At 36.5% G+C, this 72,089-nt stretch overlaps 1 long non-coding RNA gene across 2 annotated transcripts; it reads right to left on the bottom strand.

Annotated features, from left to right (window-relative positions):
* Positions 1-25,088: 25,088 nt before the first annotated feature.
* Positions 25,089-59,709, bottom strand: LOC109029310 (uncharacterized). 2 transcript variants are annotated; one of them, XR_004068324.3, is made up of 6 exons: positions 59,490-59,709; positions 58,004-58,111; positions 56,178-56,398; positions 43,282-43,415; positions 25,453-25,601; positions 25,089-25,273 (listed from the first exon to the last, which is right to left on the bottom strand). It is a non-coding gene; the product is annotated as an uncharacterized lncRNA (long non-coding RNA). The 2 variants fall into 2 exon arrangements; XR_004068325.3 differs by having other exon boundaries at positions 43,282-43,412; positions 59,490-59,700.
* Positions 59,710-72,089: the final 12,380 nt, after the last annotated feature.

Raw genomic sequence — 72,089 nt, 5'->3', positions numbered from 1 at the left:
TTCTCAATGAGAATAACAGAACTATGCTTTAAAAGTTAAAAAAGAAAAGAAAGGGAGCAAGCATGTGGGTGAGGTTTAAGGGACACCCATGACACCCATGCTAGTAAGTGCCTGAACTGGATCAAGTCTTGTGGATGCAAATCTGGCGAGGTTTTTCACTTTGTCAGTGCTGCCTCACTATTGATAGACTGATTGATTGGCTATACCACAATGAAAATAGCTCTACTGCTTTTTTTTCCTAATTATAAGACCCATACTGACCATTCTTGTAAAAGTTGAAACAATGGATGAAGGCATCAAGTTGAAAGCAAAATTCGCCTGCAAATGAATGTGTTCAACATGAGTTTAACAAGTATATATGGAGTACATATTCTGTACCACTCAGGCTGGATAAATAGTGGTGAATGATACCAATGTGATTCCTGCCCTCATTTAGTATAAAGTTGGTGAAAGACACAAATAATTAATAGGAATGCAAGCAAATAAGTATATCTAACGCTTTCTTTCTTTGTTTCTTTTTTTTTTTTTGAGACAGGGTCATGCTCTATCACCCGGGCTGGAGTGTAGTGGTGCGATCATGGCTCATTGCAGCCTCGACATCCTGGGCTAAAGGGATCCTGCCACCACAGCCTCCCAAGTAGTTGGAACTACAGGTACATGACACCATACCTGGCTAATTTTTTATTTTTTGTAGGGACAGGGTTTCACTATGTTGCCTAGGCTGGTCTCCAAATCCTGGGCTTAAGCAATCCTGCTATGGCCTCCCAAAGTGTTGGGATTACAGGTGTGAGCCCCCACGCCCAGCCTATAAAATACTCTTATGAAGACCAAAAACAGAGAATCATGATGAAAAATCAACAGGGGAAGAACTGCTTAGGTCAAGTTGTCAGAGATGACCTTTCTCAGAAAATGGCATTTGTGGGAAAGCCTTCCAGACTAGTTTCTGTGTATATGTATATACATTTTTATTTTTTACATAAAGAAGATCATACATGCACATTGTTTTGCAACTTGCTTTTTTAATACAAAAGTATGGATGTAAATCTTCCATGTAAACAAGTCCAGATTGAGAGTATTCTATTGTATGAGTATATTATAATTTTACAAAATCAATTTCCATTGATGAATATCTATTTTTTTTGCTTTCATATGCATTGTTGAGATGGATGCCCTTTCATATATCCCTTGGGGCATATTTACTATTATTTCTTAGCATAAAGACATGGAAATGGAATTTCTGGGTCAAAGGGTATGTGCACTCTAGAAGTTTTGATACATATTATCAAAATACCATATGGAAACGTGTATTAATTTCTACTCACTGCAACACAATGTTCAAGTGGGAGGTAGAATAGAAGAATGATTTCAGGGACTGGGCTTTGGAGTGAGATTATCTGGGCGTAAATCTCAGGTCCAGCTGTGTGACTTTGGACAAGTTAAATTACCTCCTTCTGTTTCCGTTTCTTCATCTAGAATGTGGGCGTAACAACTTATGGGGTTGTTGTGAAGATTAAACGAGATAACCCACATTAAGCATTTAACACAGTACATGGCATGTATTAAATGCTCATTGATTATCAGGTATTACTGTTAGTTACCCAATGCCTTTGTCAATTCTGGGTATTGTAATTGTAATTTTTCTAATTTTTTACTTTTTTTTTTTTTTTGAGACAGGGTCTCCCTCTGTTACCCAGGTTGGAGTGCAGTGACACAATCTTAGCTCACTGCAGCCTCGATCTCCCAGGCTCAAGCAATTATCTCACCTCAGCCTCCCAAGCAGCTGGGACTACAGGCATCTGCCACCATGCTTGGCTAATTTTTGTATTTTCTGTAGAGACATGGTTTCACTATGTTGCTGGTCTCGATCTCCTGGGCTCAAGTGATCCACTCACCATGGCCTCCCAAAGTGCTGGGATTACAGGTGTAAGCCACTGCACCCAGCCAATTTTTAACATTTTTAAGTTATAAAAATAATGCATGCTTACGGTAAAGAAGGTCTCAAACCATATCAAAGGATATAAAATGAAAAGCCTCCTAATTGCTCCTTTATCTGCAATTCCACTCCCTGGAGATAACCACTTAAAACTTCCTAAATTGCCACTATTACTCTAAAATAAATGCCTGCAACGGCTATTCCTGACTGATCAATTTTAGACAAAATCTCTAGACGGGTCACTATGAAAGAAGAGGAATTTAGTTCCCCTCCCCTCTATGTCCACCTGATTTTTGTCAATTTATTTTCCAGTTCATAAAAAAAAAATATTTTAAATCGAGTGTCTATGTTGTTAGAAACCTAATCAAAGAACATTTACACTTCCCTTTTCATGTTGACTTCATAAAATCCACTAAATTAGATACTTCAATGGGACATCTAGCAATGGTGACTTTGTAGTCATAGTGCACCTACTTATCCTGGTTTGTCTGGGACTGTCCTGGTTTACATTTTTTGTCCCAGTGAAACTTTTATTAGTGTTCCTCATCACTTTCAAAAGTATGTTATGTGGATAAGTTATGGGGTCACCTAATTTATAAAAATAATGGAGGAGAGCCTTCCTCAGGCTGAGACTGTTGGCAGAAGGGGACCTCTGGTGGCTTCTTGACCACTCTAGCTCTATTCATATAATTACTGAGTGGATAAAGAGTACATTTCTTTGCTTTTAAAGTTCTCCTACCGCTTTTCGTGGGCTTCCGTATTTGCGGTTTACGTCCCTTTGCTGTGTTTGATCTAAAGGGCGCCCTTCATGTCTGTGCACAGTTCTGTTGAAGGCAGTGTTTTATTTAATTTTGAAACAATAAAAAGAAGAATCAAATTAGGATATTTATGCCATGGTAGATTAGCTACTATCTTGTTAATATTCTATTCTTAGTTCTTTAAAAACTACTTGAGATTTATAGAAAGGTAAAGAGAGTAACAGTACAGATACTCCTTAACTCCCAATGCTGTCACGTGCCCATAAACCCATTGTAACATGAAAATACCAAGTAAAAAATGCATTTAGAACCCCGGTAAACCCATGGTAAAGATAAAAAAAGTCAAACTATTGTAAGTTGGGGACTGTGTAATTAGAAATTTCATGTTTTCAGCATCCAGCTCAGAAAGTAAAACATTACCAATGCAACTGGCCTCTGCAGTGTCCCATGTTCCTGTGAACCTCTGCGTGACTGCAATATTCTTTCCTTACCCTACTAACCACACGGTCAAAAGTACTTTAGTGCTTTTTATTCCAATGCATTAAAAATATAGTTATGATGTATAGCATATGACTCAGTAGATAGTATTGGTTTTATGCTTTAAAACTTTATGTAAATGATATGCAATTTTTTTCTCAATATCTCTGGGAGGGTCATCTATGATGGCTTGTGTAGTTGATACTTTTTCACTATTCTACGACATTTCTTATATGAATACATCACTTGTAATCCATTATCTCTTTTCACACTTACAAACTATGCTGCTATGAACAGTCTTGACACTGTGTAAAAACAAACTGCCATTAAATGGTTGCACCAATTTATACTCTCACCAGCTGTGAATAAGAGGTATTATATTGTTGTAAAACTATTAAACTCAGGAAATTAGACAACCAACTAATATTTATCGAGCATCTATTCGTACCTTTTCTAGGCACTGAAGATAGATACAGACAAATCTAAGGGAGTCCCTGCCATCTGACTTGGGGTAATGGAATGTATATGTACATGAAATTTCTTACCGATACATACATTTATCAAATAACTACTACACACCAGAAACTGTCATAGGCAGTAGAAATATCAGTAATTAAGATACAATTCCTGTTCTCAAAGCTAACAGACTAAGGTTAGCAAGTGCTTCCATTGTTCAAAGGAGGGTAACATTATTTCCAACTGGGTTGAAGATTGGGAGGTAAAGTGAGGAGGCAAGGTTTCACCAGAAAGATTAGAATAAAGGTGGAAAACAATGGAAGGACATTCCAGAAAATGTGAGTGACTTGTGTATTCCCTTTGCCACTCTTTCTTTTGCACCTTCTGTACAATGGTGAATATATACCACATTGATGAATTTTCTAGTTACTAAGGAAGACAACTCAGAAATGAAAATATTTCATAAATGTAAATAGATGGCTTGATTACATAAGGACTTTTTATTGTTATTGTTATTGGTAACATCCAATATCTGAGACTAAATATATATTTAAGTAAAAATGCTTTTTATTATTCTAAATGGACTTCAGAAAATTCCAGCTTTCTATATATATAGACTTTTGTTTGCTAGAGAACAAGAATTGTTATAAGAAGATATAAAAGCTACTTAATTTTTATGGGACTTCTGCATAAATCTTATATCTATAACATGATCTAGTGACATAAATTTTAGCAGGTTGTTTCTGTTTCACCTGCTGTGAAACCAGTGCTGTCCTACAGCAATATCCAGGAGTGGAATTGAGCTATTTGCTGGTGTCATAAATAAGAAAGGATGTCATGGCTGTTTTCATTTGACTGAGCAGTAATGGAGTTAATTATACTTTCCGTCTCTTTGTTTTTGATCTGTGTTTCCAAAGTCATCTAAGCTTTTGGGAGTCCTCATATTTTAACTCTTCCCTTGTCTAATTGGATTTCATAGCCTTTGAAATTTCACAGCTATCGATTATTATTCTCCTTAAATTTTCACCTTTCATTTGTAACTGTGCAGGTTGTTTCACAATAATTCTTCTTCAAAGGAATATGGAAATTGACAACGCTATTTTGTACTTGATATGTAATGGGGGGCATTTTTATATAAATTATCTGTGAAGAAGGAAGAATTTTAGCCCAGTTTTCTAGGTGAGACAAACACAGGAAAGGTGAGTTTTGAAGTGTAACCTAGCAGTCTAACAAAAGAGTCAGAAATGGATTTAAAATTTTCTTTCATATTTCTGCTGGGATTATGCACCATTGCTGAAATGCAAAAGGGGTTCCAGAATTTTGCTGCCAGGCCATTATTTATTGATTAACTTGAGATGACACAAATAAATAAAAACACATATACATATAAACATTTGGAGCCATCAGATTTCATCTCTATTGATATTAAGCCTGTGACTATATAATCTGAAATACTCAGATTATTAGTTAAAAAGAATAATTTAGCTTTAATTAATTATCTTAATTTTATATATGTAAATATTCTCGTATTTATCTGGAAACTAAGCTCCTAAAGAAGAAAATTAAGGAAAAAATTATTTGTATGTCTTTTTATAACAACAAATATTACAATAGTTGGAAATAAGATTTTCTTTTTTTTTTTTTATCAATTGCTGGACAGTTTGGATAGCAGAGACAGAAAGAGGAGTATATTATTCTCATACACACACATCTGCATATACATACACATAATACACATTAAAAATAATAGAAGAAATTTGCCAATATTATGGTTTAATTTGATTTAAAATTTGATTTGGCTTTTTAAGAGATAGAACTCTTCCTTTGTAATGTTCCCTTGATAATGAACAGCTTCACACCAAAGTTTTCTGATCCATAATAGCTCTTGTAGGTTGGGATTTGTTTTCAAAGGTGAGTTAAATAATTCCCAAACTGCTTATTTTATTCAAACTAAAAATACTTGAGAAATCCTGAATACAATTGTTTCATTTCATCTTTTGTCTCCTGCACAAATGACTTTTTACTATAAATCATACTATTACTACGATTGCCACTTTTTTATGAGAATCTGCAAGTCTTTTTTATTACACAAAGAAATAGGTTCAATACAGAAGCAGTACACTAAAAATAGGGCTGGAATCACAAAGAGATTTTGTTGAAATCTAGGTGAGAAATTGAGTAAGAATTCACAATAAGGCAGAAAAATGTGCCTTAATTTTTGGCCTGAGGTTTTCCATAAGGAGTTAAGGTAAATCTTTGTAGGCAGGAGTGTGGAGGGGTTGGGATGGTATTAGTTGTCAAGGATTTTCTGCAGGCCTGCAGAGGATACTTTTTCTATCCCTGGATACTGAGGTATGACCCCTGTGGACTTATTTTACTTTTTAGGGTATTGGTAGGAATTTTTGTTAGTGACTCGGTTAGGTTAACCCTGAACTCACTATAACAAACCCAAATGCTGCCATGGCAAAATTCCTTTGCAAACTGATAGGAAAATAACCTGCGTGAGAGCTGAGCCTTTTATAGGATATACCTGTTCAACAAAAACCTGGTATTACAAAAAAAAAAAAAAAAAAAAAGGTGAGGAGCGTAGTGAATTAGCATTTTGTATTAATTCAATAATTCAACTAGCTTCATTCCAAAGTGATCCCAAGTAAATCAGATCTGCTGTTCAAAAGTAAAGAAAGAAAATACACTTACCCAGAACAACTCCAAAAGAGTGGAGTTGAAAAGAACAAACAAACAAACAAACAAAAACCAAACCCATAGCTGCTGAAGTTTCAGCCTCAGTGTTATATGCATTAATGTACAGGAGAGGTATGTGTCCCTTGACGTCCCTGACTCTTTAACAGGCACGCATTTCAACCATGGGATTCACCATAAGAGTAAATTTTGACACATTTTGACCCAGGAAGTAAGATACGAAATTTGACACGTCTTTGGCATTTAGAAAAAACGTACAAACTAGAATTCCAGCTTTTAGTTTTCTGGGTTGTTTAGGAAGTCAATTACAAGGAAAATGACATTCTTCATGTGTTTTATAAATGCTATGGAAATTCCCTACCTAAAAGTGAATTTAACTGAACAATAGCCTTTTACTAAGGAAGGTCAAATTTTCTTCTCTTTGAAGCCTTTCAGGCTCCTAACCAGTTTGCATATTGAGCTTCCCAGAACTATTTTCAACTACCTGGGGCAGTTGAGCATGAAGAACACCATTCTCGATGTCTTTAGCTGCAAATTGGTACGCAAATGGGCTCCGGAGGCCTGGTGAGGAGGGGCACACCCCTTAAACCCGTCTGTTTATTACTGAGGAAGTTCTGATCAAGTTTATGGTGTTAAAGACTCCAACATATCAACTCCATTGAAAAGCAGGACAAGCCATTGTAAATATGAACCATCAAAGCATTAGCCATTTCAATGAAATGAAGCAAATCAATTGTTTTTCAGAAAGGTGCCTTTCAGATCTCCTTTCTCAGGTTCTGAGTTTCTGTATTAAGTTCACATTAAAACAACTTGTGCTAAGAGGATTTTAACTCAGGATTTTGGAAGGTCAGTGACTTGGCCAGTAAACCATGATTTCCCTAATCTGTGGCAAAACAACAAACATGCTACTTTAAAGCCATTTAAAATTATTCGGTGACATTAGCACTAGGACAAAAACAAAATAGCTAAAATAATGGCAGTGATTTAGATTTTGAATTTGCTTCTATGTATCAGTTTACTTTTATTTAATATAGCATTAATTGTCCTCCCTCCTCACATCTGTTCTGGATATGTGTTAGATGCTTGTGGACTTTAGAGATGCTAGTTTTGTAAATAAAAATGTATTTGGTTAATATATTTGTAATTTTGTGTTGTATAAAATAATTTCAGATGCAAAGAGGATGTTGAATGAGGTTTCTGAATAAACCAGTAAAATAGTAATTACCATATCACATACTGATTATTTATTCTAATATTAGTTGAGTGCCTTCTATGTAGCAAATATTGGATTCAGCATTCTTGGATGTTATTTCACTGAATGTGAACATTATCAGCCTCCATGCACTGTAGGCTTCTAGAGATTGGAGATATTTTCAAAACCTTTGTTTACCCTTAGGAACTAGTAATGTGCCTAGTATATAATAGGTCCTCAAAAATGTTCTGTTAGATAAATATGAATATATGTAGACAGTTTTTAAAAATATTAATCTCTGGGCTGAGAATTTGAATTCAACATATGAAGTCATTTGGACAAAGCAAAAACAAAGAAGCAAACTACAGAATTTTTTTTTCGTGTGGTCACAACAAAATTTTAGCAAATATTTTATAAGTTGCATCTACATTTAAATTGGGAAGTGACTGAGATTAGAGGAATACATTTTGCCTATAAATTATATTGTATTGTGCAAGTATAAAAATAAACCTGCTGTTAGCTAGAAGTTTTGGGACATTTCTTGAAGGTGAGCTATTTTATTAAATTAAAGCTAGATAATGAAAATCAGAACACCTGACCCACAGTCAAAGAATTACTTCTCTTTTAACTGGTTAGATGTTACTTTTGTATAATACACAATCTACCAACATGGATAGGTAGGTAAAGAGATAGAGAGAGATAGATGAAGAAAGAAATAGAGATGGGGTTGGAGGGGAGAGAGAGAGAGAGAGTCATTTTGCATCAGGAGCCAGGCACTAAGCTAGGTACTACAAAATATAGCATAGAATTTGAAGTCTGGAAACAGACAATAAACAGATAATTTTAATACAAGTTAGGCAGAGAAAGTGAGTGGGTGGAGGGGGTATTGGCACAATCCCATCAGAAAGAATTTCAAAGACAAAAAGCCCAAACTGTGAGAAGTTCAATGTAGCTAGAGGGCAGTGGAGCTGTCAGCAGGTTTCCAGTGGGGTGGGTAGACGATATGGTTAGGCTTTGTGTCCCCACCAAAATCTCATCTTGAATTGTAGTTCCCCCAAATCCCCATAATCCCCACGTGTCAAGGGGGACACAAGGTGGAGGTAATTGAATCACGGGGGTGGTTCCCTAGTGCTGTTCTTGTGATACAGAGTGAATTCTCGCGAGATCTGATGGTTTTATAAGGGGTTCTTCCGCCTTCGCTGGGCACTTCTCTTTCCTGCCGACTTTTGAAGAAGGTGCCTTGCTTCCCCTTTGCCTTCCCCCGTGATTGTAAGTTTCCAGAGGCCTCCCCAGCCATGCTGAACTGTGAGTCAATTAAAACACTTTCCTTTATAAATTACCCAGTCTCAGGCAGTTCTTTATAATGGTGCGGAAATGGAATAATACTGTAGGATAAAGCTTTGTTGAGGACTGTAAAACCTGTTAAAATATTTGCTCCCCCAAGTCCCCACCCCAAGGCAAAGAGAATCTTTTCAAATATTTGCCTGAAGGAGCAGCTTGATCTGAAGCGCATTCCAAACTTCAGCCAGCATCCCTCCTCTGGATGAAGTCTGGAGAACAGATTGGGAGGATTCACCCTGATACAAGCTGCTGTAGTTAACACTGGGTATTTCCATTATATGGTAGGAAAGGTTGGAAGAAACAGAAGTGGGGGAATTTAAGAAAACATTATGGGAGAGAGAAAGGGTTGAAGCAGGAATTCTATATTTCTGACTTGAGCTTTTGGGAGAGGGTTGAGTTGTAGTCCATAGATACGATGCAATAACACAGGGAAAGAAAACAATAATGGGGGGGGGGATGGGGGAGAGAGTAGCACATAAGTCATTGTGAAACAGGAAGAGTTCCCTTGTCCCCTTCGCAGGGCGTGCGATAGGGGGTGTGGCTCGCTTCTTCAGTGCTCCGATGCTCAAACCTCTAGGGGAGCATACAGACAAGTAGGTTGTTGGGCTCTGACCCCTCGGCAGTGTCTAGGGTTGGATGTTCACAGCTCCTAAAGCCCCAGTGGGCGTGTGTTACCATGTGCTCTTTTAGTTTTGTCATCTATAGGCGGCTTGTGTTAACCAGCAAAATTAGATCCTCTACCTTGTTGCAAAGACAGAGGGCTTTCTGTATCCCGGGTTCTTGCCTTGGTGTACCAGAAGAATCGGATCACACCTGGGCTTGGAGAATGAGTGTAAGGTTTTATTGAGTGGAGGCAGCTCTCAGCAGATGGGGGAAGCCAGAAGGGGATGGAGTAGGAAGGTTTTCTGCTGGAGTCGGGCTGCTGAGCGGCCTGGGGTCTCCTCCGGGACTGCCCTGGCCAAACTTCCCCTCTCTCTACTGGTAGACGGCCTGCTGGTGTGCCAACATCTGTCATGTGCTCTTCCGCTGGCGTGCTCCCCTCGACGTTCAGCTACTTGTGTCTTCTTCCACCAATGTGTTCCTCTCCACATCCAGCCACTTGTTTGTCTTCCTGCTAGGGTCTTGGGGGTTTTTACAGGCACAGGATGGTGGTGTGGCAGGCGAGGTTGGTCTTGGGAAATGCAACATTTGGGCGTGAAGGCAGGAGTGCCTCTCCTCACCTAGGTCCATGGGCACACGCCGAGGGATGCAGCCCTCATCAGGGACCCCCCCTTCTCCTCCCAGCACTTCCCTGCCCCCCTTCCGTATCAAAGGTAGAAGAAAAAGATGGATTAATTTAATTTTAGATCTGTTGAGCTTGAACAGTCCTTGAGACATTCAACTGAAACATTCAGTAGTTCGTAGATTGGAAACAAAATTTGGAATAGGCAAGAAACTTGGAAGTCATTTGGCATTCTCTAAATCCTGATTCTACTAGCACAGGGTCACTTTCAGCTCCAAAACTAAAGTCATCTAGGAAGTCTTTATTTTGTATTGCTCCCTGCAAAATCTATGTCTTTTCAGTATTTATGGTTTAGAATATATAGCTTTTTAAGAGCATAATGATGTGCAATGTTTTAGATATTGCTTTGCAGAAAAGAAAATAATAGTGTCTAAGGGCAGAGATTGTATTCAGGCATTCTGAGCTGAAATTCCATGTCTCTTACTTTCTAGTTGTGTGACATTGAGCAACTTACTTAACCTCTCTGAATCTCAGTTTATCTGTAAAATCAGAGCATCATTAGCTGAATAAAGAGTTTTTATGAGGATTAGATAAAATAATATATAGAATGGTTGGCAGAAAAGGTGACATGTCACAGCAGCTTAATAAATGGCTAGATTAGTGTTAACAGAGTAAATACTGTTGACCAGTAACACATAATAGACATTATAATTTGTCCTGCCATATTTTCTCATTTATTGCTCACAGAAACCCTGGGAGGTAAATATTATTTCTGTTTTATAGAAAGATAAATGAATCACAGTGGTCAATAGCTAAAAAGTCATAGAGCCAAGATTGGAAGTCAGATTTTAAGATTCTTATGTCTAGTGTTTTATCTGCTCCCTTCTGGATTCTGGAGATTATGGGTCAAAAGTTCTTGTCTATTTCTCAATAGCTTCCAGCTTCGTACTGTGTAGAAGGATGCTCTGTAAATATAGATGAACAGGTTCAGGACCATATGGAATATTTATTGAGCTTCTACTACAGGCCAGGCACTGCAATATCCACTGAGAATACAAATAATTTATGCTTCACTTTTGATTTATTGATGCAGCAAACATTTTTACAGAGAACTATAATACAGTGGGGTCTGTGCTCAAACAGAGGTAAGAAAAAAACAAAACCATGAGGAGGAAGCACTTAATTTTGTTATAAGGTTGGGATATGGAAGTGAAATAAAGTTCAAAAAAATCTCAAAGGAGGTGAAATCTTAATTACGCTTATTTTGGAGAATTTTATTGAAAATAAAAATGTTTAATCCATGTTTCTATTTAATTGAGAAATCATAGTTGGTGTTGTTAGGCCTCTCTTATTTCTTACAATAAGATTTCTTATCCAAACACTAGACATAATGCTGAATTAGATACAGCTTACGATAATTGATGGAACTGTTTTAGAAAAATAATCTGACCACTTCAAAAGATCTTAATTTAGAAAATTTTAATTTCATTAGTAAAAACCATTTAAAAACCAAATAACTATTCTGACTGTCTGAATTCAAATTCCAAAAGCAATCTCTTACTTGACATGTGGCCTTGAGAAGTTACTTGACCTTTCTGTGTCCAATTTTCTTTGTAAAATAAGATTTCTGTAAAAATTAAATATTAGAAAGAGATAGTAAAATGATAAAGGCTCAGACTCTGTAATGAACCTGCCTAACTTTGAGTCTTAGCTCTGTTGAATATTACCTGTGTGACTCTGGGAAAGTTACCTAACCTCTCTGTGCTTTAGTTTCTTCATTTGTAAAATTGATAACCTACATCAATTGTCAGTACAATTTAATGAAGAGTTTGCTGTTTCCTCATAGATTAAAAAACCTTTTATTATATATTAAATTCTTAAGGTAGGTAGATTTGGGGACTTTTTAGTGCAGTCATTGATTTGTCATTCCTTCTCTATCACTGAATTTGCATATTTTGTTAATTGTTTTAGTTCTATATGACATAATTTTAAATACATAAAAATTCAATTCTCCCTTCATCATTCACTCTTTCTCTCTCTTTCTCTGTGTGTGTATGTGTGTACTTATATATAAACACAGGGATTTTGTTAGCTTATTTAGTCTTTATCATGAACTTAAAATCATTTTGTAAACAGAAAATAAAATTCCATTGAATTTTGATAGGAATTGTATTAACCAACAAATTAATTAGAGAGAAATTGACTATTAGGTCTTACCAGCCAGAAATAAGTCAATTGTTTCAAGTCCTCTTTCATATCCCTTTCATATACCACAGGAAGATTTTCTGATTTTCTTCACAAAAGCCTCTATCTTTGCTTATAGTATTCATTTCTTACTCTGTTAAAGGTATCTGTTGTTAACATGAATGGGATAATATGGAATAATAATGTTTCCATTATTTTCCTGATTAGTGCTCTTTTATAAAAATGTTACTGACTTTTGATGTTTATTTTGCAACTAGCCACCTTTCTGAATTACCTTATGATTTCTAATAGTCTCACAGTGGAAAATACCTATCAACTGGATTTTGCACTTATGACTTCTTAAGAAAGAATTTAAATTATGTTTGTAATGTTTTGTGGGTTATTGCTTAAAAATGTAGTGAAATTCCTCCAATGTACATGGGTTTAACAAGTAAAAACGAATATTTTACTCCACAAAAACTTCATAAATGTATATTAAGATATTGAAATGAAACAATTTATAGTTAACATATCCAGTATAAAATGTAATTCCACTCTTTTTTATAGTTCAATGTTTCACACTTATTAAATAATGTTTTATAAAAAATTCTATCATTTTTTATCTGCCATGTTTTGCTCCCTAAATTATAGGAAAAATAAAAGTCCATTAAATGGTATACATTAACACCTACTATTATGGGGTTAGCTATGGAGAGTGAGCAGCTGCAATACTCAGCAAGTTTCATTGCTTTGATGTCTGAACACAAGATTCATTTAATAGCACTTACTTATTTGTACAAAGAAGTAATACTGACCTAGGAAACAATTTGTTTTGAAACAGGTCAATGGCAGGAATTGTTCCAAAAGCAGCCTGAAAAAGAAAATTGATAAGTAAAGGGGAAAATTTATTTGAACTGAAAATATAACATTTTATTAGCTAAGATTTTAAAAAGACCATATTTCTATATTATTGATATATTCAAACTATATATTTGTTAGAAAAATAAATTAGACTTTCTGACATGGCTCTCATAGGAAAACTGTTTTTTATTTTGATATTTTATTTAGCCATATTATGACTGAACATTAAGGAAATACAAGTACAGTAGTCCCTTCTCATCCAAGGGGAATATGTTTCAAGACTTCCAGTGGATACCTGAAACCACAAATAATACCAAACCCTAAATATACCTGCCATATTTTTACCTACTATTATTTGCTGCATAATGACAATGTTCTGGTCTCAACAGCCGACCACATATATGACAGTGGTCCCATAAGATTATAATGGAGCTTCTATATGGTATTTTTACTGCACCCCCCCCCCCAACGTTTTTTCTTTTTTGAGACAGGGTCTCACTCTGTCACCCAGGCTGGAGTGTGGTTCACTGCAACCTCCACTTCCTGGGTTCAGGCGACTCTCCTGCCTCAGCCTCCCGGGTAGCTGGGACTACAGGAACACATCACCACACTCAGCTAATTTTTGTATTTTTTGTAGAGATGGTGTTTTTGCATGTTGCCCAGGCTAGTCTCGAACTCCTAACCTCAAGTGATCCTCCTGCCTCGGCTCCCAAAGTGCTGGAATTACAGACTTGAGTCATTGCACCTGGCCTGCACCTTTTAAAAATGTTTAGAAACATACCATTGTGTTACAATTGCCTACATTATTCAGTGCAGTAATATGCTATACATAAGCCTAGGAGCAATAGGCCATATCCTTCCACATAAGTGTGTAGTAGGCTGTACTATCTAGGTTTGTTTAATACATTCTGCGATGTTCACACAACATATTCGTCTAACGGCACATTCCTTAGAACATATTCTGTTGTTAAGTGATGTAACACTATACATACATATCTATAATAAAGTTTCATTTATAAATAGGCACAGTAGAATAACAATGATAGCTAATAATAAAATATAATGATATGCCAGCAGCACTACTTTTGTGCTTTGGGGCTATTATTAAGTAAAATAAGGGTCCCTTGAACAAAAGCACTGCAATACTGCAACAGTCCATCTGATTACTGAGGAGGCGACCAAGTGACTAACTGGTGGGTAGCTTTGACATCAATATGGTTGATTCATGACCGGGACAGGATAGAGTGGGATGGCATGAAATTTCATCATGCTCTTCAGAACAGTACCCGATTTAAAACTTATGAATTGTTTATTTCTGGAATTCTTCATTTAATATTTTTGGACTGATGCAGACCATGAGTAAGCAAAACCACGTGTAAGGAGAGATTACTGTAATGTTTATTCTTATAGGCTTTGACTAAAAACATAAGTGTGAAGACATCTCTGAATATCTTAAGTCCTAGTATTTTAAGATTTGGGATTGTGTACACAAGTGACTAAGCCATGCAGTCTTTCATCTGTACACACACAAGGAGAAATGCTATTTCATTTCTGCTGGCAGGTTCCAAAGGACTGAGTACATTTTCATTATGTGATAAAAGGTAAAGGAAGGAAAGATTTTGAATGCCAAAGATGCTATGAAACAATGCAAGGCAGGCTAAAGGAGTAGAGAGAAAACCTGAAGGTGTCAGAAAGGATTTCTGCTATCAGAGCCATCAGAAAGGGACTCCGTCATTAAAGCATAAAACGATGCTTGGGGATGAAATCAGCTGACAGTAACAGTTTTATTTAGAAAGGCAAAGTTTTATTAGTTCATTATTGTTTGTTAGTATTACTCTGAATTAGTTTTATGAGAAGGGTATTTTTTAAGCCTTCAAAATCATAACATCATATATTAGGATATTAACATAGCATATTCTTATATGAAGTGAACAGATTTTTTTACAGTGTAAATATATTTGATAATGTATTGTATAAGACATTCATTTTTAAGACAATACATAATTAAATAAATAAGTAAATAAGTTTTGCTAATCTGACAGAGAAAAAGCCTATCTCATTGTTATATTCAGTCCAATACATCTCATTTGAACTGTTGTTCATTCACAAGATAATATGCAACTTGAGAAACTCGTGTGTATTCAATTACCTATCACACTAATTTATGTATAATAGGCACTGAATAAATATTTTTGCTTCAAGGGATGATACTTCCACTGGCTATTTCCAAGATCTTAGAAGTTTTAAAATTAAAACTCAAGTTTGCAACTTAAATCACATGAATTAGGGCCAAATTTTCCATGTACTTTAATTTAAAACATTTTAATTATTAAATAAATTAAGGTTGAGTTAGATAATTAAAATTAAGGTAATTTAATTTAATTTAATTATTTAATTTAAAATGTTATAAACGTTATGGCATTCTATGCTATTCTTTACTAAAGGACTTATGTGCTTTATATTATATTATTTCCAAGGCATATGGTAACTAATATTATTTCTAAGGCATGAATGTGTTTTTAAAATGTTTTTTTACTAGACATGGTGGGGCAGGCCTGTAATCCCAGCTATCCAGGAGGCTGAGGTGAGAGGATGCTGGAGGCCAGGAGTTTGGGGCTGCAGTGCACCATGATGGTGCCTGAGAGTAGCCACTGCACTCCAGCCAAGCCAACACAGTGAGACCCTGTCTCTAAAAAAATAAAAATAAATGTGTTTTTGAATGAAGATATAATACTTTTACACATTATATTCTGCATTAGGTTTCAAGTAAGAGCATCATTTGTAATAAAATTTAAATAAACTAGTCTGTTAAAAATATAGTAAGTCCAACCAGGTGTGGTGGCTCACACTTGTAATCCTAGAACTTTGGGAGGCCAAGGTGGGCAGATCGCTGAGTCCAGGAGTTTGAGACCAGCCTGGGCAATGTGGAAAAACCCTGTCTCTACAAAAAATACAAAATTAGCCAGGCATGGTGGTGGGCGCCTGTAGTCTTAGCTACTCAGGAGGTTGAGGTGGGAGGATCGCCTAAGCCTGGGAGGTCAAGGCTATGGTGAAACATGATTGTGCCACTGTACTCCAGCCTGGGTGACAAAGTGAGACCCTGTCTCCAAAAACAAAACAAAACAAAACAAAACAAAAAAAGTAGCCTTTAAAATTATTTTTAATGAAAAAATATATATATAAAGAAAAAATATACACATACATATAAAGTCCTAGTAAAAACAACTGTGTAACTTAAAGATCCATTAAATATCGTGGCTTTAGACAAAGCCTCTGAGACTATAGTATCAAGAAATCATAAAACAAATGTTTGGTAAATTAGAATGGCTTTCACAGTCATTCTCAATCACTCGTTCCTCTGCAACCTTCATATCTATCCCACCTTCAAGTTCTGTTGATTTCTAGGCAAGTCATTGTCCATTTGTCCAACATATCCATATTGCCTAGGCAAAGCTTCAGTGCTGGAAACTGATGGGGCCTGAGAAAGTCAATGACACATATGGAAACACTCAGTATGCTCAGACTCATGTGCAGCTACTGTCCACTGTGGTAGGTGGATAATAGCACAGTATTTTGGATGATTTATTACGACTGTCTCCCAGTTCTGATCTTGTCTGATAACATGCATTCCAGTCAAGAACTCAGTTTCTCTTAAGTTCATCTACATGGTGGACTTGGCAAGTATAACCCGAGGAAGAAATGATAAATAATTTTAAAAATCATGTTACCTAAGTGTCTCTCCAGCTGGTACTTGGATCCGTGCAAATGAAATTTTAGTGGCCAGTATAAAAGCTTGAGGGTCTTTACATTTAAATCTACTCTTTTAAAAAAAGTCAGTGACTTTAAAAAAATATCTGTTCTCTCTTTTTTCCTGAAGGAAATATGAAAAGATGTGTCTAAGTAATTTCTGACAACATGACATAAAAAAAAGGACAAGAGACTTGGCACTTTGGTAATAAATCCTTCCTCTCCATTATTGGCTACTGTCTATTTTATGAGCTTTGACTAAGCCACAAATAATCCAACAGCATAAATCCCTAATTTAGTAGAAGATGCTAATGAGAGGAATGTCTCCTACATTCTACAGGTAATGAAATACCCTTTCAGGTAACATTTTTATGGTGTTTGTATTTTTTTATTTTCACTAATATCCAGTCATCCTGAATTAATTGAGATCCAAGAGTATTAAATGTACAATTATCTGACACACATACCCAGCGAACAAGTATAAAATACTTGCATTATGCACCATCCATCAGATTTATGTTATTTTCCGTATCCATTACGATTGTAGGCTCAAATGGCAATGGCTGTTAACCTGGTGAAAATACTAGTCTTCAAACAGTTGTGTAGTAATGAAAGCTTTCTGATTTGTCTAGTTTTAACATATTTATGGAAAATTTAAAATATTGCCATTTTAAAAAAGAGATGAATAATTCTTATCACTTCTTTGAGCACAAGAATAAATGAATATAATAAATGAATTACTTTTATTAGAGTAGCTGGGTTGAGTGAGAATATGCTGTTTCCAGTTCTAGTTAAGCAGTCCCTTCCATCAGAAAGACTTTCCTGAACATTCCTGCTTGGCTAAGAACCCACTTCTGTCTTTCATAAACCATACTCTTTTGTAAACTTTTCCATAACCTTGATTAATTTTATGGAAATTATTTTTCTAACTCACTGGCCTATATTTATTATCTTTGTATGTTCAGTGCCTAGAAAAGTACTTGCCACACATAGGTACTCAACAAACATGTATTGAACTAACTACAAAGGTAACTTTTATATTTAAAGTCTACTAAACTATTATTTGAAGATATATAAATTAAAATAAGCATTTTAGAGTCTATAAACTATAAAAACCTTGAAACCATTTTTCTCTTCTTTGAGGGGGTTATATGATTAAATTTTAGAAATGCCATAAGCATATACCATTTTTCTTTCTATAGCAGGGGAGACAGTAAATACTTTCAGATGTCTGAATTTCCACATGGTCTGGCCAGACAGTCTGTATCATAGCTATTCAACTCTGCTGTTATAGCATAAATCAGCCATAGACAACACATAAATGAATGAGCTTGGCTGGATTCCAATAAAACTTTATTTTGGACATTGAATTTGAATTTTTATGTGTCACTAAGTTCTTTCTTTCTCTTTCTTTTCTTTCTTTCTTTTTCTTTCTTCTCTCTCTTTCCTTCCTTCCTTCCTTCTTCCTTTCCTTTCTTTCCCCTTTCTCTTTCTCTCTCTCTCCTTTCTCTCTCTCTCTCTTTTTCTTTCTTCTTGGTCTCAGTCTGTCACCCAGGTTGGAGTGCAGTGGTGTGATCATAGCTCACAGCAGCCTCGACCTCCTGGGCTCAAGCCATCCTCTTACCTCAGCTTACAGGCACGCACCACCATGCCTGTCTATTATTATTATTATTATTTTGTAGAGTCAGGTTCTTACTGTGTTGCCCAGGCTGGTCTTGAACTCTTGAGCTCAAGCAGTCCTCCCATCTAAGCCTCCCAACGTCCTGGGATTACAAGTGTGAGCCATCGCACCTGGTGACATTTTTTTCAACCACATAAAAATGTAAAATTTACTCTTATGTCACAGGTGTTCAAAAACAAGTGGCCAACCCTGCTAGAATTTAATATAGTATTAAATTAGAATTCTACTATAGAATTTCATATAGTATTAAATTGTATATTGCTACCATCCTTACCTAGTCACTAATAATCTTTCTCCCATACTGTAAATATAAATATTTGTGGTCAATAACTATTTGTGAAATAAATTACTTAATGAATATTGGACCCTGCTGGACTTGTGAAAGTTGAGTTTGAGAAGTCAAGAATAGAAGCAAGAGGTTTTTGTAAAAATCTTCATGAGAGAAAATGATGACTTAAACCTGTAGGAAGAGCAAGTAAAAATTAGAGTTCAGAAATATTTAAGGCCTTGATAATTGATTGTTTGAGGAGGAATCAAGAATAACTTCTATCTTTGGGGGTCTTTGTGGATGGTGGTACCATGCAGGAAGATTGGAAATACAGGAGAAGTTTGGGGGAAAGATGGGTTTCTATTGGGCATTGAGTTTTGGGTGCTTGAGTAATATCTAGATTGACATATCCAGCAGGCGGTTTGAATAAATGAACCTGATCCCGAGCATAGGTCTGGTCTAAAGGTGTGAATGTGTTAGTTACTTGCATACAAATAGTTGCCAAAACCAAGAGAAGGGGGTAAATCTGGTCACTCAGGAACAATATAACAAGCCAGTTAAACCTTGAGATAAATATATTATATAAATGCCAACATTTAAAGGTAGGAGAAGAAAGAGGAGTTCATGAGCAAGAAGGAAGACATGGCCAGAGAAGGGAGGACAGCCAGCAGAATGGAGAGTTTGAGTGCTACTACAACAGACATAGGTATCAAATGCCATAGAGAAATACAATAAAATGCCAATTTGGCAGTAAGAAGGTGGAATTTTAGAAAGTGTAATCAGGTGACGCAAGTCAGACATGCAGAGGTTGAGCTGCACGTTGAGAATATGAAATGAATACTACACTTTAGAGAAATTTTGATTCAAAGGGAGAATTAGACTGAAGATAGACAGCCATGAGGAGAAGGTCAGTTTTTTCTTTTTTTGTCTGGAAGAGGGAGCTAGAAGGCAGGAAGAGGAGAGACACTGATGATGCAAGAGAGAGAAAGAAACGAGATAATAAAAGAACAATGTCATGGAGTTGGCAGGAGGAGAAGGGGTTAAGGATATTGACAAGGCTTGAAGAAAAGGAGACTTTCTTTTCTCTAAAATGGAAAGAAAAAAGATAGGAATCAGTGAGAATAGAATGCCTTAATTTTATGTATGAAGTAGGAGGTATAATGATCTCTTGAGGACTGGGAAGGGCAGGGGATGAAAAGAGCATTGAAGAATGGTGCCATGGTTTGGAAATATGTTGAGGGAAATGAGAGAGTAGATTGATCGAAGACAAGAAAAGGTTTGAATAAAAGTGGTGTTGCAGTCTGTATTAGTCCGTACTCATGCTGCTAATAAAGACATACCCAAGACTAGGTAATTTATAAAGGAAATAGGTTTAATGGACTCACAGATTGTGGCTGGGGAGACCCCACAATCATGGTGGAAGGCAAGGAGGAGCAAAGTCATGTCTTACATAGCAGCAGGCAAGTTAACTTGTGCACGGGAACTCCCACTCATAAAATCATCAGATCTCGTGAGACTTATTCACTACGACAAGAACAGTATGGGGGAGATCATCAGTTATCGCCCCCTGGCCCTGCCCATGACAGGTGGGGATTATTACAATTCAAGGTGAGATTTGGGTGGGAACACAGCCAAACCACATCACAGTCCCAGCAGAGATCTGAAATTACACACTTGCTAGAATTGTGTGATTTCTTAATTTTCCTCTAACATTGTCAAACCGTGTAACAGTTACAGCAGAGATCTGAAATTATACACTTGCCAGAATTGCATTATTGCTTGACTTTCTGCTAACATTGTGCAGGTACCTAGATCCAGAGCTTGGATTTGGGAGGCTTGGTGCAGGAGGGAAAGGAAATTGAGAGGCTAGTGAGAGTGTAAGTTCATAGTAGTTCCTGTAATCAACCATAGGGTCCAGATTGGATTTAAAAGGAAGAGACCAAGAAGAATTCATGGCACTGGAGGCCTCCATGCAGTAGAGTGCAGAGACAGCTGGAAGGCCAAGTGGTTATGGTCAGAGAATTTAAGGTTTCCAGGATTATGGATCTGATAGATAAAAAAAAAAAAAAGCCAAAAAATTCCAAGATGTGGCTATAATAATGTGTAGCTAAAGAGTCAAGGTGAAGGTCACTGGCATTTAGAGATAGTGGTGGATGAATCAGCCTGTAGAATGAGGGAGAGTGACTTGGAGGTAAATTGAGGCAAGGGTTATGAGTGTTGGTATGGGATGTATAGCATGGAAGAAGCTCAAAAAAGGATGGGCTCATAAGGATACCTGAAGAGGCTCTATTACTATAGGCTTTATAAAACAATAGTAAATATTCTTTTAAAAAGGACTGAATCTGGGCCAGGTGTGGTGGCTCATGCCTGTAATCCCAGCACGTATGGAGGCCGAGATGGGCAGTTGGCTTGAGCTCAGGAGTTAGAGGCCAGCCTGGGTGACACGACAAAATGCCATCTCTACAAAAAATATAAAAATTAGCCTGGCGTGGTGGCACATGCCTATAGTCCCAGCTACTTGGGGCTGTGGTAGGAGGATCTCTTGAGCCTGCGAGGCAGAGGTTGCAGTGAGCTGAGATCACGCCACTGCACTCCAGCCAGGGCCACAGAGCGAGACACCATCTCAAACAAAAAACTGAAAAGAACAAATAAGAACTTAGTGAAGTTGGGGGCACATCTCTAAGAGCACAGAGTCTTTTTTTCACTGCAACATTCCTAGCCCTTGTCTGACTCAAAACAGCAGAACACAATAAATATTTGGTCAAGGAATGAGTGAATGAATGAATTTTTCCAGCTCTTGTCTTTAATGTCCTACCTTCTGGTATTGTTTTTACCCTTAACTTTCAAATTTTTGCTGTATTTTGATTTTAGTAATCCCATTTTTAAATCACAAGAGCTCATTCTTTATCTTCATGGGTCTCTTCTCAAAGAGGCTTATCCTTTTGTGAATTATGGTATTGCTGCAGATATCTTGAGATACAGTTGGAAATTTGTGTACTTTCTCTTCTGTTCTCTGAATTACATGTTTTCTTTGCCATCTAGTTGTGCTGTTTGATCTCAAATCATATAGTGATTTTGATTGTTTTTATGTTTTTGAAGAAATAGGTGGTTTTATTAACATAGGTAATTTGAGTGGATTTCCTCTAACTCTGTGTAGATGTTTCCCTCAAAATATGTTTTGAAAAATGTTTGGCTGAGCACAAAGTTGTTTGCAAGATAAATGATCATAGAAATCTTGACTCAGTTGTGCATGAGAACAGTGCATGTGTATTACCCAGGGAATCTTGTAAAAATGCAAATTCTAATTCAATAGAATTAGAGGGGCCTGAGATTCTGCATTTCTTACAAGCTCCCAGACATCTATTTGCTACTTGAGTAGTATGGCCCCAGAAATCCTCTAGCTTCTTTCTTACCTTTGATACTTTCCTTAAAACAATTATGCCTAGGCATGTAGATAGTGGAATCTACTCAATTCTAATTCATTTAGAAGTGTGAGGATTATTTTGGATTACAGTGGGATATATTCCACATGAATAGCCTAATTATGGTCATGGAATAACACAATAACCACCAGTGGGAAAACAAAGTTTTTTTTAGATTGGTAAATATGCATAAGGGAAATATTTACATATATTTCCATGAATGTTAACTATGATCAATCTTGTCAACAAATCTGAAGCTGAAAAATCAGTTAATAGAATAATAGAGGAAGCAGCTTTTGTTATAGCAAAAGCCAGCAATGTCCCCATTCATTCGGAAACTCACCATTTTATTTAAGAAGAATACAAGTACGCTCAGCATACATATGTGGAAAAATCATGGAGCAAGTTATTATCGGGTTAAAACTGAGTATGTGGGCAGCTAAAGTATATGCCACTTTTGAGAATAAAAATAGTGTGTACCTTATTAAAAGCCGCCTGACAGGGTCAGCAGCCTAGTCACAGAATACCTACCAAGAACAATTTCAATTTTAATAGGTTTTACTATGTATTTCATAAGCATGCCCATTGAAATTGAGTCATCAAAGCCTCCCAGTTCCTCCAAGACAGATTTTAGCCTGAGAGCTTGGAGTAATTATCCCACTGGATGTTAGCCTGTGTAGCTATTTCAGCCTCGTTCATCATTTCAAACAGCTACATACTCTGCCTGCTAATTTCTTCCGATGGATTAGCTGCTCTCACTTGTCTATCTTTTTTTATTTCTGGGGGGTGAAATATTGCCTTCTTCCCATGTTTTAATAAGCTGAGCAGGCATGCACCACTGCACAGCTTCTGACTCCTATTTCTTTCAGCTCAAAGGACGATCTTCGGGGGGAAGAGCTGGGTATAAATGTGAAGGTGAAAACTTGGCCATTACTACCTGCAGCCTGAAACCAGCTGCATTTGAACAATGGCTGAAAATACAGTTCTGAGCGGGTCTGCATTTATCTGTTTTTAGTACATTCTAAGTTGCTCTTCCTCCACTGTATGACTTTTCTTCTGCTTCTTTGAACTCCGATCTTTATTTTGTCCGCCACACCTATATTTCACCTCCGCTCTGCCTATGTGCCTCCCATTAGAAAACCACAATACACAGAATTATTCATTGCAGGATATAACTTCCTCCGTTCTTCACAATAATGACCCCGTTTGAGCCTTTTAATTCTGAGGTTCAATGATTTCTTTATTATGTGACCTCCCAGTGAGAACACAGAACTTCATGTGCTGGAATATCATTCCTTCTTAGGTAGATTGGAAGAAAGCAGGGATCCTGACGACAAACAAACCAAAGTTTTCACCCCATCTCTGCCACTTACTTAGAAGCTTGGTGACTTTGGGTAAGTTTTTCACCATTTCTGAGCTTTCCCATCTATATAACAGGGAAAAATACTTTTTTAAAAATTACAGGGCTGTAGTAAGAAATTAACAAGTGAGGTCGTGTGTGCCTGTCATACAGTAAGGCACCTCAGCATATCGAACTTTTGTTTCTTTTATCTTAGTAATTTAATAAATGGTCTTTTGACTCCCTCACACTTGCTGTTAATGTTGATTAGCTGTTAGAGAGCTCTGGCAGCTTTGCAGTGGATCTTTAAAAAAACAGATGAAATGACAGCAGAAGTTGAGGGAGGCTTGTTCACTCAATTCACAAGTCTAGCCTGCCTAACATTCAAAACCATCTTTCTGAAAACGTGTCTGAAGTTCTACAGCATCAGTCTAGGTGACTCCACTTAACACTTTCCCATGACCCCATCTGAGTATCTTGACACTGGTTTGAAAGACGTATATTTTCACTGAATGGAAAATAGAAAACTAACCCTGCAAGCCAAGGTAAAGAGGATAAGAGGACAGCAGGTAGACGGCTTCTTCAGATAAAATCTTCAAACAGATCCACAGAAAGTTAATGGGGGCTAAATTTTCTAACCTTTAGAAAAGACCAGTCCCCCAAGAGCTGCCAATTTAAGGAAAAGTTTCTTTTACTCTTGGTTCCAGAACTATAATGTATTTGCTGATAAATTGGAGATGGATAATTTTTATCCAGCTCAGGAGGAAGTGTGAAAAAGAGTAATTGGCTATTCTTAGACAGAGTGGTGCAGCTCTCAAGTCACTCTCAAGAGATTTTTTCGGAAATATGATATCATTTGGAATTATATTAATAAAAGCATTGCCTGGGATCAGAAACTTGGAATTGGTAGAAGTTTCTTTCCTTCAGAAACATAAAGCATCCATATTCTTCATTTACACATAAATTATATAAGTGGATAAAATCCTCATTATTAGAGAATGACCTTGATGTTAGGACACATTGATATTATGGGTGATGTTCTTCTTTGAATTTTTGCAATTTTTTGACATTAGTTATGGTTCAGTGCCAGTATCAAGATCATTAGTATTGAGTCAAATACTTTTGTATTCACAAGGTAGTAATTAAAATGACGTTTCCCACTATTTATGTATGTTTCATCCAATGACATTTTACATGTATGTATATTTCATCTCCAATTTTTCATTTTTTGTGGCCTCTTATTTCCTTCCCCCATTTTTTTTTTTTTTTGGCAACTAGTGAAGTGAAATAGATAGATTCTGATAATAGCAAAGAAAGGGCATAACCCAAAGACCTCGCTAGAGCAAGTCACCATTCCCATGGATGCTTTATTCATCTTCTTGAGGGAAATTTCCACAGTTGCATTGCTTTCTTTATTTCTCCCTTGTCCCATCCCAGTGGAATGAACAATTTCAGAACAGTTTTATTACCTTAAGTGAAGAAATAAAACTAAGTATCAGACAAAATCTCCTTTCCAAAAGTTGGTAGCTTAGTTTAATTTATCTATTTATTTTTTGAGATGGAGTCTTGCTGTGTCTCTCACGCTGCAGTGCAGTGGTGCGATCTCAGCTCATTGCAACCTCCACCTCCCGGGTTCAAGCGATTCTCCTGCCTCGGCCTCCAGAGTAGCTGGGATTCCTATAGTGCTGAATTCTATTGCACAGAAGGATGGTTCTTAAATGCATATACCTTTATTGTGATCATTTAATAATGTACATGAGAGCCTATCACAGAATAAAACTATCTCATAAAATATTGAATCTGTCTCATCATGTTTATATCACATATCATATATGAGGTATTGTTATAAAAGATTTTTAAACCAAATTTACCTTGACCTATATAGCCAAATATGCGTCATCCTTAAAAATGGTCTCTGGCTCTGAGGGTAAAAGGCAAGCTCCATAGACATGTGGAACATCAGCATCCTTGGCCCAAGAGGACAAGTGAACTTAGGGAAGATGTTTCTCATGCGTACATCCTGAAATGTGAAGTAAATGAGTCCATTAACTCAATACCTTATAAAATCAAAATGGAAGCCCACGACATTTCCCTGACAAACACTGACACTCATGCTTAAAATGAGGCTGAGTGAGGACCTGCATCCACACAAATCATTAGACATTAAGAAAGAAAAATACAAAGAATTGAAATGAATGATTGTGCTCATTATTGTTTCTTGATTCAGATATTACGGTTTGTCTTCTAAATAAAGTTTATTGGGCCAGGCGTGGTGGCTCACACCTGTAATCCCAGCACTTTGGGAGGCCGAGGCAGGCGGATCACCTGAGTTTGAGAGTTCAAGACCAGCCTGACCAACATGGAGAAACTCCATCTCTACTAAAAATACATTAGCAGGGTGTGGTGGTGCATGGCTGTAATCCCAGTTACTTGGGAGGCTGAGGCAGGAGAATCACTTGAACCCAGGAGGCAGAGGTTGCAGTGAGCCGAGATGGCGCCATTGCACTCTAGCCTGGGCAACGAGAGCGAAACTCTGTCTCAAAAGAAAGAAAAAGTTTATCATTGCTTCTTGGCCTTATGGCTAACATCAAGTGAAGATTTACCGTAAAAAAGGAAATAAGCATTCATAAAAAAGTTTGAAAAGAAAGGTAAAAATCTTCACTCACCATTGAACACAGAACTATTAGTGTTTGGAATTTTAAAGAATATTTTATGCGCACATATATATCTGTATACATTTAACAATTTTAATCAAACTTTGCATGCCATTTGGTGACCTTTCTCCATTTAAATATTTTCCATATTTTTACATAATAATCATAGTATTTGTTTATATGAATGTGGTAAATTTTATTGTAAAGATGTTGCACTAGTTATCCCTTTTATTAATGGGCATTATCATTATTGGCAATTTTTAAGATTATGAATAATTCTGTGATAAATTTCCTTGTGCATAGTGTTCCTCATAAATCGAGTATTATTTCTTTGGAATAAATTTTGAGAAGGGATGTTACTTTCCTCAATTATAAAAAAAACTTACTTTTTAAGAGAGAGATTTTAATCCATTCTAGTTCTAAAAACCATAAAAGTAAAGAAAAGTATGAAGATGAAAATAATTATGCACAATCCTACAAACTAGAAAAAGTATTACTAATAGCATTTTGGCATGTTTACTCCACCTCTCTTTCTTCTATACATACATAAATACAAACAAACATACAATACATGATTCATAAAGTTGAAACCTTATTGTGTATGTTGAGTTGGGTTCTGCTTTTTTTCATTTCATATTGAGTAATAAGCATTGTCTCAGGCCATTAGTTTCCAAAATATGATTTTCCATTATTCGTTAGTCATTTCCTTATTGTTGAATTTTTAAGCTGTTTCCAAAATTTTGCTGTTATAAATAATATATCTTTGTATGTGACAGGGTTCTTTAGGATGGAGTTCCTGAAGTCATATTACTAGGTCAAAGGCTGTGCTGTTTTAGAAATTCACATTACCCATTTGCTTTCCAGATAATTAGTATCAAAATATATACACTCTTACTGGCAGTGTATGAAGGTCCCTATCTCATTGAACTCTCAATAACAGTTCATAATATGATCAGATTTTACTATTTTTCATTATAGAAATGCAAAATGACAGCTGATTTAAAAACTTTTCATTCATTTTATTACTGGCAAAGTTTTCTTTTACCATATGTTAATTGGCAATTTTTAGTTTTTCAAAATTGCTTTTCACGTCCTTTGCATGCTAATGATTTTATTAATTGAAAATCAGGTTTCCTATACTAAGGGCTGAACTCTGAATTTTTATAAAGTCGTATTGTCTTCTACTTTTAAAGTTTATGGGTATTTTTTGGTACAGTGTTTACCTTTTTTAGTTGGATGTTATGTTCTTCATTATTCTTTATTGCTCTTTGACTTATATATGCTGAGATCAAAAAAGCATTGATTTCTTTTCTTCTTTTTCTAGTTTTACATTTTCCTGACTTTATAAGATTTAACTCTTTAATTCTTACAGAATTGATTTTTTTGTCTGAACTTTTAAAATCTTTTCTCATAACAGACTTTTACATTAAAGCAAAAGCAAGGGACCACGGAAAATAGCCCAGCAGCTAGTTACTCATGATCTGAGGCTTGGGTAACTGCAGATTAGGATGAACAGTGCCGACAGATCATTACATTGGTATTATAATGCTAAACAATGGTTGCATCACATAAAATGGCAAAATTTGACTTTTATTCCAAGTGAGTTGGGCAGTTTTATGTTCATTCACTCATTGTAGTTAACATACATTGTCTCTTCATGTCTTTTGTTCAGTATTTATAAACAGATCTAGTGCTCTATTTGCACAGAAGCATCATTTTGACTTCCTTTTTGAATGTTGGCCCTGCATGAAATTCTCACAATGTGATATTTTCATATTCTGGAACTGTCCCTACCCCTATCCATTGACCCAATTAAGGGTACGGAACACATGAGAACCAGCGTCTTCCATCATCCCACATTCTCCTAGCACTTCATAGGCCAGACACTTCCTCTGGCTTCTGAATATGAGACAGCATAGAAGCTGAAGTCCTCATATCTGACAGAGGAATGCTCACCTATTTCTCACCATGGGGTTGGAGTCTGGGACCGGGATGGACAAGTGCTCCTAAAGCCATTAATCTTTGTGATTCACTTTGGAGGAGCCATCCCACGTACATTGGTAAGAATTTCCTCTCTCAGAGGAAGCACTGAACTCTACAGAAAAAAATTACCAAATAAAAGTATTTTCTTCAATCATGTGCCAAATAGCTGTCATCTTTCTGTTCTAACACTCTTAGCATTTGCCCTAAAATTCAAACATATCTATATGTTTAGTGAGTATTATCTTCCTAGTTGAAAGGTTTCTGCCTCCTTTTTCTTGTCTTTCTACACCCACATTCTGACCTACCCAGGTTTGTACAGCTGTTAGTTTACTTGTTTATTATAAAGCATTATATGAATGGTCTGTGACTATTCACAGTGTTTTACAGAATACGGATTTTTCATTAAAATATATATGCCTATTATAAGAAATCCAGTTACAAAGATGAAAGTAATAATTGCTTAAAAATGTCAACACTCAGATATAATTTCATTTATACTAAGTGACCATCATTCCAGATGACCACATGCAAGTATACATTTTAAAGCAAAAGTGAATTGATATATTGACGGATAATATTTATAAGGTGGAATCACATTAGCAATGGCAGTTAAAAATAAAAGGTCTTTAAATTTTTTTGACAGCAGCAAGAGTCTAAAATGTAATTGAAGGATCTGTTAAACTTCTGAAAAATATTTTCCACTTCAGAAGAAATTAATCTCTAAAATCAAGGGGAAAAAGCATTATGAAACAATTTAGTTATTGACCAAATAACAAGTTTCACTTTTTGAAAAATTTTTATTTAATTTTTGATAACTTTGACACCAGAGGTTTCCCTTTTAGGCAATATTAATTGACTGATTCCCTGCTGGGCAAAATTCAAAAATTAGCATATTCACAGTTCCTCTTACATCTTGATTTGTATTAATTATGCATTATTTTTTCTCACAGTTTGTACTGTTTACCTTCTGTTACTTTCATAGCTGCTGTTCTCATAGTTGTTTCATTTTATTTTCACACAGAAATGAATTTAAAGCTTATTCCCAGTTCTATCACTGGTAGAGTTCTTAATTTTAATTCATTTTTTAATTGACTAAATGTCATTAGCCATAAGTTTTGGGGTCTTTTTTAAAGCATAGGAAAGTGTGGCTTCAGAAGCTGGAAGAATAAGGCAGCACACACTACCTTTCATTATGAACTACCACTTTTCATTCATTCAAAAACATGGCTTCCCTCAGTCCCAAGATCCCCAGAACTTCCTCTTTTGGAAGTCTTTCTATTTCCATTCTGGAGACTTTGTTTTGAAAGAATGAAATACTCCTAAGTGTGCACATTATGCATGAACTTTAAGTAAGCAATATTGCTAGGTCTGGAACATTTCAGTGTCACCCTGTGAGCACTCTTCAGTCTGGAATAGAACTGTATCATTTCTCTATATCCCATCTTTTTTGAAACATGGAGTAGTTTAATACATGCTTTTTCCCCTGAGTTCATGTCAGTTTATATAATTACAATAATATCTGTCATTTGTATAAAAGTTTTGCTTTTTTTAAACAATTTCAACTTTTTTTTTTTTCCTTTTGAGACAGTCTTGTTCTGTTGCCCAGTCTGGAGTGTAGTGGTGTGATCTTGGCTCTGGAGCCTCAACTTCCTGAGCTGATGGGATCCTACCTCAGCCTCCCAAGTAGGTGGGACTACAGGTGCATGTCACTATACCTGGCTGATTGTTTTTCTTGTAGAGAGGGTGTATTAGTCTGTTTTCATGATGCTTAATAGTGACATAGCCGAGACTGGGTAATTTATAAAGGAAAGAGGTTCAATTGACTCATAGTTGAGCACGGCTGGGGAGGCCTCACAATCATGGTGGAAGGCCAAGGAGAAGCAAAGGCATGTCTAAATGGCAGCAGACAAGAGACCATGTGCAGGGGAACTCCCGTTTATAAAACCATCAGATCTTGTGAGACTTAGTCACCATCATGAAAACAGCATGAGAAAAACCTGCCCCCTTGATTCAATGACCTCCCACTGGGTCTCTCCCATGACATGTGGAGATTATGGGAGCTACAATTCACGATGAGATTTGAGTGAGGACACATGCAAACCATATCAGATGGGGTCTCACCATGTTGCGTAGGCTGGTCCTCAAGCAATTTTCCTGCCTCGGCCTCCCAACGTGCTAGGATTATAGGCATGAGCCACCACACCCAACATCAATTTCACTTCACTTGTCTAATTTTCAACGCCTACTATGCTATTATTTCCTTAATGAAAGATGGCTCAATCAATTCTCCAAGGTCATCCCTCTTTTGCCCTAATTTTGGCTTTGTTCCATAAATACACCAACCTATTTTGATTCTAATAGTTATTTTTTAACTGTAACCGAAGTATAGCTTGCAAACTCCTCACAGATTTTGTCTGCTGATATTGTACAGTTGATAAGAACTTATATATACAAATGTGTTATTTTAGACAGGATTAATAAATCATTTATTGATCAAAAAATGTTATTTTCCAAACTAATTCCTTAAATTTCAGAATATGGAAGAAATTAAGGCAAATATGTTGTGTAAGTTTGGAAGATAACGCTTTTCCAGAATTACCTCACAATATAGATATTAGGGTAGGAAATGGAAGAAAAGGGAAAGGGACACTGAGATTGATATTAACATTGATTTGAGAGAAAGATAAGTTTTTTTTTTTAACTATAACATTGGGTCTTTTAAAAAAGCACACTAAAAGTTCATGGATTTGCCCATTCTATTTACTTGCAAGCTCATTTCTTTTTATTTGAGGATTTCTGAGGTCCTTTCACTTACAGGTATTAGGAATCAAACAATACTGTGAGTCAGATGAATACCATATGACATGAGCCACATTTGAAAACTTTAATATTATTTTCAGGGAAGTTCAAGAAGAACACAATTCAACTGTAGTTTTTAAAGAGTTTTTCTGTTGATATTAAGTATATAAAATTGTTGCTTAACTATTACAAAGTAGATTCAGAAGAATAAGAATATTATTCTGAGTATTCCTAAAACATATTCAGTGAGGATGGGGCCATCCTAGATGAATGTGATCCCCATTAGAAAAGTTAAAAGACAAGTGACCATCCTTTCCATTTGCCTACTTAACATTGAAGCTATCTTGAAGTATCTCATTAACTGATAATCAAAAACTCAGTTTTTTATTCCCTTCTAGCTATTCATATCTATTTGAAATCTCATGGAAGCCAATATAAAAAAATCATCATAATGTTTTGAGTTAAATTTGCATATATTTGGTGAACACATTTTGGTATGTATATGCAAACATTAGGATAAATATCATCCTTAGTCAAATGATCTTAATAACAGATGATAGGTATAGCCAATGTCAAATTATTTCAAGTAGAAAGTTACCTTACTGATAAGAAGTAGAATAAAAAAGGAAAAGGATATCAAGGCACTGTAAAGAATAAAAACATGATATTAGGTTTAGAATTTCCACATTTTTTTGTCTTCAAGATCTTTGCCAACATTAATTAATTAGTATGCATGGTGCCTTGGGAAGTAAATATTATCATCTCAATTTTAAATAAAATCGAAGAATAAAGATTAAGTGGTTTCCCTCAGGCTACAAAGGGATTAGATTTTATTTTTTACAAGGAAAATGAAAATGAGTATTTAACCACAATGTTAAATAAGATAGTGGATGTAAAAGTCCCTATATACAACATCTGACACATAGTAGGTTTGCAATAAATATGTGTTAAGTATTTTAATAATAATATCAGTTAAATATATCTACTTCTTTTTATGAATTATATATACATGCACACAGTCATGATTTGTATATATAGTTAATGATTAGAAAAACTAGAACAATTTTAATGCATGATCTTGTTTATTCTTTTCTCTTTAAAAGAAAGCTGCTTTCCTTGAGATACGAAGACAGTCGTTATATTTTTAAGCATCATCATGGAATGAAATTATCGATTCTCTGTAGTCCCTAATGACACCCATGTTGATACCAAACTGTGTGGTACATTTAATCAGGGCAATAAAGAATTCAGTTGATCATTAATAGGCTTTATAGATCTAACACCACTAAGTAAATGGCCTGGTTGGATTTTTTCCTCTTCATCCAATTGACTGACATTTGATTTAAATTTACCAGGGATGTCAGTGTAATGTTTAAATATTCTTTATGTCAGATTGTTCTCCTCTACAGCTAACCTAACAGCTAACCTAAACTCTCTATGATACTCTTCTTTAATATTAGAAGGTCCTTGTTTTCTTCCTGGTCTCTCCTGGGCACACACTGGGATCAGGGCTCAGTGGATCTTGAGTGGTATCAAGAAGAACTGCCCACATAACCCCACACAATTCAATCGCCCTTCATTCTAATCCTCCTTAGAGTTTGATTATGTGGTACTCTTCCTGACTCTTTCCTGATTTCTTTCATAGTAAACAAAGATTATTGTCAGCTGTTTTGTTGTATGAAACAAAAACTTCTTCGTATAGTTTCAGCCCCTCAAACTCATTCCCCCCACCTTACATGTTCAGGTATGCTATTTCCTGGATATATTTATAAACATCTCCAAATTCTCCTCAGGATGTTTGGATCCAGATTTTGCATGAACATATGATATCAGCAGAAGGCAACCAGATTAATGATGGAGATGCAGAGTTCAAACCGGTGTACTGGGATGGCCTCCTGGAACCTTCCCCCAGATCAGTCAGTCAAGTATCAAAACAGTCATCAGAAAGTGGGGGCACTAAGCCCAGTGAGGCAGCTCCCCAGAGCCAGGTGGAAGAGGAAGACTGCAGAGTGGACCACACCACACTGGGGCAAAAACACAGCAGAGGCAGCAAGACTGCAACTGAGGCAAGAACACTGGGCTTGACGTTCCCAAAAAATATATCATTGCTGTTGTTGGTGCAGTCAGGTAACTCAGGTTTGACTCTCAGTTTCATAGTTTCTATAATGTTTAGCAGCAGAAAATTGTTCTGGCAAGTGACTTAATCCTTCCATGCCTCAATTTCCTCAGTTGATAAGTAATGAATAATAATCTGAGTTGTTATGAAGGATAAATGAGATAATACATACTAAAGAGCTAAGAACAGTGCCTGCCACATATTATTCCTTCAATAAAGGTTAACTGATGATGATTGCAATTATAATGATGAGGACATATTTAATCCACAAAAATAGATGCATATTTAAAAAACAGATGCATAATTTAAAATAGATTTTTGGATGCTAAAGAGTAGCAAAAAATGGTACATAAATACTAAAACTAGGACTAATACAATACAAATAGTTATCAGTCTCCAGTATAAAAATTGACTGTGAATATTTATTTGCTGGGACAAGGGAATATGTAATCACCATGATTTTACCTAAGCAGTTCCCCTGACAAAAATGTATAGCGATAAATTTTATAAAATTAGACTTTATTGTACAAATGATCAATGGAAGATGCATTTAAACCTTGTCAAGGCCGGGCGTGATGGCTCATGTCTGTAATCTCAGCACTTTGGGAGGCTGAGGTGGGCGGATCACGAGGTCAAGAGATCGAGATCATCCCGGCCAGCATCGTGAAACCCCGTCTCTACTAAAAAAAATACAAAAATTAGCCGGGCACGGTGGCGGGTGCCTGTAATCCCAGCTACTCAGGAGGCTGAGGCAGGAGAATTGCTTGAACTCAAGAGGCAGAGGTTGCAGTGAGCCAAGATCGCACCACTGCACTCCAGCCTGGCGACAGAGTGAGACTCCGTCTCAAAAAAAAAAAAAAAAAGAAAAAAAAAAGAAAAGAAAAGAAAACGCTGTCAAATAATAGCATGAAACATAACAGTTTTCTCCTCCCATCTTCCTCCTTTCCCCCAAACCCAGTGGTCTCTCTGGTAAACAAATTGAAATTTTCCAGACTAACTTCAAAATAATGCCCTTGTTATTTTGGTACAAAACCATTGAAATTTACAGCAAAAATTAGATCAGGAGACCAAATTACAAAGCCATCCATCCTTGTGGCAAAATCAGGCACATATTACAGCATAGCCGGTAATTCTGTAAAACTGGCCACAGTATAAGCGATAAATACATTCAGTGGTTCTCTTAAGAAACTGGCTCTGGGAGAATCCAGCTGCCTTGTCTGAACACCTCAAGATTGTCATGCTAGAGACACCACATGGGGTGCTCTGGTTGTCAACTGCAGTGGTGCCCAGCCATCCAGCTACCCGTACCAAGGCACTAGACATGTGCATGAAGCTATTGCTGACTCCAGATGAGCCCCATCCACCATCTAAGTCCCACTGAATGACCTTCATCAATGCAATGCGGACTAGAAGAATTGCCTGGCTGAGAGCTGCATGAATTCCTGACCCCTAAAATCCATGCAATATAATTAAGTGGTTTTTGTTTTAAGCCATTAAGTTTTGGGATAGTTTGTTACCCAGCAATGGTAACTGAAACACTTCCAAGCAGGCTTTATGTAGGTTCTGATACCAACTCACCTTGTCTAGTAAACATGACTCCATAATTTTTCCGTTTGAGTTTAATGGCAATATCCATGACTATCTGATAGTCACGTGTTTCAATTTTCAATGATTGATTATTATTAGTTAAGAAATTATAGTTTAGAAAGACAAAGAGTAAAATATTTTACAAATTAAGAAATAAAACCACCTGGACATGAAACTTGACCTATGGTGTAAACCTATATTGGACCCCAGTTTGAGGAACTTGGTTGAGGATTGAAAACAAAACTGTAAATACAAGTGATATGAAGCTATCATTATTCAATTTTAATTGTGCTTGTAGATTTTTGTATTTTAACATTTGTAATGAAGTTTTAAATAAATTTCTTGAAAATAATGATGTGTGTGACAAATGCCCTTAGGTCCTTGGCTGTAGCTTGAATTATATCTAAGGTCTTAAAGAATAAAACACTTGACATAAATTCCTTAAGTGTTAGTAATCAATGAAAGTGATAGAAATATGGTGCAACTTGGGTTCCTACTCCAAGTTCACCACTGTATATATCAGCATATCTCATCATCACAAACCTAGCTTTTAAGGAATAATGGAACTTGCAAATTTGAACACCTGCTTCATTATTTTACACTTTCCAAAGATATTATTTAAAGAAATGAAGGAGAAATAAAGTCTGTCTCTCTCTCTTTCCCCACCCCACCACTCGCTTCTCTGTCAGTCCCACGGACTTGTGTACTCTAGTGGTTGAGTGGAATCATAGAAAATATAATGAAAGGGCTGGTATGGTGGCTCATGTCTGCAATCCCAGCACTTTATGGAGGCCAAGGTGGGAGGACCACTCGAGGCCAGGAGTTTGAGACCAGCCTAACCAACATGGCAAAACCCTATCTCTACTAAAAATACAAAAAAATTAGCCAGGTATGGTGGTGCCTGCCTATAGTCCCAGCTACTCGGGATGTTAAGGCACAAGAATTGCTTGAGCCTGGGAGGTGGAGGCTGTAGTGGGCCAAAATCACGCCACTGCACTCCAGCCTGGGTGACAGAGCAAGACTCTGTCTCAACAAAACAAAACAAAAAACACAAAATACAACATTGATTCCTAAGGACCAAAAATGTCCACATTTAATAAGATTTTTTTCAATTTTTAGCAAATAATCTGATCATCTTGACAAAATGGTCTATTAGATAATCTAGGTTAAAAACTTGAAAGTATGCTACATACATAAACAGTCATATATACATACACAGACTATAGTCTACATATGCTATAGTCTATATATGCTATAGGATATTATATGTAGAGAAGATGCACATACACATGTACATATGTATATATTATACAGTCAATGATATGTTTAAGATACTTGAGACAAAGCTTCAGTCTTAAATATATGAATATTTGTTTCAATTTATGACTTTACTTTGCTAGAGTATACTTGGTTACATGATGAAGCTACTAAACTCTCAGTAGCTGACCCCGGCAGATGCACTGATATGATCATTTTAGCCAATGTGTTAAGCATTTTTACGAACTGGAAGAAAAATGATGGAGCCAGAGGAAATGAAGTAAAAGGTAAGATAAACCTTAAATCTACTAAGGGTAGAGTCTGTTTCCATAAGCACTCATGTCCTTTATAAAAGAACTATTTAAATTTCACCCTCGTTGTCATTTCTCTTATGCTTCTTGATCAATATGGATCACAGGCAAATGGGGAAATATTCCAGTCAAATTTCTGTTTCTTTTTTAAAAAAGATGTCTTTTGTCTTTTAATACAACCACATAGATATCTTAATAACTATAAAATCACAGAATTCTGCCAATATTTAATTTCATTTTAGAATACTGTATATTAATTCTTATATAAAAGAATAATGTTCCATAGTATCAACTTGTCTAAATCTGTGTACAAAAGAAAACATTCAATAAGAACTATGGTTTTTGCATAAAAAGTATTGCAAGGGTTAAATCAATAGCACAGAGGCTTCAAATCCTTGCTTAAAATATGCCCCTTCATAGAAAAAAAAAGAAAAATGATGGATATTCACATGATTGACAACCTTTCCAAATAGAAGTGTTGCTGTAATTAAGCAATAATGTATGAGTGAGTGTACATTATGACAAATTGGAAGCTTAGTTGATTAGATTGAGCATATAAGCTGTCAGTATAATTATCATATTTTAATCATTTTTCTCCATTTTTTATAACAGCATTGTCTTCAGCCTCATTTGGTGCTTATTAGATTGATATTCTAAGAGGAATTGTACAACATAAAACATGTCCTTAAACAGGATGAACTTTAGATAAGGCTTTAGTTATGTCTATAAACATTTATAATGATTGCTGTTATGTTTCTACTTTCTTCTATCTACTGTTTCACTTTATGTAATAATGAAAATTTCTTTTTCAAGACAAAATGAATAACCTTCAGCATATACATCCCCACAAAACACTATTTTTAATAGAAACAAGTAAAATATTTACTATAAATGCCTTCAAATATACAGTATTTCCCCTCCATTGCCTGCTCTATCAGTAGACAGATAATTCAGATAGATAGTTCAATCCTTCAAACTGAATGCTTTGGTTCTATTCCTTGGTTTGGCTCTCTTTAATCACAAATGTTGAATCTTCTAGCCACACAGGAAGGGAATTTGAGGGGAGTGGGTGTTGGGGGCAGTGGTAATGGTCCAGCTTCTACTTAATAAGGGCCACTCAAGTAACCAATGAAGAGACAGTATTAAGAAAAAGGCAAGATGCTACTTAATATTCAAGTTATAAATACAAAGCCTGTACACAGATTATTCTGATTTTATGATGCAGAAATTTAGGAAAGACTTTAAGAGACTTGAATGTTAATGTTCATCTCTGCCTTAAATCAGAATGCTAGCCAGCAGCCGCAGTAATCCATCCTCCTACCATGGAAAGAAAATTCTAACAAGGCTCTCAGGTCTACATTTTGTCTTAGCTGCAACACAGTAGTATGAACCATAGGGTTTACAGTGATTCAGAACGTGCATACCTAGAACCTAGCAAAGTTTCCATTTCCTTCAGTTTTCAGTGTACTGAGAGAGATGCCAGAGCTTTCAGTATGTCCTTCTAACTCGGATGCCCTTAACTCAAAGGCTTGTAAGCTACAACATTTTCCCATTTATTCATTAAGTTTTGCTGAGGGCCAAAAAAAAAGAACTGTGTTAAAGTCATCTGTTGTATGGCAGTAAATTATATGATGGTAAATACCAACACTACCTTGTATTAAGAGCAGTTCAAACCATTAAGCCATCATTCAGCACACTCATGAATCCAGCAGGCTTAAGCAATAATTGGAGAAAAGATCATTCTTCAAGATGCCCAAATAGCTGTACTCCCAAGCTGTCTTTCTGTTCTACACAAACACATTTTAAAAAATATTTAGAAACTGTACTGAAAGATTTTATATATGTTGATCACAGCCTAAAGCTCTGGTATACTCTTAGGTAAGTAAACAACTATGGTATGTTATCTAGCTTGTACAGATTAGACTAACGATTAGCTATATCCAGGTGGGAATTCCACAGGATACATGGGTTACTATGTGGAATTGGTAATATTTTTACAATGGCATGGGTAAATTTAAAAACATGACCACTCGACTGCTAAGGAGAGAACAGAAGTTTAACTCAGAAGAAAGACGTACAAAGGACAGAGGATGGACACTCGGAATTATTATTATTATTATTTTTGAGACAGGGTCTGGCTCTGTAGCCCAGGCTGGAGTGCAGTGACACGATCTTGGCTCACTGCAACCTCCGTCTCCTGAGTTCAAGCCATCCTCCCACCTGAGCCTCCCATATAGCTGGGACTCATGCCACCACACCCAGCTAATTTTTGTATTTTTTATAGAGATGAGGTTTCACCATATTGTCTAGGCTGATCTTGAACTCCTGAGCTCAAGGAATCCACCCACCTCAGCCAAAAGTGCTGGGATTACAGGTGTGAGCCACTGTGCATGGCCAGAATTATCATTATGAAGACTTTGATTAGTGCTTAAGGGAGCACTAGTGGTTAAGGAGGGGCTGGGGTCAGAGGAACATGGATGTGGCTGTTCAAGGGATAATATTAGGGATTCATGTGGTGATGAAGTGTTATGTGTCTTGACTGTATCAATGTCAGCACACTTATGATATTGTACTATAGTTTTGTAAAATATTACCACTGAAGAACACTGGAAAGAGAAAGTGTTCATGAGATCCTCGTATATTGATTCTTACAACAGCATATGAATCTAAAATTATCTCAAAATTAAAAGTTTAATTTGAAAAAGAGACTTGAGGCCAGGTGCAGTGGCTCATGCCTATAATCCTAGCACTTTGAGAGACCAAGGCAGGAGGATCACTTGAGCCAGGAGCTGGAAACCAGCCTGGGCAATATAGCGAGACCTCATGTCTACCAAAAAAAAAAAAAAAAAAAAGCTTTAAAATATTAACTCCCAATACGATGGTTTTGATTTGAATACAAAAATTATTCTGCATTTTCTCTAGATTTATGCAAAAAATTAAATTCAGAAGCAACTTCTGATTTACTTTTTTAAAAAACTATCTGAATAAGTTTGATTTCTTTAGCAAAAATTTTTCAATTGTCATTTTTATTTTTTCAGATCTAAGCCCAGGATCTTAAAATATCAACATGTCTAGAAATCATGTAACTCTTTTAATATAAGACTAATTTTTATCATCTCTAAAATGGGGATACCCTTATCTATCTCATAGTTATTCTGAGTATTAGATTAATGATTACCTATATCCAGGCGGGAATTCCACATGATACATGGGATACTCCTCTTTTAATATAAGACTAATTTTTATCATCTCTAAAATGGGGATACCCTTATCTATCTCATAGTTATTCTGAGTATTAAACTATAATTTATGTAAAGTATCTAACACAGTGCATAAGCATTCAAGAAATATTAGTAGCTCTCCCTGTCATGTTGCATATAAGCCCCCAGTAAATATTGAGCTTTGTGACAATCTGCTGAGTGCCTGGCTCTATGATAGTCACTGAAGACACAGAAATAAGTCATCATTTCTGCTCTCCAGCAGCCAATCATGTTAACTCCTGGAGAGAGTAACCAAAACAACATGTACAATGCACTGCAGAGAGTGTGATAACAGTGGACGGGGTGCCCAGGAGGACCACACAAAGTGGCTTGGGACTTAGGCCAGACAATCAGAGAAAGCCTCTGAGAAACAGCAATAACTGTGCTGAGTCTCGAGGGACCAAGACACTTGAGTAGAGAGAAAGCAGAATAGATAAGGACAGGAGGCCTGGGACAACAGGAGAAGGTGGATGGTTTGCTAAGACCCTAGCTGAGATTCCAAGAGGCTAGATGTGAAAAATGTCACTGAATTATGTGGTCCTGGTATTTCAGGTCAAGGAGGTATTTTTTATTTTTTATTTTATTTTTTATTTTTATTTTTTATTTTACCTTGGGAGCAACAGCTTTGAAGGGTGTTAAGCAGGATCGTTGATTAGATTTCAGTTTTAGGGAAATTATTCTGGTGGCAGACTGAAGAAGGTTTGCAGAGGGATGAAACTGAAGGCAGAAAATCACCAGAGGTAAATTAACATTGCAGATTTATGAGGCTGTCTTTTAGACGGTGTCTCACTCTGTTGCCCAGGCTGGATCGCCCAGTGGCATGATCTCAGCCCACTGCGACATCTGCCTCTTGGGTTCAAATGATACTCCTGCCTCAGCCTACCAAGTAGCTGGGATTACAGGCATATGCCATCAGGCCTGACTAATTCTTGTATTTTTAGTAGAGACAGGGTTTTGCCATGTTGGCCAGGCTGGTCTCAAACTCCTGACCTCAAGGGATCTGACCACCTTGGCCTCCCAAAGTGTTGGGATTACATGCATGAGCCACCATGTCTCGCTTATAAGGCCTCTTTTAAAGTACTAATACATATATGAGTTTGATTATAAGATTAAGATTCATTTTGCTAAATGCTTAATAATAAATGAATTAATTCATTAGGTCATATAATGAACATATAGTATGTGTTAAGCATGCTAGATGTTTGGGCTACAAAGAGAAATAAGTCCCTGCCCTCAACAGTCTCTCTATTTATTTACCTAGGGAGGCAGACTTGCAAGACAAATGACTTCTCTACTAAACAAACAAATTAATCTACACATCCAGTTAACACAAATGCCAAGAAGGTTATTTGAGTCTGAAAGAATTTAGTTTTGCAATCTGAAAGGTGTTAGTTACCTACCTATATCTTCTTTCCTATGTATTTAGGCTTGAGTGGTTTAATGTCTAATAGTCCTTTTTCATCTTTACCCAATGCATGTTTATGGTAGAAACAATCTGGTTATGTTATATACATCCTGCTGGACCTGCCTAAGATGAGGACTAGGTAGATGTTAAAATGGATTGGATAAACTAAAGAAGACCACTAAATCCTTGAATACTTAGACAAAGATCAAACTGAAACATTTAGAAAGCTCATCTGTTGATATTAAACAAAGCTTGGTCTCACAATTATATTAGCTTTAAATAGGAGCCCAAATTACAGGAAAGAAAATTAATGTTTTTTTTGTTAGCAGTTTGTGCTTTCCCAGTAACATCTTCCAAATCCGTAGGTGTTGCATCTACCAGCGTTAGGGCAGACAAGGCTGACTTTAAACCACAGTCAAAAGGGTTGCCTAAACATTCTTTCTCCATGACACGGTTGGATCTGTGTCCCTGCCTGAATCTCACGTCAAATTGTAATCCTTAGTGCTGAAGGTGGGGTCTAGTGGGGGGTGATTGGATCATGAGGGCAGTTTCTCATGAATGGTTATCACTATCCCCTTTGGTGCTGTTCTCATGAGAGTGAGTGAGTTCTCAAGAGATCTGGTTGTTTATAAGTATGTGGCACCTCCCCTATCTCTCTCTTCCTCCTGCTCCAGCCATGTGAGATGTGCCTGCTCCCGTTTTGCTTTCCTCCATGAGCAAAAGCTCCCTGAGGCCTCTCCAGAAGCAGATGCTGCCATACTTCCTGTACAGCCTGCAGACCGTGAACCAATTAAACCTTTTCTCTTTATGAATCACCCAGTATCAGGTATTTCTTTATAGTGTGAGAACAGACTAGTGCACTCCATTTTCTACATTACAGAAAGAATTATAAACACATTTGTATATTAAAAAAAAACAGACTTTGTGCACATTCTAGTATTCCATAAGCTTTCTCTGTGGTTGTGACAACCAGTGTGACACTCCTCTAGTACTATTTTTTTCACATTCTAGTGTATTTGAAGCTTCTGGGAACTTCTTACAAATACTGGTTGCTGGATCCTAGCAAGTGGAATTGATTCAATTGGCCTACATAGAAGTCCAGAAATCTGTGTTTTTAAAAGGTCCCAAATGAATCTGATTCCAAGTTTGGTAACCACTGCTATATTTTACATACAAAAATACCTCTCTAAAGTACCTTGTCAAATGACAAATACAGTTATAACGAGTCAGACCATGCCTTCAGAGCTCATGTTAATGTAAGTTGGGCCTTTGTCACTCTAACAAAAAAGGATTGTAACGGTTTCCTTGGCCCCTGACAATAGCATTGTTGGTACAGTTGATCAGTTGGTAGTAAATTACTGGCCTAGTGCATGCTAAGGGAGAAGAGAAGGGAACATTATCACGAAACGAAATGGTTCATTATTAGAGCTCTGAAATATTTTTCTTTTGTTAAAGAGTTCAAACAATTACACGATTAAATTTTAAATTGAATAACTTCCCAATAGTAACCATTTCAAACCTCGCAGTAACCATGAGGTAGAAAAACAGAATTTATTACTGAACATCTACTATGTGCTGTATGCAGCTCTAGATGCTTGACATTCAGCTCTAATCCTCACAACACTGTAGGAGAGGCCTCATAATCCATGTTTTGAATATATAGAAACAAGGCATGTTTAAGTGGCTGGCCCTAGGCCACACAACTAGTAATTGAGAGAAATAACTAGTATTCAAACCAGGTCTACCTGATGCCCAAGTCCATATGATCTTTTCCATTCATAAGCAGGTGGGAATGAAATGAAGTTTTGCTGGGAAAGAAAGTTAATAGTCATTTCATCTGCCTAATCATCACTCCCTAATAATAATAATAACAGTTATTATTATGAAAATAATAGCAATGGCAAGTAATTGATTATAACATCTCAAAACAATATGCAAACTGAAAATGATGGATATATTCATTAACTTGATTGTGGTGATGATTCAGCGAGTATATATATGTATATGCTTATTCATATGCATATATATGTGTGTTTGTGTCAAAACGTATCAAATTATACACTGTAAATATGCACAATTTATTGTAGTCAATTATACCTCAGTACATCTGTTAAAAACAACCTATAGCTACATACCAGTTAAGTCGGCTGGTTAGATAGTAAGGTCACAATTATGATCTAATTCCTGAATAGTCCAGTGGACTTCCGAGTTTTCTATTCCTTGCGTTTGGACAAATCTGCCTTCTCTTTAATGAAGGTCATGGGTCCAAGGAGGAACAGGTGAGCATATGAACATACAAATAGATCAGAAAATAATTCAGGGGCTTACCTGTGCCTGGCTGCACATCGCTCAGCCCACCTGACTTCACAGTGGCTGAAGTGATCATTCCCCACACAAGACCCCCGTCTCTGCTGCAGGCTCCCTCCTCTTTTCTGCTCTAGAGTTTTCGTCTTCAAAATCTGCTGAAAGTATGTGCAAGCACAGGTTAGAAGTGCACAAGAGTTATCACTTCCCAGGAAACCTTGCAACTTTGGGTGGACAAGAGTCTCTGGACAAATGCCCCAGATTTCCATCTTTGGGAGGCACAATTGTGGGGCACAATTCTGAGGCACATTTTATGTGGTTCCTTAGAGGGTCCTCCGTGGGATGGAGTGAGCCCCAGTTGCCCACAGGGATTGCTAATGATGGAGCTTGATTGGCTTTTCCACTTCTCCTGACCTGCTCTCCGTGCTCCCTCGCTCATGCTTCCTAGGATCACTTCCTGCCTAAACTACCTACAACCAAGTCCTTGCCTCAGGAAAACCAAAGGCAGCACACAACTCTGATTTTTCGTAACTATAAAAGTACCTATCAATTTTGTCAAACAATAGCTTATGTTTATTTACACAGTGTAATGGCCAATGGCCCAAAATGGCCAATACCAACGGCTTTTTATATAGGAAGCATGTATCCTGTATTGCATGAGATTACCAACAGTACTCGATTCACATTGGTTTATGATCATATAGATTATTGTGCACGTAGTTGGTCTGTTGGCTTGCAAGCTCCTTAAGAGAAGAATTGTACCACCAACTCCCTTTACATGTTATTTCTTATGGTGTCCCCTGTTCTGTCTTTGTTGAATTCACTATTTCTTAATTTTCTATTTACATTTAAAATTTTACTTCTAGTTTTATAAACCAGTAGTATTATGCTAAAATAGGAAGGTTTACATTATTTAGTTATTTTATGGTACTAAGGTGTGGAATCAGTATTTCTAATTTGATAAACAACTTCAGATGTTCACAGAAAGATGGAGATTGCAACTAACTCCTGACAGTTCTTCACATTAAGTGACCAGAATCTAGCCTCTTTTTGCTATTAAAAGGCACCCCAATTTTCTTGACTGAAGATACCACATGGTAAGGAGTCCAGTTTTGTGCTTATACACTTGAAAAAGTCATCTCTTTCCTACCTAGGTTCCCCACTCCGATTTTCCAGAATTTGGATACAGGTTCTCTTTTTGAGTAATTTCCTGTGTCCTCCTATAACATTATTCCACGGATTTGCTAGTGAAATGAAATACTGCAGTGACCTTTTTAATTCCCCTGACTTTTTACAATCTTGGAAATTTAGCACAACAGCGGGAGTTTAATCATATTCAATGGTGTAAAAGACAAAATAAGGCACCTTTAAATTCAGAAGGAGATGTGACCTCCAAGGTGTCAGAGCCTTCAGAGACTCCCCTGCTGTCCCTATGGACTGCTGAAACTATGTTACTCGTGTTTCTCAGGCCACGTCACTACATCTCTGGCTGACACAACCATCCCTCCCCCCTGCTTATATTTTATTTTGAACCAATAGGCTACAAACTCCTGCATCTGTACCACATTAGAAAACTTACTTGCCATGCTGTTTACATTCTGTATTCACTTCTTTTTTAAGAATGTAATTTTTGGTTTATTCACCATAGTATTTATTTAAAGGTTTCAAAGACTTTCATTTCATTGTTAAAACCTATCCTGTGACACTGGATATTTGAAGTCTCTTTAATATCAAACTGTAATTCCATGATGCACGATGCCAAATACCCATTTGTTTACATGAGTATCTAACCACTGGTGGGCTGATTCTTTAAAACAAATTGAATGGTTAGTCCAATTCCTTGTGGATTTAGCAGTGCCCAATCATTTAACCAAGTGTCATTATATGTGTTTTTTAGTTTTAGGTCTCAATTGTTGTGTAGTTTGGTTGATGGATGAGATGGCCTAAAGAAAAGAAAGAAAAAAAGAACAATGTTCTTCACATAGCCCAAAGTGACAGAGTAGATCAGCTCTCTTAAATCCCCTGTCCATATAGCCATTGTGATCAAGGTGATTGATGAAGAATCCTATCAGCTCTGAGCTGTTGAGGTGTCAAACTGATAGGAAAAAGCAGTACTCACAGTATGCCTGCAAACAGTTTGAGAGGCCAACAGCTAACACATCTCTACAATTGGATTTGGCTTCCCCTGCCCTTTAGATGCACACAAGTGATTATCAATTCACATTTGCCATGAGATTTTCCTCTCTGCAACTTTGTAGGTATTCACCCTTAAAAAGCAAATCACTTGAATGTTTCTTCTTCCATAACTACTTTTTCAAAGTCTTAAATTGAGCCCAGCTAATGAGTATAGGTGTGTTAGTGCAGCTGGAAAAGTATGCTATGTGTTGTGTTTAGGCTTTTTTTTTTTAAAGCATTTTTACCCTTCCCACTGAGTGAACTTTGTGGATTATCTTGATTACAGTGGTAGACAGTAGGCTTTCTGCTTTTCAGCTTCATAGTTTTTCTTCCCAAAAGAACGTCTGTCTCCCAATGACCTGTATGGTCACAATTAGCCCCTCAAACACAAGTCCCCATGAAAACTGAAACCAAAGAGTAATGAGAAAGAGAGCCAAACTATATACCACTTATTTTCAGGCCTGAATTTACTAGGCTCCAGGCATATCAAAATATTGATGCTGGGACTATTCTCTATATACCATAAAACAGATTTTCTGGTAAATTATAATTAATTCAAAGATAAGAGAATTTGGTTAATGCTTACATTAACCAAAATCAAATATAGCTGTAAGAATATATCTAGTAAATTTATCATTATCATAATGTTTGATACATATTTGAACTATAAAATATCATATATTCCTGATCATTGATCTAAAGATTCTTGGCAAGGGGGTTCTTCTTTATTCAAAATTGCTTGTCTCTTGATTGAGCTGGAAGTACTAAAAAAAAAAAAAATAAAGATGTCATTGCTCTGATCTGAGACTGGGGAACTTCAGGTTCCATAAATTTGTTTTATTTGATTTGAATTAGGCAGTAGATAATGTATCTGGACACAGTTGACAAGAACTTATTTTTTATTTAAAGAATTGTTTAAGAAAAGCAAGCTCATTAAAGAAAATTTAGGGGAAAAGGAGAAAAATAGAACATGCAAATACACAAATGGTACTATTACCTAAATTATAAGCAATACATTGCTGGCATTTTGGTATTGCTGTTTTGTATTTTTGAATATGAAAAGATTTTTTTAAAATATAGTTTTGATCATTTTACATAAATTTATTTTAAAATCCTGGTTATTTAACCTAGCATTACGTACCAAGACACTACTACATTATTATTAATACATACTTTTCACAAATTAAATCTTATAAGTTCTATTTGCAGACAGTGTTGATTGCCTATTGAATACCTTTCCCCATTGAATCCTTGCTAGAAAAGCCCTAGTTTGTTCAAGGGACTATCCCTCCTCTACATAATTTAGCGGGGGATTTTTTACTTTTTTTATTTTTTTTAAGATCTTGGATTGGGTGTCAGTCAATCATAGTGGTGCAAGTCCTATTTCCACTGGTTGGCTATAGGGTGCCGTGTGACCCATTTATTCGAGTGAGTTGTAACAGGGAGGTCTGTCATTTTGCTTATAGCTGCATTTCAAGCTTTAGATTACTGCCTTACACTTATCAGGTGCTCAATAAATAACTGTTGAATGAGTGAATTCTAAATGCTAAAGAGTTTTCCATTCAAAGTAAGAATTTATTACAAAAGACAGTTCTTCCTGGATATTGCTGTGCCTGTATGTAATGGCTGGAAATGCTACAGTCATCTTGCTATCAGTATAAGGATGAAGCTAACCCAAAAATGAGGTGGACCCAGAGACTAAAGGAAGCAAAGCCCAAACCGTCCCTGCAGATCCATTTTAGATTTTTTTTTTTTTTTTTAGAGGGAGTCTCGCTTTGTCACCCAGGCTCGATGGAGTGCAGTGGCACCATCTAGGCTCACTGCAACCTCCGCCCCCGGGTTCAAGAGATTCGCCTGCCTCAGCCTCCCAAGTAGCTGGGATTACAGGCACCTGCCACCATGCCTGGCTAATTTTTTTTTTTTTTTTTTTTTTTGAGACGGAGTCTCACTCTTGTCGCCCAGGCTGGAGTGCAATGGTGCGATCTTGGCTCACTGAAACCTCCGCCTCCCGGGTTCAAGCAATTCTCCTGCCTCAGCCTCTTGAGTAGCTGGGATTACAGGCGCCCACCACCACGCCCAGCTACTTTTGCCATGTTGGCCAAGTTGGTCTCGAACTCTTGACCTCGGGTGATCTGCCCACCTTGGCCTCACAAAGTGCTGGGATTATAGGCATGAACCACCATGCCCAGCCTCCCTTTTAGATTTTTTGAGATGATGTTTTCTTGTTTAAACCAGTTTGACTTACGGGTTTCTGTCACTTGCTACTGAAGTAATCTTAACTGATGCACACTGTTTTATATCCAGAGTTTACAAATCCTCCATTTGATGATCTACTATTACAAGACATACTAATACAATCTCTTGCTAAATTTAATGAAAAGATGGATGTTGATTTTTAAGAGATTTTATGAATGTGATATATATTTTATAAAATTCAGCAATACTTAACAAAACATGGTAAATGTACATACAGATACTGCCAAAATACAAATATCAACACCTGGTGGACCTTTGGAGAAGACTAGATAATTCTGTAACTCAGCCTACACTGCTTTTAAAGCTAGGATGATCCTTCACTGCTCTCACTTCAGCACCAAATTTCTGAAAGTCATTGTTCTGGTCATCTATTGCTGCATAACAAATGTCTGCAAAATTTAGTGATTTAAAATAATATTCATTGTATTATTTCTCGTGGCTTCTCTGGGTCAGGAATTGGGGAAGGGCTCGGCTAGGTGGTTCTGCCTATGGAACTCTGACTGCAGTCAAATGGGGGCTGGAGCATGATTGAGGTTGGAGCCGCAATCAGCTGGAGACTGAGTGGGCATCTCACTCACGTCATGCGGTCTCAGGACTTTCCACGTGTTCTCTGCTCATGGGCTAGTTTAGATTTCCTCAATACATGGTGGTCTCAGCATAGTTTAGACATAGGTTGTTCACAGGGCAGCTGGAGGCTTCTAGAGGGATGCAAGCCAGATAGAAGCTACAGTGACTTTTGTGACCTAGCCCAGAAAACATGCAGCATCACTACTGCTTCATTTTATTGGTTGCAAGTGAGCCACAGGCCTTCCCAGAATCAAGGGGAAGGGAATTATATTCTGCTTCTTGATGAAGGAGGAGCAAGGTTGTAGAAGAGCTTATGGGTAAAGGGATATTGTGGTGGCCATCTTTGGAAAATACAATCCACCACAAGTATCGAAGACCTTTATGTGTGGTTTGTCACTCCATGTCTCTTTCTTTTATGTTAATTTGGCTGTTTTCCCTCTATGTCTAAAATCTGTGGAATGACCAAAGCTTTCAGTTACTCAGAATTAAAGAAGTCATTATTTCTTTCCATGCAATTCCAGGACCACTCAGATCCCATAACGAGAATCAAATTAAGTTCAGAAAGTGAAAGAACTAAAGACAATAATGATGTGTGAGAGCATGAGTTTGTGTTGAGAGAATATAAAGAGAATGATGTGTTTTAGTATAAGTGACAAGTAGTGGTGGGCATGTCTTTAAAAAATAGTAAGATTGAAGCTAAGTAACAAATTTGGGGGAAAAATGTGTTCAGAAAGTGAATGCCTATAACCATAGTTAATTTTCACCCTGCAAACTGATTGTCCAGCCAGAAGTAGATATATAGCATCTAAGCATCTCCATTAAAAATTTTATGATCAATGACTTTGTGTGATATGGCTAATGACATGCATTATTTAGTACAAGAACTTATCCATTTGGTTAATAATCTAAATATATATAAGGGAAAACTTTTGCAATGGAAAATGAAATGTACATTTTAGACATAAGCAGCTTCCAAAAACACACAGGTTTCCCTGTAAGAATAACACATTATTTTATAAGGAAAAGTAGAAAACCAGATTTACAAAGTCAATCCAATCTTTCAAGAGACCACACAAAAATTAGAACAAAATGAAATTCTAGCAGCTGATGGTAACATCCAATCTTTTATATAAAAGTAAACAAAATGTAAAGTGCTCTTTTTGGTTAAACTCTTCTTGCCTTGTGATTCTGTTGAGGCCAGACTTACTATGTTATTACATCTAGAAAAAAAACCCCACAAATCCAATTTCAGAAGTGTTTTTCAGTAATGTACATCATGGAGCAGGGTAGTGGTGTGGAGGGATGCAGAAGGATGTTACATTGTACATCTGTTTTCCAGTCAGCACAACTTGGAACTGTCTCCCTTTCTGGACCAAATTTTACTTTGGTTCTTTTTGATCTTGTACTTCTTATTCATGCATTGTGCTTAACATGTGTTACAAACATAATGTGTTTAATTATCTGTCTCTCCCATTTGACTGTGTGGACATGAAAGTGAGGATTGTTTCTGTCTGGCACACCTAGCAGAATGAACGAACAATGTCAGTAATGTTTTATTCAAAGAGGAAAATGTGTGTGTGTGTGTGTGTGTGTGTGTGTAAACATATTGGAAGAGTACACAGAAATTCATTTGTTTCTATAGTTCCATAGGGTAAAACTAAGGCTTGCAGTAAATGAATCAGCAAGATAGGTTTCAAATCCTTACAAAAAAAGGAAACATAAGCTGTACATGATAAAAAACACACAACATTATCTGCTAACTTTTCAACAAAAGACCTTTCCAATCACAACAGCTTTCCAACAATGGCTCAGGTTGCCTCAATATGCGATGAACCTACCGACATGAGAATATAAGCAGAGGCCACAGGAGTGTCTCTCCAAGATACTACAGTAGATTCTTGTTCTGGGTGGACAGTGAGATTAAATGAACTCTCAATGCCCTTCTAACACTATGAAGCTAATCTTAATACAATACCAACTCTAAACGGAGTGGATAAGGGAAAATTGGTATTTTCAAAGCACCTCCTATAGACAGACATAGTTCTAGTCATTGGGGATACAGCCATGAATAATGCAGAAAAGTCCCTGTCCTCACAGAGCTTAGATTCTAGTGAAGGAGATAGGTGATAATCAAGTTAAATAATAAATAATTTTAAATGACAATTAGCACTATGAAAAAATAATGCACTGACAGTGACTAGTGTCGGGACCAGACAACATTAGATAAACTGGCAAGAAGAAAACATTTTATGTTCCATATAATCTCCGTTTATATTTTAGTAGCATTTCTATAGAAACATCCAGGACATATTCAGTACTGGCACTTCAAAAGTTAACATTATCTCTGAAAACCCTGGTTCAGTGTATTATGTGAATGCCAAAGAGGAGAGACACATCCCCTGATTTGGAGACATTACAACAATTTGGGAAAGACAATTATGTCATTTGAAAATAGTTATATAGTAAAACAGAGCTGTTGACAGCAAATAAGAGGATGGGGTAAATATTGCAGTATATCATCAAAGGGGAAAAAGTAACATGATCAGGAGTGACCAGGGAAGATATGAAAATGAAGAGGAGTCTAAAAATATGTAATTTTGTAGTAAAATCATTGGAAACCAAATGTTCAGATTATAGCTAATGTGATAATGGAATGCCTATTACAGGCCCACATATTTGATGTTACAAATTTCTGACATGCTTCTGCATGTAAGATATATCATTGCAAGCTCAGGGCCCATTAATATGTGCAAATGTTCATGCAGCAGATGGCATCTCACTGTATAAACATTATCAATGCAGATATTAGTAGCTAAAACGTTACCTATTTCATGTACTCAGTTCTATAACATGGACCCCAAGGATTGCTTAATTGTGAAGGTTTGTGATGTATGATTCTTATCTCATTTTTTTTCTGTCCAAAGAAAAGATCCTTTAAAGCCCTTACACATAAAGTGTCTGTGTGTGCATGTTGTAATCATTTGTCTTACTATTTTCTCTCAAATGTGGAGAGATGTACAATGCAATTTTATGCTTTCTTTTAGAAAGAAGTTACTGATATTGGAGGGGAAAAAAGGAAAGAATTTTTGCATTAATTCATTAATTTATTCGTTCAAAAAATAATTTTTGAAACTCTATTGTGTGCCAGGCACTGAGAAATCAAAGGTGAGGAAAAACTGATACCGTCCTTTTTCCACAGACCTGTGTAAACAACAATGTGCTCACATCAGGATCAGCAGGGTGTTATGAGGAAAGAATGTAGGCTCCCCATCTAAAGAGGCCATAAAAAGTATATTCTAGAATGAAAAATATATTAATGTTTATAAGAAAGAAAAGTTGGCAATTTTGATGAGGCAAATAAACTCTAGCATTTGTTAATGGATATATGGAGTTAGTTTTATTCTAAAATGCTTTAAAATTACTTTGCATTACTTACAAGTCTCTGCTAAGAAAGAATTCCTATCTTCAAAGCACTTGGAGAGACAGTTTTTAAAATAGAGTAATCACGTCAATAATTATGTAATATATAAGAATTTTAAACATCTCTAAAGGGAAAGCTACAGTCCTTATTATTTGATAAGCACTCCTAAAATAACCTGGGCTGTAAGAATAGGGCAATGTAAGACTCTCTTCAATTTGTGGAAATAATCAACTTTGCATGAATAAATTAATAGAAACAGTTTTATGTCTTTGATTGCAGTTGAACACTACTGAGTGTTCCTGAGCATCTGAAATGCCTTTCTGAAAGTTCATTCAGCAAATTCACAATGAATTGTGAATTCAATCTCCAGCACTGCACAAATGGCATCAACGTGGAACACCAAAAACCAACTCAGTATGACCATCCACCCTATACACTAATTCTATTTAAAACTATAAGGAAACCAGGAACAACCAGATGTTGATCTTAAGATACTACTGCACATCTGCCACTGCAGAAGGATTTATGAAACTCTGCAATGACAGGAACCTTTTCATATACCAGCAGTATTCTTTATTCTGAGTGTTGGATGAAGACATCAAAGAGCCACAACCAGCAACAACAAATTTAGCACTAAGACTGCCTACATACACCAAGCAAAATGGGAATTTGAGGCAATAACCAGGATACGCTTTTAAAATTCCCAACAATTTTCATACTGTTTGGTCAAATCTTTTAGGGAACTTAAATTATGCAAAAGCTTCCCCCTCTGGTAGCTTCATTTCACCTTGAATATGCAGAAGAGGATACCCAATTCTGTATTAATTCCTAGTTTTGTATTTTGAAACTTAACGGTAAACAAAAAGCATCTAGTCATTCTTGTATAATGATATTTTTAAAAATTATTTGAGGAACATGTTAAAATAAGATGATGAAACACCTTAGAAAAGTCTACCTTATGAAATATTAATTTTATTTAGAAATTGTTATTGGAATTCACTTACTGCATAATTTAAGCAAGATTAATTTCACTTAATATAAACAGATTCCATTGTAGTAGGCTGTCAGCCTTAGGACAGTTTGCTGTATTAACTCTACAATTCTTTTGAACTATTTTAATACAAAATAGTATGATGGGTTGAGGGTAATTACTTATCAATAGTTTGGTTCTATGAATTATCTTTTTAATATTCATCAGGAAGTAGGATTGCCTTTCAATTTGAAGGTTTAGAACCTTTTTGTTGCTATTCTTGCTCTTTGCTAAAGATGACTTTAAATTTCTTTGTGAATTTTTAATTCTTTCATTTGTTTATTGGGAAGATACAGAGAAGGTTCATTTTGATTCCAAGAGTATAACATAAAATGAATTTTCTCTGGATAAATTTGATTCATATTAAACTATTTTAAAATGTATATCCATTATTATTTGAAAAATATCTGTTGACCAATAGTTTGATCCTTTTGAAAATATATCTTTAACACAAACAATATTTAGGAAATGTAAATTTGAAAGAAGACTCATGATTAAATCATTAGAAGAAGATGTAAATGTTATATAAAGTGTCTTTTAACAGGGAAGAATTTCTTGTACGTTTTAATTTGGTTTTTATTTTATGAAAGCCAACAGAAATTTTGCAATAGCCTCCTCTTCTGATGCTCCTCTTTCTGACCACCAGATGTCAGACTTTCACTGCAAATTTAAAATTCTTCATTGCATAGTAGACACATTTTTATTTGTAAATGTTCACTATTCTGAAATCATTTCTTTTTCACCTCCAGCGCACGATTCAAAAACTTGCCTTTGAATATGAATACACAGACATGGATGTTAGCTGTTTCAGGCATACATTTAAAGCTCCTATTTACAGTATGCCAGTTTTCAATTCACTAATGAGTTTCATATTTTGAGATATCTCTTTACATTTATACATGTACATCAATAATAGAGCTCCTTCTAAAATAAAAATGCCATACATACACGCCAAAACATGGCTATATTTGAAAAAACAGATAATTTAAGAATACCAAAATACATTTTATTTTTGATTCTGGCAAAAACAAACAAAAAAACAGGTGAGAAAATATTTTAAGTATTTTTGTTTTTCACATAAAATCTAACTGTTACATAGGTGTTGTTTTTGCACAAATATCTACAACATCTATGCCAGAATTCATAATCTTCTTGAGACATAAGCATAATTTAACATATTTACCTAATTTTAAATGGAAAACAGTAAACATCAGAGTATTATACTTTTTAAAATTTTGTATATGCTACACCCCAAATGCACAAAACTTATTATAATACAAATTCATCTTTTCACTTAGTTATATATAATGTATTATAAGACTTTAGTTCATGTTTTTAAAGAATTATACTTTTTATCTGTGTGTAATCCCTGAAACGCATTAATAGAAATAAAAGAAACAATATGTAAAAGTAATTGAAGAACTTTGGTGTTAAAGTTTTTATGTGTATTAAGATTTTAAGTTTTAAAAAAAGATTTTAAGTTTAATATTTATTAGTTTAATTAATATCTGATTCTAGGTAGTACAGAACCTAAATAATTTCCAGAAGTATGTAATTGGAACAAGAAAAGCCAGGAAAAAGTATATTCTGTTTGCATCACTCAACATGTTTTTTAAAAAAACACATACACCCTATCATAAGCATTAAAGTTTTAGTAAATTGGCAACAACTGGTAAACATGCTACTATTATTTACATTTCTGACTTGGCATTAACAACGGTAAATTGTAAAGCTACTAAACAACTAGTTACAGCAAATTCATGTGATACAGTTATCTTAAAGGAAAGGAAAAGAAAGAGGCAAGGAGACTGCTGGAATGTGTGCAGGAGGGAACTATCTGATTTAAGCCAAATCTCCCAAGCCTTTTAGAATCTGTCTGCCTTACAGCAGTACATCAAAAATAATACAATTGACATTTTCCTGTCTTCACTTCTGTTAAAAGTTTACATTCTATTATTCTTCCCAGTTGAGAGACATCAAATTCCAAGAATTGCTAAGACTGACTGTGGTAGTCCTGATTTCTTTTATAATAATCTTTTGATTGTTGTTGATGTTTAAAAAGTTTTATTAAAATAAAAATATAAAGAACTACTTTATTATTTTTCCATTAACATAGTTATGTCTCACTCATTCAATGTGCTTTTGGCATCTTTCTCTTTTTAATATAAACTATACATATTTATCATAGATTTCTATCTTTAATGCTGCTTAGATACCCTTTTTAAAAAGCTTCATTCAATCTGGCCTCTTTTAATAGATATGCATGTATTCCTTAGTAAGTGAATAAAATTTTGCTTTCACTTAATAGTAGGTACTTCATTCTCATTATTGAGACTATGTGGAAACCTTGAATACTTGTCACAGATTCATTTTATAATCCTGAGGTTGGTTTGGCATTCCATGATTTACGCAGGGGCTTTGCTTACAATAATTGATTCATTCCATACTTGAAACCCACTGATCTCATTATAGTTATAGGAAGGCATTTTAGCTGTTGCAATTTAGACTTACCTCAAAGAAAAAAAAAAAGGCACGCTCTACCCACTTCGGATTTCTGCAACATGTGAAATAATTAGGTCATATCATGTATCAAAATAAAATCCTGTTACTGACCTTTCTAGACTCAAAAGGCTGCCCTGGAAATATACAATAAAACGTATTTCATTTTGAGCAATATTTGCATGGTTGAGAATGACACTGTTGTCAACTATTAACTTCATGCACCTATTTTTCCATTAACAATTTTACTGTATTAAAATAACCAAAACACAGGTTTGAACTATAAATTCTAATATTTAAGTCAGCTTCTACAAAGAAGCTCTCAGTTCTAAGAACCCAAAATATGAAATGCAGTATATTAAGGATACCTACTAAATATTATTGAAATCCTGACTCATCTTCAAAGGTATATGCCATATTTCTTTATTTCATATACTGTTCCATAAAAATTAAAGAATACATTTTTAAAACCAACTGATCATATTAAACTATGTCTTAGAACACTGCATTTTTTTGAAGGCTTTGATAAAAATGCAGTGGGTCTTAAAGAACACATAGAGAGAATTATTTTTATATGCTAATATTTTGAACATTTAAGAACGCAGAAAATATTTGGTGAAATACTGGTTATTTAAGGCAAACTGAACTAGCATTTTTATCTCGTAAATCTTTTAAAGGCTATTTAAAAAGAAAGGGGTGTTGCACATCGCTTCTAGTTATGTTCTTTTCATTGAACTTTCATTATTGCTGCAAATACTTTAAAAAAAAACTACAGTTTATCACATAGTAATTTTATCCACAGCAGAAAACAAGTTTTGTAAAGTTAAAAAGGACATTTTTGCAAGAAGTATTTTCAAGCACTTATGAAAAACTACATGAAATAAATAAAATAAAAACTAGGTTGTGTGCACTTAAAGTTTATTGCTTAGGAAACATTCTCTTTAAGCTAATGTAATCATTTCTATGACTTACCACTGTTTAGCTATGGCGGTGGGAGACATTTCTCTGGTGGGGAAAAAGAAACTTTGAGTTTTCCTGTCAATTGTGAATATTCTTGATTTGGCTGATGGGAGTCTTGATCTCCCAATCCTAATATCTTCAAGTTCAGGGAAATCTAATTCATTAACTTTTCCAAGCATTTTAAAAGTTTCTTTTCATCAGAGACCATTTTGACCTTCTTTATCCATACCACTCTAGAGATCAGAAATACAAATGACAATAACAGATACCCATTAGTTAGTAGCTCAGAAGCCCACGCTGTATGACTGTACACTCTAAAGGCAAATTATCTTTGTACAAAAATATCCATATTTTAAATGAACCGTTAGACACTGGATACCACAGTGACAAGTATCCTAAGATCAGCATAAGATCCTTTAAAAATGTTCTAATCTTAAAAATGTGAGATATGAAATATTTTTAAATGTATTTACAGCAAAATGTATTTTTAAAATACCCTCAGATAATTTACTCATCTCTCTTCTCCCATTTATATGTTTAAATTAAATATTAAAAGTAAAGCCAAGTCCTGAGAAATGACTGATTTCAGCACAAAGGATAATTGTTGTTCTTCGAGTTACTTCAAAATTATAGGAGGAACTGTTCTTTTCAAAACTTGTATTGCTTGAACAAAAATGTATTTAATTTACATATGTGTTCCTTTTACTGAATAACCCTCTAATAATTAGTTTAGTGAAAAATGTGTTCTAATAATCCAAGGAATAGTATCAGATGCACGTATCAAGAATTGTTCATCCTTACCAATAACTATATTTTAGATGATTTTTTATTTCCAATATTAAACTAAAAGTGTTTACAGTTCCTTTGTTTAAAATAATCATTTTATAATTAGTACCTAATATCTGTAGAAACAAAAGGGAATTTGTGTTTCAAATTTAGAATGTATTGAAGTTTTTAGGAGATAATAAATAATTTAAAGAATTTTAAAGATTAAGACAAATGACTATTTTTCAAGGTTATCTATGTTTGTAAGTGGTGGTGTTAGGTTTTCTAGACTTTAAATTTACAATTTTTTTAGTTTCACAAAGTTGTATTATACCCACACCAAAGGGGAGTAATGTATAAATTTGAAAGTTTTTTCGAACGTTTAAAATAGAAATATTAATATGAATGATTACTGTGACTTTCTTTAGCCAACTATAAGTAACTTCATTCAGGGAAGATAAATTAGTAAATCTCAATGCTTTAAGTTTTTTAAAATAAAAAATTTAAAATTAACTAGAAAATCAATTTTGAAGTACAATATTAGTGAGAATAACTATAAAAATCTATAAAATACTTTAAAACCGAATCCATTAGAGGTGACTATTATGAGATAAATTTTCTTTAAAATTACCTAATTTTCTACTAGCTATGCCGCTCTTTTGTCTCATAGAGTTTCTATTTCATATACTCTATTTTATATATCTTACTGAAATTATAAATCATACACTGTCCTGAAACAAATATTAGTCAGACATTTCAAACTCCACTGATATCTAAAATGTCCTTAGAAAAAAGAATAGAAAAGACTTAAAAATAAATCTGGAAAGACTGGCATTACAATAAGCTTTTCGTTAACTAAAATAATTTATTCACTACGTTTTTATTTTCAATATTTTGTTGAAACAGAAGGCATTTATATATATACTCTTGTTACTCTTGTAGAAAAGAGATTCCCCCCTTTTTCAAGCATAATTAATGTACTGAAATCACTCTCCCATCACTTATATAATTGCAACCATTAATAAACATTTGTGTGGCAATATTACCAAGCAGCACCTAAAGTAAATACATACTTCACAAATTCTGGATTATGTTCTCAATTTGCACTCCATTTCCTTTATCCACTTGGTTATATTTCCCTCACTTCCCTTGTTTATTTTCATAATCACACCTTCCCCGACCTGTCCAAAGAACCATAGTGGTTACAGTAAAAAACACTGCACAGAAACATTTTCTACAGCCAGTTTATGAGAGTATTGATTCATTTTGGATACTTTTTCTTGCCACTCTACTAGTTTTCTGCCATTCTCACACGTGCTCCTTACCCAGGGCACTTACATGAACTCCCCTCCTCTCTCTGCTGATTTCATCGTCCCCCCCACCCACCATCAAACATTAAACCCCTTGAAGGACTACTCCCAAATCTCATTCTGTAACTGGATACATTAACTTTAATTTTAAAAACTGGGTTTCTCGTGAAAGTTGGCTTTGTGATTAGGTGTCTTAGAAAATTCTTTGCACTGGGAAACGGACTATATGGGAATTTCCTTATGTTTTCTTTTTCTCTTCCCACAATGCCACATAAGGTGCGATTCAATATTTTTGATAACTTTAAGGGCAAATAATATTTCATGTTAATTCCTATTTCCTGAACAGAATTTTAAAGCAAAATAATATCCAGACAGTAACCCCCCAAAGATGGTTTAAAACTTTTTTCTCATTTGCATAGCAAGATTTAATTTCCATCCCTTAAATATGACGAATTGCTGAGATTTTCTCCAGTTAATGCTTTTAACAGCTCCCAATAAACTTCATTAATCAGGCAAGCTCGAGGCCCAATGTGTAGCCTGGAAGCAGCTAATTTGCTTGATGAGCCCCCGACTTCAGTGAATAAACAGGTGTATAATCTGAGGGCTTTATGGCCTTAATTACAGTCTAATCAGTTCAGCGGTTGGCGGGCAAAAGAGAAAGAAAAAATGGTGGGGGGGCGGGGGGAACTCAAAGCCACTTTTCCTAAAATAGGCGACACGTCCTCTTTCTTAACACACCTCAACGACTAATCTTCAGTTTCTTCTCCCCGTCTATTTCCTCCTTCCCGTCCTCTGGCTGTTTCTCCTCGGCCTTCCCCCCGCTTAACCTCTGCGTTCCCGCTCCTCCTTTCTCGCCGTCTTGGCGTCTCCCCGGGAAGCGCTCCGCTCCCGGGCTCGGGCTCGCACCTCCGCGATCCCGGTTTCTGCCGTTCCTCGGGCGGCGGGGTCACTTTGCTCCCCCTCTTGTTGGCGTCCCCCCTTCCTCCCCTCTCTTCTAGCCCTCTCCGCTCCCCCCGGCATCTCCCGCCCCCGCTCCCCGCTGCACATCCTCCCTGTCACCCGTGGGCCGCCTGACAAATCACTTCAAGGGCAGCCGAACTTTGAAGGACAAGACAAAGCTCCGGCATATGGTCCGATCCCCAGATGTTTGTCTTTCTTCCGCCGCAGCCCCCCACCTCCCCCTGCCCGGGGTTCGTCGGCAACCCAGCTCAGCACTTCCTTCTCCTTGCGCCCCGCGCCGCTCCCCCACCTCCAAGTTCCCCGCCGAGGGGGAAGTCGCTTAATTTTCCTCTACGGCTTTTGTTTCGCCGGCCTCCCTCTCTAGCCGATTAGTGGGGGGCAAGGCGAGGTTCCTTTAACCTAACGAGGTCTGTGGAACTCTGCCGTGAGAGTCTCCCGGTCGGCTCCCGAGACGTGGGGTGCGGAGAAGCCGCGACGCGGCGGGACAGGGCAGGGCCCCGGCGAGGTGCGGTCCCGAGACGCCGTTCGCGTCTCCGCTGGGGCCGCTCTGGGTCCCGGCGCCGCCCGGGACTGGAGGGCGCGCAGCGGGTCGGCGGCTCCTCGCCGTCCCCACCCTCTCACTCGGGGGCGCACTGGCACCCCCAGGCCCCGGCCGCGGAGGAGCGAGCCTCCCTCGCCCCGCAGCGCGACTCCGACTGGGAAGCCGCGGCAGGGGTGATGGAGGAGACACCCCCGTTTGGGCGGAGGGAAGCCGCCGCACCCCGGGCAGCGGGGAGGGGTCCGGCGCTGCGCGCGCGGGGTTGGCCCTGCTCGACCTGGGACCCCTGCTGGGTAAAGTGCGGGACAGGACCGGACGGGACGGGACGGGGAGGACGGAGCGACCCGCGCCGGGCCAGGCGAGGGCGGACTAGAAGCAGCGGGGCTCTCGCGGGAGCGCCTCAAGGCTCTAGACCATGAGCCGAGCCCCACCGCCTCGGTGATGAGCCCGCACCTCTTCCCTATTTCGGACCGGCCAGACCTCCCACCCCGTCTTCTCGGTCCTGCTGATGACCCGTTGCTGACTAAAACTGTTTTGGGTCTAGAGGGTCGCGCACGTCTGGCCACCACAGCTTTGGGGCGAAGGAATTGGGTTTTACTTAGTCAAACTGCCCCGCGATTTACTTTCTTCCTTCCCCTCAAGCTGCATCCCCTTAGCGGTGATTGATCCGTAAGAGCCCAGAGAAAGTCACTCCCCCCGCTTCTTAATCAGCTGCCTCTATCTATTTATAACCACACAACTTTGCTGGCGGTAGGTCAACAAAGGCGTGGAGAGCGGCGGAGACTCTCCGCAGTGCAAACAATGAAATAAACGGGACGTGTCTGTTTGCATATACGTTACCCGGTGAAATCCGATTGTCCTAGGACAAACCAGCGCTCAAAGGCTGCAGTCATTTTATTTCTCCGTAATTTTATTTGCCTACATTTAAGGAAGTAGAAGGTACTAATCCTGCACGGCAAAAATAAAAGGGCATCCGGTAAACAGTCTACTCTCTTCAACGAAATGTTTTAGAAGTCTGAGCATGTGATGATGTCCTGTACAGCGAATTCTGGTTCTGACAAAAATGCAAATTCTAACCCAAGAAACTGAGTTTACGTATTCAGATGTTGTTTTTATGGTTACCGTTCCCTCCCCCGACCCCACACCCTAGGTGGGGAGAGTTTTGGAGATTTTACTTTTTGTTTAGTCCCTACTGTCACCATTCTTTAATAGATAATGTTATTTTTTAAATAAAAGTAATTAGTCATTTTAGAAACGCAGGCTCGAATTATGTGAACAAAGTGCACAATAAAATATGTTATCAATATTTTTACTGGTGTAATGGAAAAATATATCCTACACAGAAGGATTAACTCGAATAAAATATTGACTACTGTAAAATAGAAACTTCATGGTTTCACCACATATATTTTCGGTAAGTGGCTGAATCAGCAGAAAATTATTTAAAACTACATACACTACAGTTACAATGTCTTAAAAACAGATTATGGCACTACCTCAAACCATGTAAATAACTAGATCGTCATAGTAAAACAGAGGTTTCCAAAAAACGTCAGGAAGAACTTAGAAAATTAAAAAGTATTTTTTTCGCTGCTGTCCTCAAATAGGTAGGTTCTACAGTCTTTGTGGACAATAGGTGAGCCTGGACCTTTTGTTCTTTGTGTGTGTGTGATCATAAAGGAACAAATGTCTGTTTTGCGACTAGAGAATCAGGCATCTCCAAAAGAATAGCCATGCTTAGCATCCTCTGCTTATCTAAACTAAATTACAGCTTAATAATATTGCATCCGGTGCTACCCGGGTGCTCTCACACACCTGAGTGGACCAGGGCATTTTACTGCCTAATTTCTCTTTTGTGTTATGTCTTGATAATTAAAATGCATTATTACTTCTTTTTCAAAATACAATAGGAATCCCTCATCTCCTTCCCCCAAGTTCTGAAAATTCTCAGACCGGCCCTGGAGAAATACAAATGCACAAAGCGACAGGCGAAGCAGGCCCCGTGTTCAGCACTCAATCATTTCCTGTCACTGGTGCAGCCTCTATGCATTATCCTGCCATGATTGATAGAGTGGGTTTGTGCAGACTAGGGGAGCTGGGGAGGCTCAGATGGGGTCCTGTCATTTGGGCTCCATTTCATACTACCTGTAGGGAAAAGGAAATGCTTTGCAGGGATTGGCTGTTTAGTGAGTTTTAAATTTTAGTTTCTCATATATAATAGAAAGGTCATATTTTCTAAAAGTTAACTATATCTTTAAGCTTTATCTTAGAGACAACTTCATTCTGGGAAAAACAAAACAGCCAATGGTAACACAATAGATTTCATTTCATTTAGAGTTGTTATGTTACAGAATTACACCCACAACCTAATTTCCCATAATTACATTAAGTATGTAGAGTTATTTCCTTAAGTCTTAGTCTTTAAACAGAAGAAAACCAAAACATTTTTGGTTTATACCCATATTGAGATTGATTTCTATATAACAAGGCTAAAAAATGCACTTACGTCATTGCAAAGCACTTTACTACACAACAAATTTTGTTTTGTTATTGTCATTCAATAATACACTAAACATACAGAATACAATACAAAATAAAGCAGAAATATTTATCATGTTAGATTGTGGCTATTTTTCATTTTAGCTGAGGACCAGATTTTTGAGTTAGCTGTTGCTATGATCAGTCAAGATCTTAACTAATTAATGTAAGATCAAAGTTGGCAACCATCTCACCAGTGTTATGTAAAACTGTAAAATCCTCTAGGTCCTTCATTTCTTTTTGAAATGGCTAAAGGCAAAATGATTTGCATAAGGAGGTCTCAGATTTTAAGATGTAAAACTTCTTTCATTGGGATTATTAAGTGGCTTTCAATGATATCCACAGATGTTCATGCACCCACTGCAATGCTTTAATATTTTTCCTTGTGGTTTTTACATACAGCCTGATAGATTGTTTAAAATGATAGGAGTGGGAAATGAAATGGCCTTTAAAATGTTCCCAATTTTTTTTGACACCAGAGCATTCTATCAACACATCTCCATTTTATAATTGCAGCAAACGCTACTACATTTCTCTGAGAAATTTGCCAACTAAATTGCTACCAAACATCGAATTATCCTTTATTTTTCTTAAACTGACAAATTACACCCAAAGAAAAGAAGGATTAAACATTTTAGCTTCCTAGAAAACAGACCTACAGTCTACAAGGCATTTCTGGTTTTTTGTATTTGCCCTATTACAGCAATGATCTGGAAAATACAACAATTTAAAATTCTGAGGGTCCACATAATCATTTGGAGTAAATGTTTATATAAGTAGCATTTATAAAGAAACATTAATAAAAGGTAACTGATATTGCCATTTTCTCTTTTTTATAAGAATTAGAATGAAAAGGGACAAAATATTGAAAGTTTTATATTAATAATAAGCTTTCAATGGCTAAAAAATTAATAGACATTATTTAAATGAGCATAATGCTGAGTAAATGTGTGGATTGCTGTATTTAGGTACATATAGTAAATACAAATAATATTGACCATTATCTTAAAAAAATGCACATTTGTTTTATTTAGAGCAATGTTTTAGAAAATCAGCATTTTATTATTTGGAGAGCTTTTAATTATTTTAGCTATTATGACAGTATATTTTAAGACACTAAAATATAAAGACAACTTTAAAATACCTATCATTTTATTGTAATTAGCATTAGACTACTAGATTCATAGTTAACTCTTGTCCATTTTGTTTTATGTTAACCATCAAGCAAGAACTGTGGTTATAAAGTGTTCATGATACAGAATGTTCCTTTAGTGTGTCATTTATTATTATTAGATGAAAAACGTCCTCTACCTTATAACACCATTGTATTAAGGTTCTTAATCAAGAAGAAATAACTTTTGTGTATACATAGAGAGAAAACCTGCAGTGTTTTTTTTAAAATACGAGTCAGTTTCAGGTTTGCGTTGAATTGCATTTATGACTTACGAATAAAATGGATACTGGATGAAAGATGATTATGGTTAAGTGAAACAAACTTTGTGACTGGGAGAAAAAAGCTTTGGCATTGGGTATATGTATGTGTTCGTCCTTTTCATGATGGGCTTTTTACAGTCTTATTTAAATATTGATATAGACCCCCCAAATTGAGAGAGAAGCCAAATGAGATATCGTCACACAAGGGCAAGTTCATCTTTTTTGCCTATGCGAGGAATACCCTAAAAAACAGACCCAAAGCTGCCAATGTGGCCAGTAGGTAAGTCAACCAAAGAGCCAGATGCTGCAGCAGGGGAAGCATTTTCTCTGTCCTTTCAGCTCTTGCTTTGAAACAACTCAGAAGGAAGAGAAGTGGAGAGGTTTTACCTCTAAATAATAGGTGGTATCCTTCAGTGAATAAAAATGACATTTCTACCTTTTTCTCAAACACACACCCACATATGATGGCATTCTTGAAAGAGTATTATAATGCTATGCTGGTAGGAGTGAAGGATGAACAACAATATAATAAAACTTGAAAAGTTGAAGCTTGAAAATGTTTTTGGTTAGCTTGAATTATGAAACTCCACTTTTCTATTTGTTTCAAGTTTTGTGTTTTGAGGGCTGCGGACACTGATTATCAGGTTCAATGCTCCTGAAGGACCTTTTGGTTGAAATCTAGAACAATACCTTTACAAATAGATCTCTAAGTGAACAGAGTAAACCAATGAGACAGCTACCTAAGGAAACAACACGATTGAGCTCTCTATTGGAAAGTCACAATTCTCACTTTTCTACATCCCTTTCCCCCACCCCCAGTTGATCTCAGTGCTGTTATTTTTCAATGTCTTGTAGCTTTTGATTCTTCATGGCTTATAAGGCGAGCTTTTTTATTTCCCCCGAAAGCTGTCGTGCACATAGCTTGCTAATGAAACTTTTTGAAGTAGACTGGCATAGTGATTTATTAGTAGTAGCATTACTAATAATATACATAGTAGTATTTCTCAAGTGACAGCAATGTAATTAGTAATATCAAGAATACGAAAAAGACAGAACTCAAGTGCCTGTCTGAGAAAAAGACAAATAACATATAACCAAATCAGGATACAAGTACCCATTCAACCCAGTTCATGAACCTGGAATTTTAGGTTTACTGCTTTCTTTTTAGCTGAAGGATAATTTTAAAAAAATACTAGAGCTACAATGCTAAATCATGTAAACAAGATGAATAAAATAAAAAGCATTTAGCTAGAAACTTGATTTTCCAGTTCTAAACTTACAACTTACTTGCCCTAGTGATAATCTGGTTTGGCAGAAAAGCTGAAAAAATGTAAACTTGCCACTATTGTGAGAGAATTTGGGCAGGGTAGCATTCAGAACAGTGCTACTAAAATGGACCCTGGGTTAGCCATATTAGCAGCATCTCGTTACCTGGGGCTCTGCCCCAACCTGTGGAATCAGATTCATTGTGAGTGGCACCCAGGGTTCTGTATTACAAGCTCAAAGACAATTCTTATGCATAATGAAGATTGATAACTTCTATCTTAGAGTGTAGCAAGATGTTTTAGTCTTTCTCAGAGATGTATTTTCCTGAAATAGCTTCTATTTTAAGTAGGTTTCTATCAGAAAATATTTCTTATATAAGAAACGAAATTGACTAGAAAGTCTCAGAGCTTTGGACCTCTGTCTAAATTACATTTATAACTCTCTGTAACTTGCTTAAGATGAAGTCTCTAAAGTTGAGATAATGTACAAACATTTCCTATATTCGTTTAAATAACATAAACCATGAGTGTGTTAAGTAGTTATGTCTACATGCAGTAGTTGTTTGGTATTTTGGTTTTAGTGACTAGTGTATATGTGTAGCCCTAAAGGCTCTGACAAACCAGCCATCGTTTTTGAGGGTTGATTACAAGCCTGTTTTTCTTGTGTATATCACTTCCTACCCTGGATCGCAAAGGAGGTGGCAGAACAGCAGGAACAGTGGAGAAATAAAAAAATAGTCTGGACAGTAGTTGGTATTTGACAAAATGACATGTATCATTTTTTGGAAATACGTTAGCCAATCAGTCAAGATTGAGATGCCCATAATAGAAAAGGCAATGTAACACAGATTTGATCAACAGATATTAGTTGAATGATTAATAAAATATGTAAAAATCTGCTTAGAGAATTCTTAATCACTTCTTCTGTCTGTAAATCTCCTTCTTGATACAGGAGATGAAAATGACTTTTGTACTGCATTACAGTAGAGAAGGGGTGTCCAATCTTTTGGCTTCCCTGGACCACACTGGAAGAAGAATTGTCTTGGACCACACATAAAATACAATAATGATAACTGATGAGCTTAAAAAAATAGCAAAAAAAAATGTTTTAAGAAAGTTTACGAATTTGTGTTGGGCTGCATGCAAAGCTACTCTGGACTGCATGCGGCCTATGGACCGCGGGTTGAACAAACTTGCAATAGATCATGCCCGATCAATGGAGCTAGCAGGTCATAAAGCATGTGGTGCTACTGCCTGAAGAGATGATGTCTTTGTCAAGGAGGACAAAGCATAAGTCAAAGCAAGGAGTCAAACCCTGAATGTGTATTGACTGTCTACTCTGTACCAGCACAGTGGTCAAGGAAGAAAACAGAAGAACCAATGGATATTGTTGTACCCTCAAGAAACTTTGTTGGAGAGAAAATAATTGCTTGTTCAAAAACATAGAAAAGCCAAAATGAGAGGTGTCTATTTATTGCAAATGCAAATTTGTTCAAAGAATATGATGGCGGTTTTTGTTGCAAGGAGCAGAAACTGGCCAAAACCTAAAGAGAATACTTAGCTTACAAAACTGAGTTGTCTTTAGACTGGCATTGGAAACGACCTAATTGAGAATCTTAGTGATTCATTGCATGTCTCATATGTTTCCTTCTTTCTACCTTACCTACAGGAGTGTCAGTTTCATCCTAAGTCTAACTTGTTCATAGTTCCAAGATGTTTTCCAGCAGCTCCTAGACCTGCATGCTTGTTTGTGCAGTTGGAAAAGAAAGTGCATCTTTGTCTCAGCATTTTAGCCAAACCCTAGTAAATTTCATATGTCTATCCCTGAACCAAATATACCATCAAGGGAATTCAGTCCCTGGGTTTAGCTCAAGTCTCAAGTCCTGCTTTTAGAGCTGAGGATGGAGTGAGCATCCTTGGAACCAGAACCTTGTCAAACACATCTTGGGACTGGTTGGAAGGAGGGAATGGAGGAAAAGGAGGCAAACAAGCGGCCAACATAAAGGGTAAGTGAAGGCCAGAATAATGAAGGAGTACTTCTTATAAGCAGTGGTACTAGGCTGGCACTAGAAGAGCTGGTAAATAGAGGGAAATAGGAGAGGAGAACACTTGGTAGCAGAAAAGAAAAAAGAAGCCCAAAGTCGAGAATTGGCATGGATGATGGGAACAATGAAATGGTCCTGACTAAGCCAAAGAAAAAATCATATTGGAGAGTACAGGCATCAAGTTTGGTGCTTGGGGCTGTATTTTGCAGGGTAGGCCAGTTTAGATTTAATAGGGTAAGCAATAGGGAATCATAGATAGATGGAGTCGCACGGTAAAAAGTATTCTCTTACACTGTTTTGTTGTTTCTCAAACCAATCGAATGTGCCTTCATTTCATTTTTGTTTTGTTTTTTAGCAAACAATTAGGTATGAGGTGCTGGATATAAAGATAAAAGGCACAGAGCTGACACTTAGAGAATTTCCAACCTAGTAATGTAGATCCATGTAACCGACTTCATTATGCAAACTGTGCCAAACAAATTTGACCCCACTAATTCATTTATCAAAACTAGGAAAAACACGATAAAATATGATTTTATATTTTGCTTCAAAATAATTACATCCCCTTCCTCCTTACATCTTTAGGTTTTATATTCAGACTCAAGGCCTTGCTTGGTCTTCTGTTTGGCCACAGTGAAAGAAGCCTTCATGAGCTCTGTGGGTGTGAGAAAGGAATTGAGAAGTCTAGCTGTGAAGGGACTCAAGTTATTTTGGAAAAAAGTCATAAACAAAAACTCAAATGCCCTACACAAGAAGGTTCAGGACACAGAGAGAGAGAGAGAGAGACAGAGAGAGAGAGAGAGATTGAGAAAGCGCTCCTGTGTGCTGTCTTTGGAGGAACCTTCCTGTCTCCCAATGGGCCGGGCAGCCTGGCTGCTCCGTTCAGCGGGGACGAGTGTCAGGTTGCTGCAGGTGTCGCTGACGGCCCGGTGAGTGATTGCACCATCAGCTTCCTACCGCGATCCATCATGCGGCCCCAGCCGGTGAAGAATCACAGCCTCAGCAAGGTGCTGAGCCCAGCAACATATCATTAAACAAGGTTACCACCGGCAGATTTGTTCCCATGATCAATCTGGTCAATAACCGTTCCACCTCACTGTACAATTTCTCCCCCACCCCCCCCACCTTAAAACATAAACAAGTATTATGAAAGCACTTGCAGAACAATGTAAAGCTTTCAGAAGTCTTCATTTCTCCTGTGGCATTCCGCAAGCTTCTTTAAAAACCCTTATAAATCATGAAAAATAACCTTTACTACAGGATATATCCTTAGGCAAATGCTCTACCCTAATTCCATATTTTATTACCTGATACTGACTGATTTTTTTTTCTCCAATTGATTACTGAATAGCATTGGGACAATTTCTTTTTTTATTTCCCCTCAAGTCTGCATAGCTCACTAGTTTCTTCCCTTAGGAGGTCCCAAATGAGATAGAAGTAAAACACTTATTGCTTTTACGGCTCAACTTTAATTCTCGTGTTTTGCATTTAACTCTTCACTTGCCTTGGCAGACAAATTACTAAGTGGTGTCGGATACTTGCTTGACAGAAAGTATCTTGACTTCATTACAGTGTAATTGAGATCGGTAAATGTTATAACCATTAGAACTGAGCAAATTGAACAAGAATCTCACAAGAAAAACCAGTTCAGTACTCTCCATTGGGTGGTTTAAAACAAAAGATCCCAGTAGATATGGGAATTAAACAAACAAAAATGAAAAAGCCCATATATATGAACACTTATTTCAAAAAAGAATATTTTTCAAACATAAACTCTCTTTTCTGACTAAGCCCTTTGACTATTTCAGAAACTTTAAATTTTATCTGATAAAATATCTTATACTTTCAATATGAAATCATCCTTCAACTGTGGATTATGCCTGTAATCCCAGCACTTTGGGAGCCTGAGGTGGGAGGATCACTTGAGCACAAGATTTCAAGACCAGCATGGGCAACATAGGGAGACCCCCATCTCTACAAAAAGTAAAAAAAATTAGCTGGGCATGGTGGCATGAACACCTGTAGTCCTAGCTATTTGGGAGGCTAAGGAGGGAGGCTTGAGCATGGGAGGTCAAGGCTGCAGTGAGCCATGATTGCACCACTGCAGTCCAACCTGGGCGACAGAGTGAGACCTTGTCTCAAAAAATATGTACGTTAATCTTGTTCAAGTGGGATCTCCTCTTATTCTAAAATTAAATTATTGATCTAGTTGCTCCTTATGCCTGAGTCACTTACGGTTGTAAGTTTATATTCATATGATTAAAAATATATATAATATGTGGTTAAAAACAGACACATCAGTGATCTTGGCCTTCTTAAAAATCATTAGAATTTGAAACTTAATCACCAATATGAATTCACACTCTATACCAATTTCCAAATACTTCATTAATACATTAATACAAAAATAAAGTTTGTTCTCACTCCTAACATTAGGGAAGGCCCTCTTGAGATGGTCCCAGGGAGAGAAAACAAATTTCATTTTTAAATCCTTCCAAAAAAAAAAAAAAAAGGTTTCTACAAAGTCCCTTTAAGTAATTGCATTGAGTAGAAAATCCATATAGAAACTCAAGTTGCCTAACCTATTTTTCTTTATTCTTTTATTTAAATCCATTTCCTCCATTTCCTTATCTTCTTAGTAGAGATAGATTGCAGCTGGGGATTTATCTCTGTGTAGAACACCATGTATTCTAAGTTAAGCATTCATGGATACAAGATTAAATGCTTTAAATGCCCATGGTACAAAGCATACCACTGGCTTGATAAGCCTGAGACTTCTTCCCAAGTAAAAATTTAGTTATTTGGGGAAAGTAGAACTCATTGCTTAGACTTCAAAAATATATAATCACTTCTTCTTTTAAAAGCATGATATGTTTCCTGTTTATTAATGGAATTCACTATTTATATTATTCTTAATGTTTATTTTTAGCTTATTTTTGAATATTCTTGGAGTAATCCTTGCCAGAGAAGCCAATTTTAAGAAGCGTATCTAACCTATATTGATACTACCACTAGAAAATTGATTGCATACTGGTGTAGATTAAAAGAATACATTGTTCTTTCAGAAGATGTGTGTTAGTCTATTCTGTTCTGGCTAATGTGAGTTCCAGATTCTCCCAGGAATATCATTTCATATATCAATGTTGATGACATGATAAAAATGTTATAGATTGGTAACTCTTAATTCATTTTTAGAAGAAAAATAGGAAAGATTTGTAGTAGATCCAGGTCATATTTTTAGTTCAACTAATATTTATTGTATGCCCATTGTGTGTAAGGCACTAGGTTTTAGTTTTCTCTTATAATAATTGCATGGCTGCAGATTACATTGCTATGTTCAGAAGATACTAAATCTGAGTCATGTAGTAGAGACTTAATTTGGTTAAAACCAAGATGACTTATAGTCTAGACACAACATTCATGGCAGCTTCGTAATGGGCTTAGGTGGCTCTTATAGTACAATAATGCAAAAGATTGAAGGAAGCTATTGCTTCCATAATATACTATAATTTGACTTAGGCTCTGCGTAGATACAGTCATCAATAACTCAGTAAAAACAATTTCACATCCAAGCATCGGCTCTAACGACAAAAATGCCTGGATTCTTGAAAGGAAGGTGATAGAAATACAAGGCATTTTTCTTATTATCCATTATCTTTCTTTTGTTGCTGATTTAACTAATGACATAAGCTCAAATTTAGAAGGGCATAAATGAAAAAAGATACATATGAAAATATATTAGTTATAGGTGGCTTTAGAGAGTATTTTCCTAGCATTTTTAGTATTCTTCATAAAAGTGTTTTCAAGCATTAATAAATAACCAAATACTGTTAAATAATAGCATTTAATTTTTAATTCAATAAAATTTTCATTTTAATCACCCAGAACTAGGGATATTTGTCCCTATTTAAGGGTCAGTTAAAGCTTTCCCATTTATGTGTATTTGTACGTGTGTGTGGTTGTGTGTGCATTTTTTATGTTTTTCTGGGTCCCTATGGTAAGCCCCAGTTGTGTGCCTCTCACAAATTAATTTTCAAAGTCTCTCCAACTCCATCTTACATAAATTTTATTCTCAGTGGAAATATTGTAGGAGAGTCAATCAAATACTTTAAAGATGCTATCACCACATTTACTGTTTGTTCTACATTTAATTATTAATTTACAAATCCTTCCTAGAAATTCCACTCACCTCAAATCAAATGCGTTCCCATATTTGTTTTCCTCTGGATCATTCTCTTTAGACCACGTATGGTCAGCACAACATATCAAGCAAGGCTTGAAGCTTTACCTTAACTGAGGTTGCCTCTCTTTCTCACATCTGGTGCATTACCAGGTGGCATGATGCAACTGGCACGAGACTCAATGCCAACTGTTATGTATTCTAGTCCATTCTGTTCTGTTCATTTTGTATTCCAATTTCTTTTCGGTAACAAAATTTCACATATGTCCTTAGGTATAACAAAAGAAACTCCCTTTCTTTTGAAAGAAAGAGAAATGTGTTTTGCTAAGCAAGGACGAGGTACAGGGTTGGGGAGTAGGAGTGGTATGGAAGGTAAGATTTTTGTTTGTGTTTAATTTCATTCAAGGCTGGAAGTTAGCTTACCAAGGCATTGCAAGTGGATAACTTGGCATTGTAGAGAACAGGATTTTCTAAGTTTTTTGGGCGATGCTAGCAAAGATGGGAGCCTAGTTACTTCTGAAGGACTTTATATTTTGTATTTTCCATTCTGGCTTTTTAACTTGTGGCCATCATTGCTTGGATACCCCTTCCTAGTTTCACCTGATTAAAGTACAATCACAAGTAGTCAGCACAATGGAGGCCTCAGCCCCTCCAATGGTACTTGTTGGTCCCTGGTATTATGCCAGGTTTAGGGTCCTTTGAATGGCAACAGTCTTGCACATTTCGAGACTATAGGGCCAGATATAGTGCCTTCTATAGGGCCAGATATAGTCTCCTACTAATATCAGGCAGCTGTATGGTGTTTTTGTTATCACTTCTGGACACAGCTGTATGCGCCATGGCAAAACAAGACTAATTGAGAGTTTTTGTGTGTCCAATCAGCCATGAT

This window comes from Gorilla gorilla, chromosome 1, assembly GCF_029281585.2.
Source record: "Gorilla gorilla gorilla isolate KB3781 chromosome 1, NHGRI_mGorGor1-v2.1_pri, whole genome shotgun sequence".
Classification (NCBI taxonomy): Eukaryota; Metazoa; Chordata; class Mammalia; order Primates; family Hominidae; genus Gorilla; species Gorilla gorilla.
The sequence above is the reverse complement of the archived record's forward strand: the minus strand, read 5'-3'. Positions and strand labels throughout refer to the sequence as shown.